Source organism: Hypanus sabinus, chromosome 23, assembly GCF_030144855.1.
Source record: "Hypanus sabinus isolate sHypSab1 chromosome 23, sHypSab1.hap1, whole genome shotgun sequence".
NCBI lineage: Eukaryota > Metazoa > Chordata > Chondrichthyes > Myliobatiformes > Dasyatidae > Hypanus > Hypanus sabinus.
In genome coordinates this window covers 21933055-21992718 of record NC_082728.1, presented here as the reverse complement: position 1 = coordinate 21992718, position 59664 = coordinate 21933055, and the positions used below count along the sequence as shown (strand labels likewise).

Here is a 59664-nt window from a genome sequence, read left to right as displayed (position 1 = left end):
CGCCCGTGCAAGGACAAGGAAGAGGCTGAGGCTCAGCGACTCCCTCAAAACCTTTCCACTGTCTAGAAATAAAGTCAGCAATGTGCCTTGGGTGTGTGTGCAACACTCAAAAGGTCCGAGACAGTGCAAGGTAAAATTGCGTCTTGATCTACTGCGAAATAAAACTGCTGGAGAAACTCAGTGGATCAAGCAGCAGCTGTGGAGGGCAAAGGGATAGACTACAAGACACAGGAGTAGAATTAGGCTATTTGGCCCATCGAGTCTGTTCGACCATTCAATCATGTCTGATCCTTCCCTTCACCCCCCACTCCCCGGCTTTCTCCCCATAACCTTTGATACCAAGCCAATCAAGAACCTATCAATCTCCATCCTAAATACACCTAATGACCTGGCCTCCACAGCTGCCTGAAAGAAATTTCTCCAAGTCTCTTTTAAATGGATGCCCCTCTATCCTAAGGCTGGGCCTTCTTGTCCTAGACTCCTCACCAAGGGACTCCACATCTACTCTGTCTAGGCTTTTCAACATTCAGAAGATTTCAATGAGACCCCCCCCCCTCCACCATCCTTCTAAATTCCAGCAAGTACAGGCCCAGAGCCAACAAATGTTCCTCAGATGATAACCCTTTCATTCCTGAAATCATCTTTGTGAACCTCCTCTGAACCATCACTGAACACCAACACCACTTAGATAAGGAGCCCAAAATTGTTCACAATAATCAAGGTGAGGCCTCACCAGTGCCTTATAAAGCCTCAGCATCATATCCCTGCTTTAATATTCTAAACCTCTTGAAATAAATGCCAACATTGCATTTGCCTTCCTCATCACCCACTCAACCTGCAAGTTAACCTTTAGGGTGCCCTGCACAAGTCCCTTTGCATCTCAGATTTTTGGATTTTCTCTCTATTTTGGAAAAAAAACACTGCAAATTTACATGTTCTACTAAAGTGCATGACCATACATTTTCCAACATTGCATTTCATTTGCCACTTTCTTACCCATTCTCCTAATCTGTCCAAGTCCTTCTGCAGTCTTCTTGTTTCCTCAACATTACCTGTCCCTCCACCAATCTTGGTATCATCTGCAAACTTGGCAACAAAGCCATCATCTAAATCATTGATGTACAGCATAAAAGGAAGTGGTCCCAGCAGCAATCCCCGTAGAACACCGCTAGTCATTGGCAGCCAACCAGAAAAGCACCCTTTTGTTCCCACTCACTGTCCTTTCAATCAGCCAATACTTTAACCATGCTAGTAACTTTCCTGTAATACCATTGTCTCTTAACTTGGTAAGCAGCCCCATGTCTGGCACCTTGTCAAAGGCCTTCTGAAAATACAAATATACATTATCCACTGCATCCCCTTTATCTATCCTACTTGTAAACTCCCTAAAAAATCACAAAAGGTTCATCAGGCAAGATTTTCCCTTAAGAAAACCATGCTGACTTTGGCTTATCTTGACCTACGTCACCAACTACTCCATAACCTCATCTCATTTGATTCCAACATCTTCTGAACCACTGAGGTTGAATGGAAAATTGTAAATGTTACTCCACGACTTAAGAAGGGTGGGAGGTAGCAGAAAGGAAACTATAGACCAGTTAGCCTGACATCAGTGGCTGGGAAGTTGTTGGAATCAATTGTTAGGGATGAGATTACAGCGTAACTGGAGACACATGACAAGATAGGCCAAAACCAGCATGATTTCCTGAAAGGAAAATCCTGCCCGACTAGCCTACTACAATTTTTTGAGGAAATTACAAGCAGGGTAGACAAAGGAGATGCAGTAGATATGGTGGACTTGGAGTTTCAGAAGGCTTTTGACAAGGTGCTGCACATGAGGCTGCTTAGCAAGATGGAATTACATTACAGGGGAGTTACTAACATGAGTGGAGCATTGGCTGATCGGCAGAAAACAAAGAGTGGGAATAAAGGGATCCTATTCTGGCTGGCTGCCGGTTACCAGTGGAGTTCCACAGGTGCAGGTGCTGGGACTGCTGCTTTTTACGATGTATGTCAATGATTTGGACTATGGGGATAATGGATTTGTGGCTAAATTTTCAGATTCAGATTATTGTCATTTATAAACCACAAATACAATGCAGTTAAAAAATGAGACAATTTGCTGAAGATACAAAGATAGGTGGAGGAGTGTGTAGTGTTGAGGAAACAGAGACCCAGAGATATATTTAGATAGTTTAGGGGAATGGGCAAAGAAGTGGCAAATTAAATACAGTGTTGGAAAATGTATGGTCATGCACTTTGGTGGAAGAAATAAATGGGCAGACTCTTATTTAGATAGGGAAAGAATTCAAAATGCAAAGATGCAAAGGGACTTGGGAGTTATTGTGCAGGATACCCGAAAGGTTAACCTCCAGGTTGAGTCAATGGTAAAGAAGGCAAATACAATGTTGGCATTCATTTCTAGAGGTATAGAATATAAGAGCAGGGATGTGATGTTGAGGCTCTATAAGGCACTCGTGAGACCACACTTGGAGTATTGTGCACACTTTTGGGCTCCTCATTTTAGAAAGGATATACTGACATTGGAGAGGGTTCAGAGAAGGTTCACAAGAATGATTCCAGGAATGAAGGGGTTACCATATGGGGAACGTCTGGCAGCTCTTGGGCTGTGTTCCCTGGAGTTCAGAAGAATGAGGGGGGATCTCATAGAAACATTCCGAATGTTAAAAATCCTGAAGAGATCAAATATGGCAAAGTTATTTCCCATGGTAGGGGAGTCTAGGACAAGAGGGCACGACTTCAAGATTAAAGGACATCCATTTAGAACAGAGATGTGGAGAAATTACTTTAGTCAGAGGGTGGTAAATCTGTGGGATTTGTTACCACAAGCAGCTGTGGAGGCCAAGACATTGAGTGCATTTAGGGCAGAGATAGATAGGTTCTTGATTAGCCAGGGCATCAAAGGGTATGGGGAGAAGGCAGGGGAGTGGGGATGACTGAAAGAATTGGATCAGCCCATAAGTGAATGGTGGAGCAGACTCGATGGGCTAAATGGCCTGCTTCTGCTCCTATATCTTAAGGTCTTATAAAACCCAAGAACACCGCCTTGTTATTTCTTTAATTTGCACCATTAATTTACTTTAGTAATTTACAGTCATTATATATCTTTGTGCTGTGTTGCTGCCACAAAACAACAGATTTCACAACACTCAAGTCAGTGATAAAACTTATTTTGATTCTGATTCGGACTTCCCTCAACTTCCCCTGTTTCAAAGTAAGAAATTCTACTCTGTCCAATTTTTTTTCTTGGCTGCTAGTTTCTAGGCCTGGCAACATTTTCATGAATCTGCACTACATCCTTATCAATGCAATCGCATCTCTCCTGTTATACAGTGAATAGAACAGTACACAGTCCACAATACACGTCCTGGTAGTAGAGTCGTTAGCGTAATGCTTTAAGCACCAGCAATCAGGGTTAAATTCCTGCTGTTGTCTGTAAGTAGTTTGTACATTCTCTGTATGACTGTGTGTGCTTCCTCCAAGTGCTTTGGTTTCCTCCCAAAGATGTATGGGTTAGCAAGCTGTGAGCATATTATATTGGCACAGGAAGCATGCTGTGTTGGTTGTTGACACAAACTACAGATTGTACATAAGAACATAAGAAATAGGAGCAGGAATAAGCCATCTGGCCCATTGAGCCTGCTCCACCATTCGCTAAGGTCATGGCTCATCTGACCATGGACTCATCTCCCCATAACCTTTAATTCCCCTACTATGCACAAATCTATCCAACCTTATCTTAAGTATATTTACTGAGGTAGCTTCCACTGCTTCATTGGGCCGAGAATTCCACAGATTCACTACTCTCTGGGAAAAGCAGTTCCTCCTCAACTCTGCCCTAGATCTACTCCCCAAATCTTGAGGCTATGTCACCTAACTCTAGTCTCACCTACCAGTGGAAACAACTCTCCTGCCTCTATCTTATCTATCCCTTTCATAATTTTATATGTTTCTCTAGGATCTCTTCGCACTTCTCTTAATTCCATCGAGCACAGTCCCAGGGGACTCAATCTCTCCTCATAGTCTGAACCCCTCATCATCTCTGGAATCAACCTGGTGAACCTCCTCTGCACTGCCTCCAAAGCCAGTATATCCTTCCTCAAGTAAGGAGACCAGAACTGTAAGCAGTACTCCAGGTGCGGCCTCACCAGTACTCTGTACAGATGGAACTGTTTACAGTATTTCAATACACATGTGACAAAATTGATCTTTAATCTTCAGCATGTCCTCACTGATCTTACATAATTTGCCTTGGCTAATAAAGGAAAACACCTTATTTTTGTTTTTCATCGTCTAATTGACCCTTCCTTCTGCCTTTAGGGTTTGGTGAACTATACAAAGCATATACCCTTCTCCCTTACCTCCATTCAGGTCCCTAAATAGTCCGTCGGGGTGAGGCAACACTTCACCTGCAAATCTGCTGTTGTTGCCTACCGTGCCCAGTGCTCCTGATGTGGCTTCCACTACATTGGTGAGACCCGTCGTAAATTGGGGAACCATTTCATTGAGCCCCTATGCTCCATCTGCCAGAAGCGGAACTTAACGATGGCCAAACATTTCAATTCCAATTCCCATTCTCATTCCCATTCCAACATGTCAGTCCATGGCCTCCTCTTATACCAAGATGAGGCCACACTCAGCATGGAGGAGCAACACCTTATATTCCATCTTGGTAGCGTCCAACTTGGTGGTGTGAATATCAATTTCTCCCTCCAGTAAGAAATTCCCTCCCTCTTCTATTCCCCCCTTTGGCATTTTATTTCTTTTCACCTGCCTATCACTTCCCCCGCTCCTCTCTTCCTTCACTTTCTCCTATAGTCCACTCTTCTCTCCTTTCAGATTCCTTCTTCTTCAGCCCTTCAACTTTCCCACAACCACTGGCTTTACCTATCTGCTTCAAGCTAGCATCCTTCCCCTCCCCCCCCCCAATTTTTTTATTCTGGAGTCTTCCCCCTTTCTTTCCAGTTCTGAAGAAGGGTCTTGGCCCAGAACTTAAGACTGCTTATTCATTTCCATAGATGCTGCTTTACCTGCTGAGTTCCTCTAGCATTTGGTGTGTGTACCCTTTATATGGCTCAGAAAACTATACAAAACATATATGTGAACTATAGAAAGTGTATATTTGAGCATCAATACTCACGTAGCAGAGCACAGTGTCCAGTTTTTTTGGTCCACTTTGCCACTGCATGGGGACGTTGCCCTGTCAAGTCACTATAGCAGCTGATGATGAATAGCTACCCCATGTAAAAGGAAACCATGCACAGGCAACTTCCTCTTCACAGTATACGGTATGGAACCTCTGCGGACAATTCCAATCCAATAACAATAGATCTGAACACTGCTCTGAAATCATAACCCATGAACTTAGGCACCTTGATATTGACATTACTGCAAACAATGGGCAGGAAGTAAGTAGTTTAAAGAAAAGACAGTGGGCATGTCTTCTTCTGGAGCAGCAAACCAGAAGAAGAATGCCTCGTACACAGTTCCAACATTATTTCTCTGTTTATATATTTATAGACAGTGCTCTGGTGGGACACGAGGATGTGAAGGTAAAGGTGTGGATTTTAAGTAGACTTGACAACAAAGAAAGTAGGGGTTAGTGAATAGTTATCCAAAACCAGCATTTTTTAATCAATTTTACCTTCAAACAGAAATGGTAAATGAATGAGCATCAGAGCTGGTCTGGTGTCTCAGCAACTTCCCTTGTGGAATTAGTGAACACCCTTTAATGACTTGGTTCATTCTAACTCTAACATGGCAAGAACACATTAACATCATAAATCCAAAACTTTTAAGTTTCAAGGAGAGTTTCTATACTGATCCTGAGTAAGTCCTCATCTGCATCCTAAAGAAAGGCAATCTGGTTAATTCTTAGAACATAGAACATTATAGCACAGAACCAGGCCATTTAGCCCATCTAGTCCACACAGAGCTGTTAGACTGCCTAGTCACATCAACCTGTACCTGGACTATAGCCTTCCATACTTCTTCCATCCATGTACTTATCCAAACTTTTCCTAAGTGACACAAGCAAATCTGTATCTAATACTTCCAACATTTCCATTGGCAGTTCGTTCAACACTTGCACCACTCTGCAAATGAAATTCCTCCTCAGGTTCCCCTTAAATATTTCACCTTTCACCTGTAACCCATAACCTCTAGTTCTAGTCTCATCCAACCTCAGTGGAAAAAGCGTACCTACATTCACATATTTTGTATACCTGTATCAAATCTCTCCTCATTCGCCTACACTCCAGGCAGAAAAGTAATAACCTATTCGGTCTTCCCCTATAGCTCAGGTCCTTAAGTCCAAGGAACATTCTTATAAAGTTTCTCTGTACTATTTCAATCATATTGATATCTTTCCTGATGGTAGGTGACCAAGACTGCACGCAATATTCCAAATTTGACCTCACCAACATTTTGTATAATTTCAACATAAAATCCCAACCCCTATACTCAATACTCTGGTTTATGAAAGCCAAAGTGCTAGAAGATGTCTTTATGACCCTCTGTGACACTATTTTTAAGCCAACCAGAGGTTGAGCCTTCTGGTCAACTTAACAGCAAGAGAATAAGAGAGAAGGTATAATGAACAAGGAAGGAGTAGGGAAGCCTAACTCCAAACAGGATTCTTTTCCTGACAAGGTGCTTTGACCATGATCTCATCATTACAAATATGATGTTCCATCACATCACCAACATGAAATCTCATTGCCAAGTCAAGTCAAGTCACTTTTTATTGTCATTTCGACCACAAATGCTGGTACAGTGCATAGTAAAAATGAGACAACATTTTTCAGGACCACGGTGCTACATGAAAGAGTACAAAAACTAGACTGAACTACGTGAAAACAACACAGAAAAAAAACTACACTAGACTACAGACCTACCCAGGACTGCATAAAGTGCACAAAACAGTGCAGGCATTACAATAAATAATAAACAGGACAATAGAGCAGCAAGGTGTCAGTCCAGGCTCTGGGTATTAAGGAGTCTGATTGCTTGGGGGAAGAAACCGTTACATAGTCTGGTTGTGAGAGCCCGAATGCTTTGGTGCCTTTTCCCAGACAGCAGGAGGGAGAAGAGTTTGTATGAGGGGTGTGTGAGGCCCTTCATAATGCTGTTTGCTTTGCAGATGCAGCATGTAGTGTAAATGTCCATAATGGCTGGAAGAGAGACCCCAATGATCTTCTCAGCTGACTTCACTATCCGCTGCAGGGTCTTGTGATCCGAGATGTGCAATTTCTGAACCAGGCAGTGATGCAGCTGCTCAGGATGCTCTCAATACAACCCCTGTAGACTGTGATGAGGATGGGGGGTGGGGGATGGACTTTCCTCAGCCTTCGCAGAAAGCAGAGACGCTGCTGGGCTTTCTTTGCTATAGAGCTGGTGTTGAGGGACCAGGTGAGATTCTCCGCCAGGTGAACACCAAGATATTTGGTGCTATTAACAATCTCTACTGAGGAGCCGTCGATGTTCAGCAGGGAGTGGTTGCTCTGTACCCTCCTGAAGTCAACAACCATCTCTTTTGTTTTGTTCATATTCAGAGACAGGTTGTTGGCTCTGCACCAGTCCGTTTGCCGCTGCACCTCCTCTCTGTAAGCTGACTCGTTGTTCTTGCTGATGAGACCCACCACAGTCATGGCATCCGACAGCTCGAAGTATTGGCAATTTTTTGTTACGTTATAATCTGTATGATGTTGACAGAATTATAAATTGTAACCAGTGGTCCCTCTACATCATTTGTTTCCTACTGCGTCTCAAGCTGGCTTCAACAAACCCTTACCCATCCTTTTGACCACGAGATTCAAATACACCAACACCTCATACCCATCACTCACCTTATGTAAGTTTTAGCTCATCCAAAATGTTTTTTAAATTAAACCTTGCACATTTTCCAGTATTGTCCTTACTGACAGGCTTCTGATCTTAAATTTTCATCCTTGTTTTGAAAATTCCACACCCGGATTTCTGGAACTGCTACCATTAACCCATTTCCAAGCCATCAGTTTCTCCACTTCTATTTCATTCAGAAGTGCTGAACCATTAATCCTTAGCTTAATTAATTAATTAATCAATCCATTAATCCATCAGTTGACTCCTGAGATCCCCATGAAGTCAAATCTCTCAATGTGATACCAAAACACAGCTGAAACACTGGGTACTGCAAAAAAAAATGAGACTAGAAAACATCACAGGTTTAAGGGTCAAAATTTGACTCTTCATTCCCAAGCAAAGCTGTTCCAGCACAATAGCAACATTGATATCACCTGAGCAATGTGAAAAATATGGTGTACATCCTGTACACTGCAATTCAATAGTTCCATTTAATATCAGAGAAATATCCAGCCTGAACTTCTTTTTCTTCGCAGACATCCACAAAATCAGAGGAGTGTCCCAAATAATGAGTAATAGTTAAACCATTAGAACCCCAAAGCCTCCCTACTCCCCCTCCCTTGCAGAAGGGAATGACCCTCCCCCACCCCCTCCCATTTTTGCAAAAAAGCATCAGCACCCTCCACTCACCAATTATGCAATAGCAAGGCCTCCAATGAAGACCATCATCTGCAGTGCAGCAAAAATGAATCATTCACCTGACAATTCGACTGACCACAGGCTCCCTCGCCCCCTAATAAAGGGAAAAAGTCGTGTCCCATTTCACAGCGAAAAGGGAGACATAACAAAACACCTCACTGATATATGGTTTTAAAAGTCCGTCATGCCGCCTTTTTCCTGAGTTCTGTGACCCAAGAATCGGCAACAATTACCAATACTGTAAAATGACTGCTTGACTGTGCTATCAATTGGCACTTATCTGGATCTATTAGCTTCTTACAGTGCTTAGTTTGACTTTTGCCGTGATTACCTAGTTCCAGACCTTGCTAACATTATGATTTAATATGGATCAAAGAGCTGAATTGTAACTGCAAAGAGAGAGCAAGAGCCACTGACTTTAAAGAAACAAATATGGGATCAAGGATGCTCATAAAACCGAAGTCAATGAAAATCAGAGGTGAAGTTATTTCTCACATAAAAGAAGATGCTTATGATTGTTGGATGTCACTCATCCATCCAGGATTGCAGGAGTTTCTCAGACTTCATCTCAACCATTCTCTGCTACTTCATCAGTGTAAGGACAGGTTGTTCACTCAAGATCGCACACGGAGACGGAGACGTCGAAAGCTATGTGCGAGGAAGCAGAAGCGAGGCAAACGGCAGGGGTGCCAGGCTCAAAGCAAACCCTAGCCGGCCGGCTCTCCCGTCCATTCTGCTCTCTAATGTCCGCTCCCTGGACAATAAAATGGACTACGTCCGACTCCAACGTAATACTCGGCGGGAGTACAGAGTTTGCTCCGCGTTTGTCTTCAGAGACATGGCTCACTGATGGGATTTTGGACGCTGCCATTCAGGTAGATGGGCTAGCCTTTTTTCATGTGGACAGAGATGCAGCTGTCTCCAGCAAGACTCGCGGCGGTGGCTTGTGTGTCTGCATCAACACGGAATGGTGTAAAAACTCTGTGCTGGTTTCCTGATACTGCTCATCGCTAGTGGAGTTTGTGGCAGTTCGATGCAGACCATTTTATTTGCCACGGGAATTCACCTCTGTCCTTATACTCGGTGTCTACATTCCCCCCAGCGCTAATGCTAAGGAGGCGCTCTGTGAACTGCACGGGGTTATTAGCAAACTGCAGAACGCACACCCTGATGGTCTGTTTATTGTTGCCGGTGATTTTAAATACATGAACCTTAAGTCAGTGCTCCCCAAATTCCATCAGTATGTGGACTTTGCAACAAGGAAGGAGAATGTGTTGGACCTGGTTTACACAAACATCCTTGACGCGTACCGGGCAGAGCCCCACCCCCACCTCGGATACTCAAACCACACCTCTGTTATGCTAATCCCAGCATACAGTCTGCTCGTCGGGTGCTCCAGACCAGTTCAGAAGCAGGTGAAAACCTGGCCAGCAGGAGCCATCTCTGCTGTTCAAGACTGCTTTGAGCACACTGACTGGCACATGTTCAGGGAGGCTGCAACCGATGGCGACTCTACCAACTTAGAGGAGTACACAGCACCAGTGACCAGCTACATCAGCAAGTGCATTGATGATGTTACTCTATCCAAGACCATCACTATACGCACTAACCAGAAGCCATGGATGACCGCAGAGGTGCGTGCGCTGCTAAGGTCCCGCAACTCCGCCTTCAGAGCAGACCCAAGGCAGCTCTAACAACAGCAAGGGCCGAACTGTCCCGAGCCGTCAGAGGGGCAAAGTGTGCACACGCCCAGCTAATCCACAGCCACTTCCAGGACAGCGGTGACATGAGGCGCATGTGGACGGGCATCCAGGACAACATCACCTGACTGTGCAGATGATGCCTCCCTCCCAAATGCGCTGAATAACTTCTACGCCTGGTTTGAGGCAGAAAATGACATGGCAGCGAGGAAATCCACCCCTCCTACAAATGACCAAGTGTTGTGTCTCTCCGTGGCCGACGTGAGAAAAACCCCGTGCAGGGTCAACCCACGGAAGGCTGCTGGACCAGACAACATCCCTGGTGGAGTGCTCAGAGGATGTGCAGACCAGCTAGCAGATGTTCTCACTGACATTGTCAACATCTCCCTGAGCAGCGCCACCGTTCCAACGTGTTTCAAGGCCGCCACCATCGTCCCCGTGCCGAAGAAGTCCTCAGTGTCCTGCCTAAATGACTACCGTCCTGTTGCACTTACATCCATCATCATGAAGTGTTTCGAGGGGCTCGTCATGAGGCATATCAAGACCCTGCTGCCCCCTCACTGGACCCCCTGCAGTTTGCATACCGTCCCAACCACTCAACAGATGACGCTATTGCCACCACCCTCCACCTGGTCCTAACCCACCTGTACAAAAAAAACACATACATTTGGATGCTGTTCATAGACTTCAGTTCAGCATTCAACACAATCATTCCTCAGAAACTGATTGGAAAGCTGAGCCTATTGGGCCTGAACACCTCCCTCTGCAACTGGATCCTAGACTTCCTGACTGGGAGACCTCAGTCAATCCGGATCAGAAGCAGCATCTCCAACACCATCACACTGAGCACAGGGGCCCCCCAGGGTTGTGTGCTCAGTCCAGTGCTGTTCACTCTGCTGACCCACGACTATGCTGCAACACACAGCTCGAACCATATCATCAAGTTCGCCGATGACACGACCGTGGTGGGTCTCATCAGCAAGAACGACGAGTCAGCTTACAGAGAGGAGGTGCAGTGGCTAACGGACTGGTGCAGAGCCAACAACCTGTCTCTTAATGTGAACAAAACAAAAGAGATGTTTGTTGACTTCAGGAGGGCACAGAATGACCACTCCCTGCTGAACATCGACGGCTCCTCGGTAGAGATCGTAAAGAGCACCAAATTTCTTGGTGTTCACCTGGCGGAGAATCTCACCTGGTCCCTCAACACCAGCTCCATAGCAAAGAAAGCCCAGCAGCGTCTCTACTTTTTGCAAAGGCTGAGGAAAGTCCATCTCCCACCCCCCATCCTCATCACATTCTACAGGGGTTGTATTGAGAGCATCCTGAGCAGCTGCATCACTGTCTGGTTTGGAAATTGCACCATCTCGGATCACAAGACCCTGCAGCGGACAGTGAGGTTAGCTGAGAAGATCATCGGGGTCTCTCTTCCCGCCATCACGGACATTTACACTACACGCTGCATCCACAAAGGAAACAGCATTATTAAGGACCCCATGCACCCCTCATACAATCTCTTCTCCCTCCTGTCATCTGGGAAAAGGCTCCGAAGCATTTGGGCTCTCACGGCCAGACTATGTAACAGTTTCTTCCCCCAAGCTATCAGACTCCTCAATACCCGAAGCCTGGACTGACACCTTGCTGCTCTATTGTCCTGTTTATTATTTATTGTACTGCCCTGCACTGTTTTTGTGCACTTTATGTAGTCCTGTGTAGGTCTGTAGTCTAGTGTAGCTTTCTCTGTGTTGTTTTTTTTTTACGTAGTTCAGTCTAGTTTTTGTACTGTGTCATGTAACACCATGGTCCTGAAAAACATTGTCTCATTTGTACTGTGTACTGTACCAGCAGTTACGGTCGAAATGACAATAAAAGTGAATTGACTTGACTTGACTTGTTTAATTCTATTTACAACACCTCATAAAAATGAAGCTGTATAAGCCCAAATGTAGCACATCCTAGGTGGGCTGATAACTGGCAAGAAACATTCAGAACAAACAAGTAAGGAGCGATGTCATCTCCAATTAAAAAGAATCTGTTATTAGCATTGCTGAGTTCTCTATCGTCAATTCCCATGGGAAGATCGGGATGGGGGTTGAATGGGAAAGGGGAGGTACTGTAGCATATCCCCACTGACCAGAAACATCTGTACTATCCACAAAAACACTATGGCCACAGAACCAGTTTAAAGTCAGCATGTACTGTAGAGTTTGCTAGTGATGTCTTCATTTTATTAACAATCAGAAATGACTGATATTAGAGGCTTTCAGCTGCCTGAGCCCTTCTCTGACTATTTAATGTCCCTTATTAAACATTACTGAGGAAGCTCCACATCTACATTTAGATCACATCATTGTGAAGCACATTTATGTTAAATATGTGATATAAATGCTGGCAATTATAATGGACTTCCAATGAAGTTTAATGAACTGATATTTTTTTACACCTTCAGATCCCAACTGAATTCAGGAACTTGTTTCACAGAGAAACCTGTTGGTAACAGCTGACAATTATTTTGTTACAGGCAAGTGTTTACAACTAAGCTTTAACTCTAGATGTTTACATGGGTAATTCCAAAGTTAAGCATTGACTTACACTCAGTGGCCACTTTATTAGCTACACCAGAACACCTGCTCATTAATGTAGATATCTAATCAGCCAATCATGTCACAGTAACTCAATGCATGAAGGCATGCAGACATGGTCAAGTGGTTCAGATGGTGTTCAGCCCAAACTTCAGAATGGGGAAGAAATGTGATCAAAGTGACTTTGACCATGGGATGATTGTTGGTGCAAGATGCAGTAAATTTCAGAAATTGTTCATTTGGGATTTTCATGTACATCTCTAGAGTTTACAGAGAATGGTGCTATAATTAAAAAGAAAAGCCTCCAGTGAGTGACAGTTCTGTGTGTATAAACTCCTTGTTAATGAGAAAGGTCAGAGGAGAATGGACAGACTGTTTAAGGCTGACAGGAAGGCCATAGTAACTCAAATGATCATACGTTACAACAGTGATGTGCAGAACACACATGTCCAACCCTGAAATGGATGGGCTACGGCTGCAGAAGGCAATGAACATACAGAAATACACTATGCAACCACTTTATTTGGTACCTCCTGTACCTAATAATGTAGCCTCTGAGTGTAAGTGCAAAGACAATAATTGAGATTGTAAGGTATTCAGAGTATGGTTGAGTACTTTATTAAAAGCATACCAAGTACATTTTATCAGTATTATGTATGCAAATAAATGCAGATGCACACACCTAGAGAGAAGCACACTACACAATTTTATATATGAACATACAACATGGAAAGCTGCTCTGATAATTCTGCATTATGCCACTTAAATAAACACACACACACAAAGATAACTTGGAGACAATGTTCCCTCTAATTTGTAATGACCAGTGTGCATAAAAAATTTGTGCTGTGCAATTTTTGCCCAGTGACAACAACATGCACGCACTGAATAATTTCTTCAATAAAAACAGTATAATTAAGCCAGTTCTAAGATCAGCAGACAAATCACCGCAAACTCCACATTGTCAACACTGTCCACATCAGAAACCGGAAAAGGAAATGGGATCGTGCACAATCGTGAAATATACTTAACATGTCAGTGAGGCAGAGGGTGACAACCCTTTGTGAGCAGTTTAAATTCCTTTGTGCACTAGTAGTAAAAGATGTGTGTACATGCACACGAGAACACCTTAGAGGAAACATTGCTTGGAGAAGCTGCAATGTCAATCCACTTGTAAAGAGGAACAGAATAAGGTCAATTGAGCAACTGACCTACAGATTGTTGAATGTTTAAATTTAAATTAAGTTAAACTTAAATCATCCTCAACAGTAGCATTCACATTAAAAGTACATGTATGAATATCATGTACTTCCTTCTTATCAAGTCAAGACTTTGCTCTACCAAGACTGTCTAATAACTAGTATGTAAAATGCATCCCATATAATAAGAATTCATGGATAGGTGCCCTCCACTCCTCAAAAATGAAGTGGAAGCAAGTTATCCCCATGCCTGCACAAGAAGAACAGAAGAAGAAAACAAGGTAGGGGATTTTTTTATTGTTGGACTGAACTGACACATGCAAGATGGCTGCTGAATGAATCTATAATGTTTTATGGACTCTGAAACTCACATAACAATTTAAGGAAGCAATAGGAACTATAAATACACTATTAACATTGCCCAAGAATTAGAGTTATGCATTTCATTACCTAATGTTGTTCAAGGTTGCTCAAAAAAATCTCAGTTTTCATTGCTTGCTTTCTTTCGCTATCCTTTTTCACTCCCTTTATTTATATTTCTGCACTGATTTAAATTGAATTCGCTCTCACCATGCCTTCCTTTACTTTAAAAGAGCACTTAAAATCTCATGAGGATGCATTGTCTATCCTATTGACCTCACCGATCTGTTATCAACTCTTATTTTCAGCAACCATATTGACAGCTTATTGTCTGCCTGCACTACACCTTCTCTGTAATTTTGACAGTTCATTCTTCATTCTGTTTGAGTTTCCCTATTGGACTATGGATAGCATGAAAAATAAAGTGTGTCCCTGTACCTCAGTACATGTGACAATAATAAGGCAATTTACCTTATTGCCTTAATATTGCCTTAAAACAATGTGGGTATTTTTTCAAATGTAAGTATTATAGGCAAGTGTAGCTAATGTAATGTAACCTCTGTCTCCAGATCCACCAGCATTTGTGGGGACTTATCTCTCAATGAAATTGGTGTAATCTCCATTGTCAGGTTATTAAAATATATAACCTTTGTGTCAATTAAGTAGCTAGTTATTAGCATGAGAAACATTGAAGAATCATTACTGGAGGGTACATTTGATTTTTTTTTCCCCTCTCTTAATGTGAGTTTAAAAATGCATTCTCAGAAAATGCATATTTGAAAAGAGCATTTTGGAAAGAAAGAGCATTTCTTTAGCAATAAGAAGATTATTAGACTTCTGGACTGTAAACATTTCATATGTATGCACAAACATGCCTTTAGTATCTCCACGTTGAGTGAATTATTTCAAAGAGCAGCAGAGGAAGAAGTGGAGCAGCGAAGATGTCAGCTCTTGCAGGATATCCCTGGAGCGAGATTTTGAAAGTTGAGACAACTGTTAAGATGACAAATCAAGAACCCATCAATATACGGGAATTTCAGTATCAGTAATATATTATCATTCAAACATTATTGGCAAGTCCTTTATAAATGTGGACCAGAATAGATTGCACTTTTTTCATCCAATATATTTAACTTTTTAAGAGGTTTGACTGAATGAAAGGTGGCAGAAAATTTCTCCAGAAAAAAAGTCTACAACTAGGGGTCACTATCTCAGAATAAAGGATTATCTTACAACCAACAGGAAGAGAAATATTTTCATTCAGAAGATTGTAAAGCTATGGAACGTTCTGCCAAAGATGCTGCAATTGTTCATTCATTAAGTATGTGGTGGTAGAGTTAAAATAGGAGATGAGCCTTGTTCTTATTGATTGGAAGAGCAGATTTTTAGGCTAAATAGTCTGCTTTTTCTCCTGTTTTTTTATGGTAGTCAATATCCAAGACAGAAACAATTTTATCTGGTGTTGTAAAGATCTTATGCAGAAGACTTTTGGACAATCCCTAAACCTTTTTACTGGAAATAATCACAGAAATGGCTTTAATTTTAATCTCACAAAGGAACATTCTAACCCTCTAACAACACAGTGCCATAGCTGGCCAATATTATTACATAGCAGAAGTGTATTACAGATTCTTACTACTTCTGCATGTCATATGCAGAGAGGACTGTGCAGATATCACTCCAGTCTTTGTACTGACTGGGATATATGTAAAATAGGAAGTCTATAGAGAAAAGATATAAATATCAAGATATATCTGTATGTGTAGAGAAAACCATGTACTGTTCTGTATTCCTTCCATATAATTTTATGGATGCATTTTGCTTTTCATATATATATATAAAATAAATACTTTTTTTCCCCAAATTTGGTTAGGCAGCTGGTCAATTTTCTTCGCTAAGAAAATAATTCCAGTATGTGGGAGTGACTGGGTAAGCAAACAGAGGTCTTTAAAATTCTTTTCTATAAGATTCTTATTTCTCCAGCCCTTGACCTGGCTTCACCCTATCGCCTTTCAGACCTGTGGGGCTAGATCTGAAACGTTAGCTGTCCACTCATTTCCATAGATGCTGCCTGACCTGCTGAGTTCCTCCTGCGTTCTGTATGTTTTTCTTTAAAATTAGGAAGGATTTTGATAGCATGCCTAGGTACAAGGTTTCTACTTATGAGAAGTGTGCAGTACATCTGGAGGCCATTAATGTAAAATAGTTATCAAGAAATCCAACGGAGAATTCAGAAGCACCTCCATAGTGGGAGTAGTTGAAGTGAATAGAGCTTTTGGATTTAAGGGATGGCTACACAAGCAAATTATATCAACAGGAATAAAGGGTTACATAGAGAGAAGGAAAGAAAGGAGTGTAATTGACAAGATAGATGGGTTAGACAGAAAGACTGGTTTACTATGCTGCAAATCCTCTCTAGTCCTCTATAAGCACTATATTTACTTTTGGTACTCTTCTGAGGTCATGGCCAAGGATGTGATGGTAATAACTCTGATTCTTTTATCCAGGATACTTTCTGTGGTAGATGAATAAGGCTTATGGAGAACATTTTTTTCCCTTGTTGCCTTTGCTTCGTCCATCAGGATTTCAAAGGAGACATTAGAAAAAAAAGTAATATTTTTGCAACTCAGACCACGCATGAAATGCAGCCTTGCTTTAAGGGAAGTATGCCTGATTTAAGTAGACTTTGAAACTTGTTCACTCTGGCTGTTTATTTGAAAATGCAGCTTTAAAGTTAAAACAATCTTTCCAACATTACCTCAAAAGCACCTAGAGCAGCATAACTTAATGCACATAGAAACATAGAAAACAGGGTACCTGCTTTCTCTCCATACCCCCGATCCCTTTAGCCACAAGGGCCATATCTAACTCCCTCTTAAATATAGTCAATGAACCGGTCTCAACTGTTTCCTGTGGCAGAGAATTCCACAGATTCACCACTCTCTGTGTGAAGAAGTTTTTCCTCACCTCAGTCCTAAAAGGCTTCCCCTTTATCCTTAAACTGTGACCCCTCGTTCTGGACTTCCCCAACATCAGAAACAATCTTCCTGCATCTAGCCTGTCCAATCCCTTTAGAATTTTATACGTTTCAATAAGATCTCCCCTCAATCTTCTAAATTCCAGCGAGTATAAGCCTAGTCGATCCAGTCTTTCTTCATATCATGGCTTGAGTTAAAATCAGCGTCTCAGTGCGCCTCAACATAAAATGCAATCTGATATATTGTACTACAATCATTTGAGTCACATCATGCAATATAGTATTCTGTGTAAAGAATTTCTCTCACTCAATACAACATTCAATAAAAAATAGCTAGCCTAGTAAATCAGACCATGTATATATTTAATTAAGATTTTGTTTTATTATATAAATTATTAATATTATGATCAATTAGTAAATGTAGTTGGATGTAACAATGAGGTATTAATCTGTCACAAGCAGTACATTTCTGATGCATCCATAATCCACCCATGGCAATAATAATTAGTGAATTGCAGTCTGCATGGGATTTAAGCAAATATTTGGCTGCCTGTGGTTTTAATTAGCCAACAAGCCTCCATATCAAAGAGGCTGCAACATTCATTATCACTAGGCAAACACTTATTGCCACAATACGGCATGAAAGCATTCCTGATGATCTGCAAAATACCCAATAATGTATTGATTTTAAATCAAATGACGGCAGCAGAAATTTTTAAAAGACTATATTTTAAGATAAGTGTCGTGGTTAAAAACAATAAGCTTGATATTCACTTTACCAATCAAAAAAAGTAAAAATGACTATATAGTATTTCAGCATAATCAGCATTACAAGAGGGATCTTGAGGGAACATTTCCTGCAACTTCTGAGAAAAACATTTTGTTAATAGCTATAAAAAGGAGAAAGCTTCACAATGCAAGTTTTCAAGCAGTAATAGCCACCTAACAAATATAAATATCATAACTATGTTAGTTCGGCCTTCAAGTAAATAATTTAGAATAGAAGTGACAAGTTAAAAACTGCTGATTTAACAACAGGGTTTGAAATTTCGATACTGGAAAAATATCAGCACATTTAGATGGTGGAGGAAGGCTTTGCAGATGTGCTAATGAGACACCAACTATGACTGACAAGGGATCTAGTCACAACTGCTCAGAAGATCTGCCCTAGGATCAGGTTAGAAACTTCACACAGTTAAGGAAAGGAAATAGAAGCACGGATAATTTTTACACTCATCCTCCTCATCTCACTGTCTGTCTACAATGGGATTTTGACCAACTTTCTACCAAAAAAAAATCAGAGGAACCGTATAGAAATTGGACCTGAGATGTTTTGTCTATCAATAAAACTGGTAATTATTAATAGATTGTACTAATGCAGGTAAGTGTTATCAAGGAAGTAACAAAATGTAATACTATATAAAGTGAGAAGAGTACATTCATGAGAATTCCACTGGTCAGTGTCGACCATGGTTATTGCGTCCTAGCTCTCTACATGATATGCAGGCCAGGGCAGTATGATATGCCCATGCAGCAGGCTCCTCCTCTCCATGCAGCTGATGAATCTAAAGGAACAGCAGAGGCCGATACAGCTTGGCACCAGCAACATTGCAGGAATTGCCTTTCAACATTGAATTCAATGTAGGACTGCCTTAGGGACTTCAGATCCAGATTTTTCCTCAGGGTTTATTCCAGAAACCTTCCACATGAATGGATATAGCTGCAAGTTAGTGGAGGTTTGAGATCAGAGTTTTCCTTTTCTTAGATGAGCTGCTGACCACGGCTGATGAGCCCTATCTGCCTGAAGCACCTGGTTTTCAAGCACCAGTAGCTCACTTTTGCCCCTTCTCTTGTCAGTAGAAACAGTTCCACTGGGCTTAGTAGCTAAGCCATGCTGCAGCTATGAAGGCTATGAGCTGGACTTGGCTGTCAGAGGCTATTTGAGATGCACATAATTGGGGAGCATGCAGTAGCGGGAGCTTATCCTCACCACCTTCCCTAACCTTAAGAAACCATGAGAAATTATGTGATAAAAGGTTTGGACTTTCCATGTTTCAATTCCTTCAATTTCAATGGGTGGGTTTAGATTCCATGATATTAAATAATTTGATTCCTGTTAATAATGTATCCAAGAAGATGGCTTTAGAAGGAATTGAAATTTGGAAATTATGGAGAGCTTAGAACCACTCAACTTCCTTCAGCATGAGATAAATAAACGTGTATATGCCTAGTGGCAAACACAAGAAAATTCATAAAATGACAATAAAGTTCTCAAACGAATACACTTCTACTGCACTTTCCACCTTCTTCAGAGTAAGAATTCAGCAGGCCTTCAGGTACACCCAAATAACACCACATACTTTTGCAACAGCTATTGCCACACTCACTTAAAGCAAGCACCAACAATACATACGCTGTAGGAACATTCCATTGCATTAACAAAGAGGAAATGAGGCAAGTTACATTTACCTTTCATCAACAAAAAAAGATATTGGTTGCGTAGGGGCCACTAAGGTATAGCAACGTAGCACGTTAAGTTTTATGAGAAGTAGAGCCAGGCAGTTTCTGTTCAAAAACACTATTATGGTGGCGACCCTTACCTTTTCACTCCTTAAAATGCAATTGTGAGAGGAGCTCAGCAACTAGGAACGCCCTGCAAATCCCCAAGTGAGTCATGACTTGCAATACTAGTCATCTCTTCTATAATTTGTTATTGTTCATATGGAATAATAATTGATATCTGTTGAAATGAAAATCACTTATGTGGGCTAGATACTGTGATGAAAGTTTCTCCATCTGTGTAGCTGTCTCATTGCTGTTATAGATTCTCTGGCCTCTAAGCTTCAAGATGCAGTCATGTCTGTCTTCAGTTTACTTGCAGAAAAGTGACAGTAACCAAAATAGAGGGATTTCAAGCTGCAAATACCCATAGAGACAAAGGCGCATCATGAGGAGATCCACACCAAGAAAAGCTATGTGAACGAAGCAATTGAACTCAAATGACATTTACAGCAGGAGTAATTCTGAGTCTGAGTAAATGTCAAAAGCTATTACTTCTGCAGCTATGAGAGTACAACCAAACTTAAGCACCAGTGACACAGCAGCAATGTTACACCAACAGCAGTCTGAATTTATGAAGCACTTCTATATAAAGGAAACCAAAATGCTTCATGAAAGGATGCAACAAAGATGAGATGATAAATTAAATGGGCAATTATGAGAGATAACCATTAGTTTCTTTGGTGAAATAGGCTTGAGGAAGCTTTGGAAAGATAATAGCAAAGTAAAGAAATGGAAGTGTTGAGGGAAGGGTTTAAGGAGTGGTTGAGATGACTAAAAGACTATCATCGAGTATAAAGAGGCAAGCCACACTTAAGATGAATTATATTATTAATCAACCGCTATGCCTGATATTGCTTGGGTTATTTGCTTCAATCATGATGCTTACATTTATTTCCATGCATTTGGGTTTTACAACTCTCCTTCTAAATGAAGTAAATTCTAACTTAAATGTATAATTATTCCATTGGGAAATTAAAATTGTGTAGTTTAATTGCTGTTGTTGTTTCGTATGGCGGGTGTTTTTACTTTTCACACTTCTGATTGGTTTTTGTCAAGCCGCTCCTCCAGCTTGTAGCTGCATCAAAGGACCATGGCAAAGCCATCTCGTATCTTGGTGAGAGGGCATGTTTGGACCAGATGGAGGACATCGTGGGTTGGGGCACCATAGGAGCAAGCTGGGGCAAGCATATATTGAAAGGTTAGCTTGATTCATGATGAAGTGTGGCCAGGGAGGGGCACATACAAGTCTGTCCGTTCAGGAGCCAGGGTTGGATCAATCTTTATCCGGCATCTCATCCACAGCCATTCCAACATGGGCGGCCCTGAGTTGGCATCGCCTGACAGAGTCCTTGTAGCACGCAGGCCTCCACATGACATCAACATGTTGGTCCAAGTCATGGAGAATGTAGTTTAGTTAAAGTTACTAATAAAAACATAAACACTGAAAATAAATAATTACACAAAAATTACTTTTAATATAATTCTCTTCAGATAGATATGTACACATGCACAATGTGGGAGTTTACTTGATTTCAATATTGAAGTGCTTCTGAAAGCCTCATACTTATTTATTTTTTGAACCAGTATATACAGATTAATTTTGTCATATAGCCGATTGTGGGAAAACCATTATGTGCTGAGATTAAGGGTAATGATTCAAGCAAACAGGAAAGTGAGGTTGTTTGAATTGAGAAGGTCGATCAGATGGGATAATTGTATCCAAGAGAGGAAGACATTTTCCTCAGCAGTATCATCAGTCACTGTTGTAGCATCAATTACATTAGACAGATAGATACTTTATCTAGTTGGGGGATTGAGTCCAAAAGCCGCAAGGTAATGTTGCAGCTCTATAAAACTCTAGGTAGACCACTCTTGGAATAGTATGTTCAGTTCTGATTGCCTCATTATAAGAAGGATGTAGAAGCTTTAGAGGGCATGCAGAGGAGATATAGCAGGATCCTGCCTGGATACTCTTTGGAGTAAATGAGGATGAGAAGTGACCTTGGCGGAGGTGTACAAGGTGAAAAAGGTCATAGGTAGGGTGGACAGCCTGAGACTTTTTCACAGGGCAGAATGGCCAATAGAATTTAAGGAGTTTGGAGGAAAGTACAGGGCAGATGTTAGAAGTAGGTTATTTTTCATGGAGTAATAGGGACGTGGAACACACTGACATGGGTGGCGGTAGAGGCAGATACATTAGGGATGTCAAGGAGACTCTGAGATAAGCACATGTGTGAAAGAAAAATTGAAGAAGAAAATGAAGGGCAATGTGGAAGGGAAGGCTTAGTTTGATCTTAGAGAACGCTAAAGGATTGGAATAACATCGTGGACCAAAGAGCCTGTACTGTGCTGTGCTGTAATGTTCTATTTTCTATGTGGCAGCAATTTTTGAACTGATAAGCTTGCACTGTTGCATAGTGTTAGGGGATCCAAATGGCACCCCAGGCAGTGACAGCTTACAACTTCTCAGCAGGAAAATGTACAGCTATGTCATTGACTGTCCTACTACCAATACTTTTATAATGTACAGGATGCTTGGAAGCTTCGAAAGAATGTTCTTCTTCCTGCTCTGCACTTTGTAGTTTTTTTTTGGTCCAAAATTTGCTCTTTCACACAATCATTGGTAATTTAAATATTGTCGAGTGACATTTGGGAAAACAACTTAATCAGATCATGAAGTCATATCACAATTTAGCCCAGTTTTTTAATTGAAGTAAGTCCTGTTGAAAATTTGTCTCTAATTTTCACATTTCCTAATTTGAGTAAATTGGAAGCAAGCTCTCTGCCACATGAATCATCTGTCAAGTGAGCTTGCACATTTGTGTACAAATGTACACAAATTTGTGTAACATTTTCCTGAGCATGTAATTCTTCAGTATGGGCTTTCAATCCATCCGCTTTTAAAGTCAAAGTAAAATTTATTATCAGAGTAAGTACATGTCACAGGATTCTTTACCTGTGGGCATAATCAACAAATCTATAGAATAGCAACTAGTAAACAGGATCACTGAAAGAACAGGAGGATAGAAAACAACAAAATGTGTAAATGCAAATATAACTAACAAGTGTATGAAATAACAAGATAAAGAGTACGTAAAATGAGAGCATTGGTTGTGGGAACATCTCAATAGATGAGTGTAGTTATCCCCTTCTGTTCAAGAGCCTGATGGTTGAGTAGTAGTAACCATTCTTTAACCTGGTGGTGCGGGTACCTTCTACCTGATGGCAGCAGCGAGAAAAGAGCACGGCCTGGGTAGTGAGGACCTTTGATGATGGATGCAGCTTTCCTATCACCGTGTTTCATGTAGATGTGGTTAATGGTTGGGAGGGCTTTACCCATAATATACTGGGCCAAATCCACTCCCTTTTGTAGGATTTGCTGCTCAAAGGCATCGGTGCTGCCTTGATACAGCCAGTCACCACACTTTCTGCCACACATCTACAGAAGTTTGACAAGCTTTTCGATGACATGCTGAACCTCCGCAGATTCCTGAGGAAGCAGAGGTGCTGTCATGATTTCTTCGCGTTAACATTTATATGATGGGTCCAGGACAGGTACTCTGAGATAGTGACACCCAGGAACTTAAAGATGCTAACCCTCTCCACCTCTGATACTCTGATGAGGACTGGCTCACGGACCTCTGGTTCCCCTCTCTTGAAGTTCACAACCAGTTCCGTGGTCTTGCTGACATTGAGTAAGGGGTGGTTGTTATCATTGAGCCAAATTTTCAGTCTCCTTCCTGCTTCAGCCCCTTTGATACAGCACTCAACAGTGGTGTCATCCGCATACTTGTACTGTATACAGTATGTTTAGTACTTCATTGAATCGCTGAATAAAAAAAATCCAGCTAGTACTGACAAAACACCTCCCTTCTTTTATTATTTGTGCCTAGGATCTTGCAATGGACCTAATGCAATTCACTGACCAATGTTTGATTTTGGAATCTCCATATTTGGCAGATTTAAAGAGAATTTAATTGCAGGTTTCCTCGTGCCTCATGATGCCGAGGCCAAAGCAATCATGTTTTGTTTCCAAGCACCAGCAAAAAATAGATTAATAAAGAGGCTTTTCCCCACTTTAACAGAAGCATCCTAAAGCAACCGATTCCTTTCTCAATACAACCAGCCTCTGTAATAATATGGAAGGCTTTTTTTGTTATCTCACTGAACTTGTTTCTTTCTCTTGAATACGTTCATCCCTCTGGTTTAAATCATCGCTTGGTGCACAATTTTCAGTTTCTCTTTGTGTTTCAGGTACCAAAAGTACTTAGGTCATATGCACCAAAATATGTAACCCCTCAAAACGAAAAAAAAAACTCAGTGGGGAAGATTTACGTTAGATCACCTTTGGAGGACCTGGGGTTTTTAGAAGTACAAAAAATATCCGGTGCGCATTCTTGACCTGAGGACTAATTTCCTTATTTCAAGTTTGTTTCGTTACTGAGCTATGCACGAGACACATCCATTCTATTTGTTTATATAACTTTATGTTAATTAGTAATTAAACATGTTGGAGGAAAAGAACTTTATTTATGGAGCAGGGTGGAAATTGGGTGATCAGGAAGCCAGAGAAAAACAGCTGATGTACCAAGGACAAATGGCCGTGAACAAATATCCGTAGCAGATGCCGGACGAACTGAAATTTGCGCAAGCGAAGGACGGGACATGGGGGGGGGGGGGAGTGGTGAGGAGGGGGAGCATTGAAGTGATCCGAGCCTTAGACTCGTCAAAAGTTCTGTGTCACAAAGTCTGAGGACGTAAACGCGGCAAATATCGGTTTAATCAACCAATGGATAACTTGTCATAAACCAGGACCCCCCCCCCCGATATTGCATTGAAGTTTCCGCTTAAACTGTAATCCAGTTCGAATGTGTGCCTCAATGCAGAAAAGTCGAATAAACAGCTGTACACAACTAGAAATGCATGACTGGATTATATTTGTTTACTTTTTAAGTTTGGTTTGCTTTCTGTCATTGTAGAATTGTGCCGAAAGTAAAGAGTCGTTGTCAAATGCCAAACAAATTTATAGTATATTTGTCTCTTTATACAGCCGCCGCAGAGTCCTAGAAGATACCTGTGGCTTTCACTTTGAAGGCGGTTATAACATTCATTGGCTTTTCCTTATCGTGAATATCGGTTAACAGTCACCGCTAATCGGCGTGGACTCGGTAGCACAGTAGGGTAAACCTTCTTTGTAGAGAAATTGAAGGGGAGTTTTGAAAATGTTAAAATATTTGGATTTTTAGGGCGTATGACCAAAATCAAAACGCTTAATGTGTAAATGATGTCAGTAAGAGTCAAACACCTGCTGTAAAGTGACAACCCGATAACAGAATGGCTTTGTTCCCATGCTGCTTAACAATATAATGTCTTCCGCAATTATTTTGATGCGTATCTAAATTAAAAGTAATCATGTGCAACGTGAGTTTTATTTCATATTGTCGGCTGAAGCAAATTCTTGCGATGGTTAAGCGAATTATTTAAAAAATGCTTACGATTAGGGGAACCCCAGATTGTCAAAACTCTAAATTTATAAACGATTGGGATAAGCGGCATACTTGTGTAAAAATTAAAAGAAAACTTTGAAACATTTGATTTTAACTGAAACAAATAAGTTATTAGTCAGAGGGATTTAACGGGGCAGCGATGCTGGACTGTTTTTGTTCTATTTGCGTTGTTAATTAAGTTGCGGAAGTCTGGATAAGTGACAATCGGGAAACGTTTCAGGTTCACTTTATATCGAAAGGCACCAAAGAACATCTTTTTCTGTCCCCTAAAGCAATTATAACTCTTCTGGAAGTTATGGTGTTTAAAGTGTTTATCCTTTGTCTGCTCGCTTTTGATTGATTGCAGAGCATGCAGTACTGAGAGGGTTAATCTGGTGCTTTCTTTCTGAACGTTCTTCATTCGCTTGGCGACCGCTGACCTGTGCCTAGCAACGGTCGGTCTAGGCAAACCCCGATTGGTCAGTCAGCGCTGTGGGTGACGTCACCGCCCTGGGGCCGGAGTGACGGGGGGGGGGGGGGAAGCGGAGAGAAGCAGCGCGAGAATGGAGGAGCTGAGCGCAGTGGGAGAGCAAGTTTTCGCAGCGGAATGCATTCTAAGAAAAAGACTGAGAAAGGTTGGGGAGACAAGGAGTTCGGAAAACAAGCTCTTGATTTTGTACGGGGTTTCATTCGGGGCTTCGGGTGAAAATTGATTTGTTGTTGTTTATTTCACAGGGGAAGCTGGAGTACTTGGTGAAGTGGAGAGGATGGTCTTCCAAGTGAGTGGCATCAGGTTTAACAATACAACAGAAGCAGCGTGCTCCCAACTCCAGCATCGGGCTGGGCTCGGGGCTTCCTCCTTTGTTTCCTCTTTTTCTCTCTGTTTCCCTACATCTTATTTCTTCTCATCACTTCTGCTGACTAAAAAAACGTAGCATTCTAGTGTGCCTGCACTTTGTTTCGCAAGCTCCTACGCATTATCTCCGTAACGGTTGCTTTTCTAGCCTTTGATCTTTAATTGTTAATTTGGATTACCTTTTAATGTAACTAGCATCTTTCAAATGACTTCTTCCTCTAATAGTTTCACACGCATTCTATATTTTTCTTGGACGTTTGTAACTTTATGATCCTGTGACTTCTCAATTATGACTTTCACTTTTAATCGGGTAATATAACTGTAGAGATTCTTTTTATATTATTCGTTGCTTTGTTGACCACTTCAACTCTGTTTGCTTTACTTGATTCATGCAGTATTTCGCATCTTTCCAAAGATAATTTGATTTCTGTAAAATTAAGAAAGTAGTGAAACTGAAGTACAAAATCTGGGCATGATGGGTATCCTATACAAACATTCTGCTCTGAATAGGGTATGGTTGTTTTTATTTTCTTTGCCGGCGTAGCATATCAAATTATTCACGCCGGCTGTTTGTTTTGTATCATATCCACCTTCAAATTGTTCAATGCATTATTTATAGGAATTACTTCAAACTTTTACTTAAACTTTCATATTACATTCTAATAATACTCATCGGGTGATGTAATTGAATTGACTAAAAAAACAAACATTGATGTAGTTTAATACTAACGAGCCTCTTAACGCTACTTGGTGGTTTTAAAATAATGAACTGTTTGTTCCCTGTTTCATATTTTACTTCCTTTACATCTGACTCCGACAAAAATAAGACAAACTGAACCACACAGTGCCTAGTAAACAGATCAGTTCCTCGTAAACAACAGGTTACAACATTGCCTTTACTCGGCTTCTGTGGAGTTACTGGATTTGTAAAAAAATATATACAGTGCATTTGACTGAAAGTCTTGAAAACTAATAAAATTAGTTCACTAAAATCTTTGGCTTAATGTGGGGAGAGTGAAGCAGTGATCTGAAGTAAAGTCAAAATAAATACAAGTGGAGGTGGAAGGGTTAGAATTGATGCAGAATCTCATAATTTGCCACACTCTGAGCTGCATGTCATTTAACTGAAGCAGAACAATAATGGCTTAGTTTGTGCACTAATGTAAACTATCCCTTTCATATCCCGTTCTAAGATGCAATAGACATGGAATTCTGGCAGAAACACTCCACTTGCAATCTAACCTGGAGCTACTTCCTACTAGCCATTTAACAACCTGCAAGTAACATTATATTCCATCTCCAATTCCTTAAGAGTTTCTTTCCTCTCTTCCTCTACATAATCCTTTATGGTCTACTGCATGCTCAAATGAACAGCTTCAAATCTAAATCATGAACACAGTTTCTGTTAAGATAGATTTTTGTTTGTTTAAAGAATAAGAGATCATTTATGGGTGAAAAGTGACAAAATCATAATCTCTCCAAGCTACTCACTATGGGGTAGTTCTTTATATCAAAAATGACTTTTAGTATTTAAAAGCTGCAGAGCTAAAATAGGCATTCTAAGCTTGTTGACTAATGATCTCTTTAGGATTTTAATGTCTTCGGCGTTAAACAAAAAACAGCATTCTTACTTTTTTAAAAAAACTTGTAAGAGCATATTTCTGATTACATTGAAGGACTTGCGACAAACAATCAGCCCAATATTTATCTACAGTCTTATGACTATGACAAAGAATCACCATCCACGTGGCACTTTAAATATACATCGAGAATGAATTAACTCCTCAAAATCTTGATGCATAAATGGACATTAATAAGTTGAAGGTGCAATTTGCATTTTAAGGACATTATATTTAGTTTTTACTTCAAAACTCCTATGATTTGTTAAATTGGCGCAAGAGCTTCACACATTATGCTTATGCATGAAGTCACTATTGTGTTTAATCCTGTTTGACAGTTGTGGGGAAAGATAAAGACCTTGGGACTTAAGTGTCAAAATTCCACCCCCACCCCATTTCCCCCCCCCTCAATCAGTTCCTAGTAAATCAAAAGAGGCATTGTACTCACAAGAAAATCAGCATCACCCTTGTCACATTTACTGTCTCCTAAACATTTTTCTTTACACTGTCCTAGGGAAGCATTAAGGTATTCACAGAAAAATTAGTGTTGAATCTTAAAGGAAAATTACAGGGTATTAATCTATTGGATAGAAATAATTGGCCTATTGGTCTGGGTAAGAAGTACCAATTCAATGCATTACTGACACGCATATTGTGGGAAGACAACACTTGCAGAGACAAGTGTTTCGCAGTTTTGTTACTGCAATAAAAGACAACTGGGTTGTTGCCCATCATTTGTTTTGCCTTTGCTGTGCAATGTGAGTGTGTCTTGCATGGAATTACAATTATTGTGACTGTTGTGAAGATGTGGAATTTACATATTCTACGGCACTTTCTGAATAGTGCCGTAGAACTGAATAGTTGGCTGAATAGTGCCTTCTGCTTTGGGTCAATCTGCAGCCCAGCACACCCATACTTACCTGGCTGACGTGGAGGACTTATCTGCCGGATATCCCTGTCTTTGTGTCCAGCAACATTACAGTATCTAAATAGTTACTAAGCCACAGATGTTGTAGTATAAAGGCTCTATTCCCCAAGTACCTCAACATTAGATGCAGCTTTATATACTCACAATAATTTTAACAACTGGTATATCTGAAAAATGCATTTAGAAAAATCATTGAAATAAATTAACTTATAAAAAGTTTTAATAGTTTAAAAAACTTAAAGGCACAGTTATTTAAAAATATTTAAAGGACAAACAATAATTGGGGGATGGTGGGGGGGGGGGGGAGGAACTTGACTTTGTCTTCCAAATGTGAAGGCCCTGATCTTCCGGAACCACAGTTGGTTCAGAGCATGACAGTGCTGGCTTTCAGCAGAGCCATAGTGGCAGTTTTTCCAGTGTAAATCTGGGGAATCTCTGCAAAACTGAACCCCATCACTAGACTCTATGTGAAATCCAGTGACCAAAGCAGTGATACATTTGACCCCCTTGTACCTATTGGAGATTTCCTGGCCTACAGTCTGTCCACGAGATTGCAGGGACTGACTAGGTTTGAGTAGCTCGAACCATTTGGCTCGCTGATCTTGAGTTGACTCTGTAAAGGCTTTTTAATATTCTGGTCTTTTTTTTCCATTACGTACTATGATGTCTGGGAATCTACACCTCCTTTCCGCACTAAGCAGGATGTCATATTGATTCATAGTCTCAGCTCATGTTGTTTTCAGCACAGAATGTAAACTGCAAGTAAAATCCAGCAGAAGACGTCTCTCAGCCCCAGTGCTTCAACCATTTTCTGTACCCTTACGTTGCTGTCTTTTCCGTGGTTGTGCCTCCACAGTTAAATTTTGTTCGTTCTCTTCCACTGCCATCAAATACACATAGTATTCTATGAACTTCAGTGGATAATAATTACTGGGAATCCTACTTCCACAGATTCTTTACAAACTTGTGATACATGCCTTTATTTTTAAACCAGTCAATGGCAGGAATATACTCAGTGGCCATTTTATTAGACACACCTGCTTGTTAATACAGATATCTAATCAACCAATCATGTGGCAGCAAATCCATGCATAAAAGCATGCAGACATGGTCATGAGGTTTAGTTGTTGTTCAGACCAAACATTAGGGGAAGAAATATGATCTAAATGACCTTGATCATGGAATGATTGTTGGTGCCAGATGGGATGGTTTGAGTATCTTAGAAACTGCTCGGCTCCTGTGATTTTTTACACAACAATCTCTAGAATTTACGGTAAATTGTGCAAAAAAAAACTAAATCCAGTGAACAGCAAATGGCCTGTTAATGAAAAAGGTCAGAGGAAGTGGTCAGACTGGTTCAAGCTGACAGGAAGGTGTCAATAACTCAAATAACCACACATTACAACTGTGGGGTACGGAAGAGCATCTCTGAGTGCACAACATGTCGAACCCTGAAGCGGGCGGGCTACAGCAGCAGAAGACCACAAACATAAAGTCAGTGGCCACTTTATTAGGCCCAGGAGAGATCTAATAGAGTGGCCTCCAATGTAAATGCTGTGACTGGTATTGAGGCCCATGTTCCCGGTGTCAATGTATATGGAAGTTCAACTTAAATACATCACTCAAAATTGCCACAATCTATGTGAATGGAAAAATAGCAAAGCAACAATTTGTATCTACCTTTTTTTAATTCAAGTGCAGTACTGATTTTACAGAGGACTCAGTTTCTAGATAATGCATTAAACCGAGCTAGTTTCTGCCTGTAGAAACAAACATAAAGGATTTTTGTGATGTTGCTTGATAAAGAGCAGTAGAATTCTCCCACTGTTTTGCCTTGGATTTAGCCAATTCTGTCACATTTATTCCTCAAACAATCTTCAAAACTGTAAGAATTTTCATTTCTCTTTTCGCATTGATGATAACTTCTGTAAACAAACTAGAGTTGCACTTATCAGCTGTGAACTAATTCATAGTTGAAGTAACTCATTAGCTATGAAGTGCTTTAGGACATCCTGAGTATGTACAAGTTGAGCACGGCATTGATAATGATAACCTTCCTCGCTGCACAACAAATGCATTTTTATGTTGGAAAATTTTCCTCAAGTTCTGATATTGCCTGTGTCATTGGAGGAAAATTGATTTATCCTCTTCAAACAATGGGAGTGCAGAGATCTGGGAAAGTAAACCATACACTGTGCAAAATATTTTTATAAATATTGCAAATACAGGAATCAAAATAGTGACAGATTGAATGCATCTATATTTTAAAGATTCTGGTTTCCATTCATAATGATACTGCATTTTATTTTACTTTCTTGTGTCTTTTCACTACTTCCCCTTTTAGTTCTTTTCTAGCTTCCTTATTTTCCATCCTATTGTCTGGTGTTCCTGTTTCTGCATCTGAACGCTATAATTTCCTAATAGTCAACCTTCATTTCAACTTGAATCAGCAGTTTGTTTTTTCTCTTACCCAGACTGGTGCAATGCTGAAGGTTACTTTGTTGCATTCTCCTGAAGCCTTCTCCTTCACCCTTCATTCCATTCCAGACAAAAAGGAAAGAAAATAAATACTTTCTGCACACTAAACAGTCACCTCATCAGGCTGGTCAGGCTTACCGCATCTCAAATAGTTGCTGGTACAGCTCTGCAGGAAGAGCCTGAGGCTTCAGTTGGGCAATTTAATGGATGCAGTACAATGACACAGGGTCCTAGTGCCTGCAGAGTAATTGAATGACTGGCATCAGAGAGATGTTACGTTCATTACTTTTCTCTGAAAACATTGTCCAGCCTCTGTTTTCTAGGTAAACTTGTATTTCTGATGAATATTGTTAAATTAAGAGTTTTTATTACAGCAGGAAGTAAGGATGTCTCGGTTGTTATTGTGGTATGTTTATTTTTTGGTGACCCCCTGTCTGTAATTTTTCTTCGCTTCAGTTTTCTGTGACTTTTCTGTTTCTGTTAAAATCTGTTTTTTTAAAAAAAAAGTTCAATATCTGAAATAGAAAATAATTTGGGATAATATACAGACTAGAAGATAATATATAACAACTTTGGAAAAATGTTTAAATCTACATTATTTTTAAGTGCTCTTTGGAATATTTTTGACTTAGAATGAAAATTGTAGTATTAAATTTTCATTATTTCTGTAACATCAGATTAATTCTTTCAACTCTCAATACAATCCATTGTAAAGATTAAATAAGCAACACACACACACAATTTGCAGGAGGAATTCAGCAGGTCAGTCAACATCTATGGAAAAGAGTACGGTCGACATTTCAGACCAAGACCTTTCATCTGGACCCTTTATAATAGCACTACCTACACACATCTAATGCTGAAACCCTTATTGGTGCTGTTTCTTCTGCCTGGCCACGCAGCAATTGAAATGCTCCCGCACAGCTGGATTTTTCATTTATATAATGTTAATATAGAGTGCCCTGCAGTTTTCAGGCCATGGAAAAATTTCCTGCTCAGAGCAATGGCGGGTCCTTCAGTTTTTTTTAAATTAGAGGGAATGTTGCATGTTGGTATTTTTGCTACCTCCAGACTCAACTGTTTCAATACCTTGCTGATCTTAATTTTGATACCAAAACTCTGGTGTGCATATTGCACCCCATATTACCTAACTAGCCTATCGCCTGTCTTTGTGGAACTATGACTCCCAGTAAACCAATTCATCAAATTTAACAGTGTTATCCTCTCTGCCCTTACCTTTCTCCTCTCTATAATCTGTTAGAATGCTTCCTTCATCTGTTCTGAAACTTTTTCTATAATATCCCTGGAAACTTTATGCCCAGTCCCTGGACATTTCTCCCTAAATCTTTTGGGTATACCAGCAAAATTCTTTTACAATCCAAAATCCAACTTCTTGAAAGCTTTGAGTTAAGCTGTTTGTTCTTCGTTTAATGCCAGAATCCCACCCCCCCCCCCACCCCCAGGAAATTCAAATGTAAGAGAGACGGTGCTTAACTTGGATTTCATTGCATTCATACTTTGGTGGCAGTATCCAACAAGTGAAATTACCTGTGATAAATGCAGTAAATATGGTTCATCATACACAATGTTTCCCCTAAATGGGTGTCTGGAGTCAAGGTCGCATTATCAAGATAACGTGTGAACTGTGATTGACAGATGAAATTCTCTTACACAGTGAGATTGGGAATCTTGTAATGCTCTGCTGAAGAGGCCTGCGGAGGGTATTCAAAATAATGATTGATTTTTAATGAAGAAATTTGGGGCTTGTGCAAGAAATTGTACCTGACTTCAATGATCAGTCATAATCGTATTGAGTGGTTGAATAGGCATAGAGGCTAAACAGCCTATATTACATTGCATAAAAAGTAAACTTTTACTGATTTTCTATAATGTCTTTCGCATTCACAGCTGTTGGGTTTGAGGTTGATGCACTGGTTTAAGTTTCAGTTGACTGAGTACTACAATCAGAGGACCATGTAACTCTGGATATAACTCTAGTAATGGGTCTGGACTACAAAAAGTGCCAGTTCAGTAGCAAAATAGATGACAGTTTTTAAACTGATAATCCAGTGTAAAAACATGGATCTAGCAGCTATCTGAAGTAGTAGCACAGTGCTGGTATGAGCCCCTAATACATTTATCGATTTATGGTTTTGGTCCACTTTAGTCTCTGAGGTCAAAAGTGCATTTGATAATTTTGTCAATGGCAAATCCTGTTAGCTGGGGTTGGCAGTTCCTTTTAGAGCTGCCAGCTTGCAGCTACTGAAACTTCGAGACTTAACTTTCACATATGTACTGCTGAATATTGAAGCCCAAGACTCGCTCAGTGACATATGGCTCTGCACCTGTCACTATGTGCCTTCACTGGAGTCAGCCCTGGCATAGAATCTGACATCTTGGTAATCTCATTGGGGATTATAGGGTTGCAGACGAGGAGGCAAAGAGGGGCGATAAGCTTATTTTTAAAAAATTATTGTTTTACCTTTGTTTGTTGTTTGGTTTTTAAATTAATGAAACATGAAAGCTCATGTTGCTCAACTTTCGTGTTTCTTAATATTGGAAACATAAAACCTTTTGGCTTCTATTAAGTGCACTCGGAGGTTGTGGGGACAAGTTTTGGGGCATGGCGGAAGGTGGCAGGCAAGTAGGTTCTCTCTGCTGCACCCATCAGAACCACTTCATGCAATCCAAGAATGGTAAGTACCCATGTGACTGGTCCTGTGTCTGTTATGGGGAATTTGGACAGTGGACTGGCCTAGTGTGATGTATAGTGGGTAACCTCAGATAAAGAAGAACGGTCTATTCAGTGATTATTATGGCAGAAATTGTCATTAAGGCAGTGAATGTACATGTAAGTATTAAGTTCAGTATCTTAACGGAACAATATACAAGCTCTATTTTGCTTTTTCTTATTAATGAGATGCTGTGTTTTTGCTTTTCTGATAGACATAATAGCTGGGAGCCAGAAGAAAATATTCTTGATCCACGACTCCTGCTAGCTTTTCAAAGGAGGTAAAGATGTTTGAATACACTATTGTCTTTTTCTCCGTAACCTACTTCATCACTTTAAGGATGATGATACCTTCTGCCAATCCCGATGTCCACTCACACACGCTACGAAGAAGAGGAATGCAGTTGTCCCCCCAAGCACCTACAGTTCAGTTTAGCTTATTGATCAATGCCACAGCTGCGTTTAGGAACTTGTTTGCACATTTTTTCATGCATGAGCAGCACACTTCAGTTATGGAATAATAGCATGAATATTTGGTTCCACTGGGACTAACAATGGAACAATTTTTGTTTATTACAGCCAACAAGAAAAAGAACTGCAAAATCGTAAACGAGGCAAGAGGCCTAGAGGCAGACCCCGCAAACATGTGGTAGGGTCGGTTCTAGTTTTGTGTTGATTTCAGTAAGACTGGTGGTTAAATTAGCTTAAGATGTTATTGTTGTAAGGAATGGTTGTAACCCCCCCCCAACTGCCAAAAGGTATTTCTGACTACACTGAAACCCTATGCTCCTGAACTTTGGACTCTATGTTGGGCTGCCATAAGTGAGTGTACACAGACACATTTGGGAACTTTATCTTGGACACAGTAGTCTTAATAATCCAAGGCATGTGATGGATATTCACTTTTCAGGGCCCAAGAGGCTTATTGCTAACCTCAGCTTTGTAGTTCAGCAGCATGACCTTTCCAAAGAGTTGGAGTTGTTTGTGACAAAGTTAACAGGTTGATGTTCCTTGTTGTAAACAGTGAGGTCTTGTAGGCCTGTGTGATTAATCAACATAAGAAATTGGGGTTACGTTAATTAGGCTGCGTTAAAGCAGACAACATTGTGACTGAGATTAAGGAAGCTTGCAGACCACCCTAATTTTGTCACTTAGCAGATCAAACATGATCGTATACTTGATCAATCAGTAGTTAAAATCAGTAGAATTATTTGTATAAATTAAAATGAGTATTGTAGCGAAGTACTACATACAGAGCTAGAGACGACACGCAGTCGGTAAGTCGTTTTGAGACTAGTTTATTCAAACTTCGCGGCGCTGGCATTTAATCCCTAGCGCCTGCCCTCTCCGGGCAGAAATGACATCAGAGATGCATTACCAAAGTCTCCCCCCGCGCACTGGCTATTTGTGAGCTGGTTCACCTGCGCAGAAACTGAGTCGCCACATAACCCCCACCCCCCAGAACCGGCGATACACTCCCCAATGACCACAGTCTGGATCAGCCTCTGTTTGGGAGGTCTGCCTTTGCGCCGCGGTGCCTGAACCTCGACCGGCTGCGCCAAGTCCACATTGGCTGGTTTGAGTCGGTCCACCATGAAAACCTCCTCTTTCCCCCCAATGTCCAGAACGCACGTGGACCCGTTGTTGTTGATCACCTTGAACGGCCCTTCGTACGGCCGCTGTAGCGGTGCCCGGTGTCCGCCCCTTCGTACAAACACAAACTTACACTTTTGCAGATCTTTGGGTACATGGGTCGAGGTCCGTCCGTGCTGTGAAGTCGGCACGGGGGCCAGGTTTCCGAGCCTTTCGCGTAGTCTGTCCAGGACTGCTGCGGGTTCTTCCTCTTGCCCTCTTGGGGCTGGTATGAACTCTTCCGGGACAGCCAGGGGTGTGCCGTACACCAACTTGGCCGACGAGGCGTGCAGATTCTCTTTGGGTGCTGTGCAAATTCCAAGCAGGACCCAGGGAAGCTCGTCCACCCAGTTAGGTCCTCTCAGGCGGGCCAAGTGACGGTGGAAGTGTTCCCAACAGGCTGGCCACAGCCGACCACAGGCTGGAGGTGAACTGAGCGCCTCTGTCGGAGGTAATGTGGGCCGGTACGCCGAAGCATGCTAGGTTGCAGTCAGTGCTCGGGCACAGGAATCGGCGGATGTGTCGGTGAGCGGGACTGCCTCTGGCCACCTCGTGAACCAGTCTACCGTAGTTAGGAGGTACCGCACTCCTCGGGACACTGGTAGGGGGCCCACGATATCCATGTGAATGTGGTCGAGCCTCCGGTGGGTGGGTTCGAACTGCTGCAGCGGGGCTTTAGTGTGCCGCTGCACCTTGGCTGTTTGGCACTGCGTGCACGTTCTGGCCCATCTGACCTGCTTGTGAAGTCCGTGCCACGCGAACTTGCTGGAGACCAGCCGGACTGTTGTCCTGATAGATGGGTGCGCCAAACCGTGTATGGAGTCAAAAACTCACCGCCTCCAGGCTGCCGGGACGATGGGGCAAGGTTGGCCGGTAGCCACGTCGCACAGGAGGGTCCTCTCACCTGGGCCTACGAGAAAGTCCTGCAGCTGCAAACCTGAGACTGCAGTCTTGTAGCTGGGCATCTGGTCGTCTGCCTGCTGCGCCTCCGCCAGTGCTGCATAGTCCACCCCCAGGGACAGGGCCTGGACAGCTGGTCTGGAGAGTGCTTCCGCCATGACGTTGTCCTTTCCCGAGACATGCTGGATGTCTGTCGTGTACTTGGAGATGTAGCACAGATGTCGCTGCTGGCGAGCTGACCAGGGATCGGACACCTTCGTGAACACAAAGGTCAACGGTTTGTGGTCCGTGAACATGGTGAACGGCCTGCCTTCTAAGAAGTACCTGAAATGCCAGATTGCCAAATATAGTACCAACAGCTCCCAGTCGAAAGCACTGTACTTGAGTTTGGGTGATCGTAGGTGCTTGCCAAAGAACGCCAGGGGTTGCCAGCGCCCCTCGATGAGCTGCTCCAGCACCCCACCGACTGCTGTGTCAGATGCGTCCACCTTGAGGGCGGTCAGAACGTCCGTTCTGGGGTGCACCAGCATCGCGGCATCTGCCAAGGCTTCCTTGGCTTTAATGAAAGCGGCTGCAGCCTCCTCGTCCCAAGTAATGTCCTTGTCTTTACCCAGGGTGTACAAAGGGTGCATGATACGGGCTGTTGAGGGGAGGAAACGGTGGTAGAAGTTCACCATACCAACGAACTCCTGTAGGCCTTTGACTGTGTTGGGCCGGGCAAAGTGGCGGATCGCGTCTACCTTGGCGGGCAGAGGTGTTGCCCGTCTTTGGTAATCCTGTGGCCCAGGAAGTCGATGGTATCGAGACCGAACTGGCATTTGGCCGGGTTAATCTACTGGCCGAAATCACTCAGGCGGGAGTAGAGCTGGCGGAGGTGGGACAGATGCTCCTGCCGACTACTGCTGGCTATAAGGATGTCGTTCAAATAGATGAACGCAAAGTCCAGGTCGTATCCCACTGCATCCATTAGCCGCTGGAACGTCTGTGCGGCATTCTTCAGGCCGAACAGCATTCGGAGGAACTTGAACAGGCCGAACGGGGTGATAAGTGCTGTTTTGAGGATGTCTTCAGGGTGCACCGGGATTTGATGGTATCCGTGGACAAGGTCTACTTTGGAAAATATTCTTGCCCCATGCAGGTTTGCTGCAAAGACCTGTATGTGCGGCACGGGGTAGCAGTCTGGAGTGGTAGCCTCGTTCAGTCTGCGGTAGTCGCCGTATGGTCTCCAACCCCCCAGCTACTTTGGGCACCATGTGCAGGGGGGAGGCCCATGGGCTGTCGGACCTCTGTACGATCCCCAATTCCTCCTTCCTCTTGAACTCCTCCTTTGCCGGGGGGAGCCTTCGTGAATCGATGGAAAGTCCGCCAGGAATCTGGTGAATTCGTTGTCCGACAGCGTGATGGAGTCCAGGTGTGGGGCCGGCAACTTGGCTTCACCCAGGGAGAATATCTGGAAAGTCTCGGCATGTACCAGTCTTTTCCCTTGCAAGTTGACCAGCAGGCTGTGAGCTCGCAAGAAGTCCACCCCCAGGAGTGGTTGGGCCACGGCAGCCAGTGTGAAGTCCTACGTGAACCGGCTGGCGCCGAACTGCAGCTGCACTGTACAGGTGCCGTAGACCTGTATCGTGCTGCCGTTTGCGGCCCTCAGGGTGGGTCCTGGCTTCCGGTTGCGGGTGTTGTACCCCATCGGGGGCAAGACTCTGATTTCCGCTCCAGTGTCGACCAAGAAGCGGCGTCCCAACTGTTTGTCCCAGATGTACAAGAGGCTGTCCTGGTGGCTAGTCGCCATAGTCATTAGTGGCAGCTGGCCCTGGCCCATGCAGGGTGGGCGACAACGGCGGGCTTCTGTGCCCCACTGCTGGTGATAGAAACAACACTGTTCACTGTCCTCCTCACTCCTGCCTCTGTGTTGTGTGCGTCCCCCTGCCGGGCCTGGTCTGGTCCGCTGTTGGTCTCGTGGCCTGGTAATCTGACTGACGGACGCCACACTCTCCCTCTTGGCTTTCCACAGCATGTCTGCCCAGGCTGCCACCTTCCGGGGGTCGCTGAAATCTGTGTCAGCCAGCAGCAGATGTATGTCCTCGGGCAGTTGCTCTAGGAACGCTTGCTCGAGCATGAGGCAGGGCCTGTGTCCGTCAGCCAGGGCCAGCATCTTGTTCATCAATGCTGACGGCAGTCTGTCTCCCAAACCATCCAGGTGAAGCAGGTGGGCACCCCGCTCACACCGTGAGAAGCCAAAGGTCCAATGAGCAGCGCTTTGAATGCTTCATATTTGCCTTCTTCTGAGGGGCAACTGTATGAAATCCGCAACCTGGGCAGCCGTCTCCTGGTCAAGGGCGCTCACCATGTGGTAGTAACGCGTGGAATCAAAAGATATCTGCCGAATCTGGAACTGGGCTTCTGCTTGGCTAAACCACACGCGTGGTCGCAGCGTCCAGAAAGTTGGCAGTTTTAGTGAAACTGCGTGAACAAATGAAGAGTCGGTCATCTTTGGTCCAAATCCTGTTTGGACCGTCGGGGTCACTAATGTAGTGATGTACTACATACAGAGCTAGAGACAACACGCAGTCAGTAAGTCATTTCGAGACTAGTTTATTCAAACTTTGCGGCGCTAGCATTTAATCCCTAACGCCCGCCCTCTCCGGGCGGAAATGACGTCAGAGGTGCGTTACCAAAGTCTCCCCCCGCATGCTGGCTATTTGTGAGCCGGTTCGCCTGCGCAGAAAGTGGGTCGCCACAGTATGATTTAAATAAACAGTTTTTAAACTACCTTGTTAGCAGGAAGTAACTCTTCCTTGGTAGAGAAGGAGGGGGGAACCACACAACTCAAATAGTGGGTATTGACAACTAGACCTCAGCAGAGAGACTAGACAAGGAAGTAAGCTAGTCTTTGAAGAGTAAGTGGATATAGTATAACCCTCTTATAGTAAGGGTACTCATAGATACCTATATTGGATAGAGCTGAAATTCTCTCTTTGATTTGGGGCTTTGCAGACATTAACCCAATACCATCACAGGCAGTGATCCATAGATTGGCTTTCTTTTCGGGCTGTGCACCAGGAAAGGGTGAATGTTGTGTCCTTTAAGTCTATGACTGGTGGTCACTATATAGAATGGAAACATCATTGCCATCTGGGGCAGTTTTTATTTCAATTCTGCGGAATTAGTACAGAGAAGCTGTTGAGCATCGCAGGAAATCTGTGTAGTAAAGTTATTAAAAAAAACAACCTTTTTTTAATCTAAATTTAATTTGATGGATTAGGGTGTTTTCTGTTAGACATGTAAATGATAAATATTTAATAGCAACCAATAGCAATTTTAGATCTGTCTTGGTTTGTAAAGAGCTTTCTAATAAATATTTAATGACGATTTTCCCACGGTCAAACTTTTAAATGATAACTGAATCTCCCTCCTGTTGGTTACATTTTAATTAATTTAGAAATGAGCCACACCCAGCTCATGGAATCATTTTAAAGGAATAATGATGCTCACTTATTTCAAATGCAAAATCGATCTCTCAATTGTTTCCTGAGATGAGGGGCTTGCGTTCAGAAGAGAAATTGAGGTCCATATTCAAAGTCTTTTAGAAAATTGAGAGGTGTTCTTGGTAAGCCATCCAAGATCCTGAGAGGGACTAACTGGGAGATGTTGAGATGTTGTTACCTCAAGCTTGGAAATGCAGAATGAGAAGGTGCAGTCTTTGGATTGGGGGAAGGCATTTAGGACTGTGATCGAGAGAAGTTCTTTATGTAATGGGCTGTAAATCTACCACTGAGAGCCATGAGTACTCAGCCATTGGATATAGTCCAGGTTCCGATCAATATATTTTTGGGTATCAAAATCATTGATGGCCTTAATTTCCAAAAACCTAATCACTCTGCCTTGACAATAGGAAGGAAAGTGGTTTGAGGCAAGAGATCAGCTGCAACATGTTGGAGGAACTCAGCAGGCCAGGCAGCGGCTATGGAATAGTCTACAGTCACCATGTTAGGGCCAAGGCTGCTCGTCAGGACTAGAAAAAAAAATGAGGAGTCAGAGTAAGAAGGTGGGGGGAGGAAAAGAAGAAACACAAGATGAAACCGGGAGGAAAGGATGAAGTAAAGAGCTGGGAAGTTGATTGGTGAAAGATATACAGGGCTAAAGAAGGAGGAATCTAGAAGGAGGCTATCTACTTCCAAATTTTCTCCTTAACAGTTACATAAAACATTTTTGACCAGATATTCCTTTGCAGCTGAGCAAAGTAAGGTCGGAGAACAGTCATAACAATGCCTTTTGCGAGTGCTGTACGCATACATTTTTTTGTCATTTCCTCCAAATTGAAAGGATATATATACATGGCAAATGGATTTTGACACAGAAAAAATTCTGCACTGGGAAGAACAATGAGCAGTGGCAATAACAGTTAAATCATTCTGGTGTAGAGAGATGGGGGATTCTGTTTTGAAAAGTCTTTGAAGCCAGCAGGACAATTTTAATATCCATTCTAAAACAAGCATACATTTTTTAAATGAAATTAAGATGTATAGCAGACTCAGGTTAAAAGATGTCTTTCAGAAACAGTTTTTATTTTATGCTGTAGTTGGTTTATGGTGTTGCATATGCTACCCTGAAAGGGTGGTGGAATCAAAGTGAGTAAAATACTCAGTAATGCATGAAAGCAGTGAAAGAAATCAGATCTTTAAGAGACTTCTTCAGTGTTCTATCATCAACTGCATTGGGTTAGAAATTTTTTTTTATTTTTGTTTTAATTTTTATCACTGTCTTGAGCATTGAGCATTTGTGGATGTAGTTCAGTTTGCAGGTTTGTAAATGTGGTGTTAATGCAGGAAATCTGAATTTTCTATTGTTATTGGGAATACTGAGCTGCAGGAGTTTCCCAACAAACTTTGGATTATACTGATATTTTTAATGAGTAATTGCATTATTCAACATGTTGGTATATATTGGAATAAAAAACATTATTTTGTCGGTAACACTGCCTAAATCAATTGATTGTTTTTAACAGCACTTTCATTTGTGTATGAACGTGTAGCAATTTCTGATTTAATTAAGCCCAGAAATTCCTGCCTGAGACATATTATTGTGCCTCGGCATTGTTGAAAGACATTGCATTGAATTATGTTGAAGGCATCATGGTAGAGTAGTAGCAGCACGACACTTACAGCTCAGGATGTCAGAGTTCAGAGTTCATTTCTGGTGCTGTCTGTAAGGAGTTTGTATGTTCTCCTGGTGATTGTATGGGTTTCCTCCAGGTACTCCAGAAAATTGTAAATTGTCCTGTGATTCCGCTGGTGTTACATAGGTGGGGCGCTGGGTGGCGTGGGTCATTGGGCTGGAAGGGCCCGTTCCACACCATATCTCTAAATAAAATAAATAGAATTGTCAGTATAAATTCATGGGCCCCTTATAACAACTTGACTACTGCCACATCCACTTAATTGCAGCTTTTGGCCAAGTAGAGTTGAAAACTAACTTTCGTTGAAACATTCCAATAGATTTTCAGCTTTTATTTTTGGAGGGTGGCATGGTAGCATTATGGTTAATGCAGTCACTTAACGGCACCAGCAAATGCTGATCACAGTTCAAGTCCTGCGGCTGTCTTTAAGGAGTTTGTACATTCTCCCTGTGACTACATGCATTTCCTCTGGGTGCTCCTGTTTCCCCCCACTGTCCAAAGTCATTTTGTAGGATTAATGAGTCAGGGCCTTGCTATGCTGGTGCTGGAAGTGTCGTGGTTTCTCGTGCCCCACAAACGACCAGGAGACGCAGAAGATTCTTCAAGAAGTATTAAACTTTAATTTGCAAATCAAAGCTAAGACAGTCATTGAGCTAGTCGCCGATTGCCCACCGATCCTTGTACATAGCATTTTTTATGGCAATCTCCTGGTTTAGTTGCATTAGCATATCCAATTGGTCTACAGTTGTATCACACGTACATCCGCCACTATTGTTTCTACCCATTGACTTAATCATGTTCTAATCTACATCTCTTCCTAGCCTCTCATTAACACACCATTATCTTCCACATTCTTAAGATTTCATTCTCCTACTAAATTGGATACATGCATTGCAAATAGCAAGTTCAAAGCTGACTACATAGTTTTGGTTACACAGCAAACAATGCAACTTTTATACTCCAATAGAAGCAAGGCGACATTTGCAGGCTGCTGCAGCAGAATCTTTGTGTTGGTCATTGACTCAAAATCACACATCTCATTGTATGTTTCAATGTCCATGTGACAAATAAAGCTAATCTTTAATCTTTATCCCAACTTTAATTTTTTGATGGTACTTTTTCTCTATCTCTTGTTCCCTCTTAAACCTGTTCCTTCTTTCCTTTTAGCAATGTCATGGACCCTAATTCAATATTCTAGATTCCAGTGCCTCTGCTCAATTCTTGAATAATTCTTCAGTTTAGGGGGTTTAACTTGAGGATTGCTTCATCATTAAAGTAAGTCAAGCTATCCTGTAGAGGGCACTGTCCCATTTCTACACCCAACTGACCTGGGGTGGAAAAAACAAACTTAAATAGTCAAGTGCAATTCTAACAAATAGGCATTTTAGCAATTTGTTTTTACTAATGGTATATAAAGTATTACCTGAACTAAGCACTCAGAATACTGTTGAACGGGAGAGTTACAATTCCACAATGGAGTCCATCAGTTTTCTTCCACTGTGCTAAATTAAACAATGGGGGCAACCTTTTTTTCATTTCATCAAGAAAACTTACTACCAAGCTTATTCAGTATATATCAAGTATCATCGAAGAGGTGCAACAGTTGTGAAGGTATAAACTCTATCAAGATCACTTGAAACATCACAGACCAAGGTGATGTGCTACAAAAGCCTCTGTTTGCATACTAACCCAACCTTTTCTTTTGGTAATCACAAGCAGTAATTCAAAGAAGTAAAAACCACTAATGATATTGTTCCATAATATTAAAAGATGGTGTCATTATCAGCACTGTCCGCCGGTAAATTGGAGCTGGGGTCATTGCTGTCCATTACACTCTAAAAATAATCTCTTTTACAGGCAAAGTCAAATCAGTAAACAGTTTATTTAAATATCAAAAGGAAAGAAATCACAGTGATTTTCCCAGTAAAAACAAATTCTCTTAAATGCATTTTAATACATAAAAATTTGGGGCATGAAATCCTCCTTAGTTACACAAGTCAGGTGCAGCATTTCACCTTCCGCCCTTTATAGTAAGACATTGTTCTTCCTCCTTAAATGAAATTGCTTCAACTTCTATGTTCAGAATGTTTATTGAAATAGTTGATTTAAAATTGGATGTTGTAAGTTGCTATTACATCAGTTGATGCAAACTAGTGTGAAAGTCAGATGTTACTGCAGCATTTGTGATAGACTGGTAGACATGATTCAAAGGCTAAGGTCATGTTTCTCAGGAGCTTGAATTGCTGGATGTGACTCTAAATCATTCTGTTAAAATGTCACCTTGCTGACATATCTAATAAGAGATCTCCAGTTATATGGTATATCTGCCTTCAAATCTGCTTCATAGTACAAAATGTATGTGCTTTCAAGGACCTTCTCGCAGTTGCCTCCATTTGTTAAAATAGATTTTTCAAGGGAAAGATATCTTCATTTTCTATGTTTGAGTTAAATTATTAAAACGGGTATTATTAATAGTTAAAGCTATTAATATGGTAAAATTATAGGTAAAATTATTAACAGGTAAATCCCATCTGCAATAAGAACAAAGAAAATCACAAAGCAAGTATAAGAAAAAGGCAAGTGATTAATGTTAATTATTGTAGCTTTGGCAGATGAATCATGAGTGCCATTCTCAGCTTAACTGAACTTTCTTTTCCTGGTGTGAAAATTACAAACTACTCTATTGATGTTTGGCAAATACCTAAGTAGTGTAGACTACCCCCCAAAATTCTAAACTTTGAAAAGCGGAGACTACAAAGAAAATGTCAATTATTTGGCTTCAGGAATGTGACAGCAGGAATTTAAAACCTAGCCCTTTCCACTATTATTACAGAGCTTGATTTAACACAGTTGGTACCTCACAGGAGTCGGTTACAGCTAGTGCACAATCCAGACAATCAATCTCAATAGCTGTTTAACTTTACAAGAAAATTAAATCATCTGTGAATGCACCTACATGTTAAAACTCACCTCTTCACTGATTGAAGAATGATTTAATTAATGCAAATAAAATGATATGTATTTACTTGATTTGGTTGCTTCTGCACTATTATACTAACAGTCAAAAAGTAATAGTTAGGCAATTCGGCCCATTAAGTCTGCTCCACCATTCCATCATGGCTGATTTATTATCCCTCTTAACCCCATTTTCCTGCATTCTCTCCGTAACCTTTGATGCCTTGACTAATTAAGAACGTATCAAACGTTGCTTTAAATATACTAAGTAACTTGGCCATTTGTGGCAATGAATTCCACAGATTCACTTCCCTCTGACCAAAGAAATTCCTTCTCATCTTTGTTCTAAATGGACATCCCTCTATTCTGAGGCTGTGCCCCTGTCTAGGCCTTTCAATATTCACTAAGTTTCAATTAGATGCCCCCTCCCCGTTGTAAATTCCTGGAATCATTCTCGTGGACTTCCTCTGGTCCCTCTCCGATGCCGGCACTTCTTAGATAAGAGACCCAAAACTGCTCACAACACTCCAAATGCATTCTGACCAATACCTTAGCTTTACATCCTTGCTCTTATATTACAGTCTTCTTTTTTGCCTGCCTTCCCATCGACTTGAGCTGCAAGTTAACCTTTCGAGAATCCTGCACAAGGACTCCCAAGTCACTTTGCAACCCTGGCTTTTAAGTTTTCTTCCTGTTTAGAAAATATTCTATGCCTTTATCCTTCTACCACTGAATGACCACATACTTTCCTAAACTATATTCAATCTGCCACTTCGTTGCCCATTCTCCCAATCTGTCCAAGTCTTTCTATAGACTCTTAGCTTCCTTAACACTATCTATCCCTCCACCTACCTTTGTATCATCTGCGAAACTGGCCACAAATTTGGTTCTGAAATTCAAATCATTGACATATAATGTGAAAAGAAGTGGTCTCAATCCCTGTGGAACACCACTAGTCACTGGCAGCCAACAAAAATACTGCCCCCCTTATTCCCACTTTTTGTTTCCTGCCAGTCAGCCAATCTTCTATTCATGTTAGTATCTTTCCTGTAATACCATGAGCTCTTGTTAAGCAGCTTCATGTGTGATACTTTGTCAAAGACCTTCTGAAAATCCAAGTAAACAGCATCCACTGACTGTCCTTTGTCTATGCTGCCTGTTAATTCCTCAAAAAATTCCAAAGAATTTGTTAGGCAGGATTTCCCCTTAAGGAAACCATGCTGACTTTGGCCTATTTTACTATGTGCCTCCAATTACACTGAAACCTCATTCTTAATAATGGATTCCAACATTGTTTCAAACACTGCCGTCAGGCTAAATCACCTATAGTTTCCTTCCTTCTGCTTCCCTCTCTTCTGAAAGAGTGGAGTGACATTTGCAATTTTCCAGTCCTCTGGAACCATTCCCAAATCTAGTGATTCATGAAAGATCATTACGAATGCCTTCACAATCTCTCGGCCACCTCTTTCAGGTCTCTGGGGTGTAGGCCATCTGGTCCAGGTGAGTTGTCAGTTTTCCAGGACTGCTGCTGTCCTTTGTAATGACAACTACACTCACTCCTGGTACCCTGACACCCTTGAATTTCTGGTATACTCCTAATGGCGTCCACAGTGAATACTGATGCAAAATGCTTATTAAATTCATCTGCCATGTTTTCTTGACTAGCATTACTACCTCTCCAGCATCATATTTCAATGGTCCAATATCCACTCTCACCTCTCTTTTACTCTTTATGTATCTGAAGAAACTTGGTATCCACTTTTATATTATTGGCCAATTTACCTTCGTATTTCATTTTTTCTCATTTTAAGTTTTTTAGTTGCCTTGTGTTGATTTTTTTTTAAAAAAACTTTCTAATCTAGCAGCCCACTAATTTTTACTCTATTACATGGCCCTCTTGTTTGCTTTTATGCTGTCTTTGACTTCAATTGTCAGCGTAGTTGCTTCATCCTCCTTTTAGAATACTACTTCATCTTTGGGATATATCTACCCTGCACCTTCTAATTGCCTCCAAAAGTTCCAGCCATTGCTGTTCTTCTGTTATCCTTGATAGTGTCCTCTTCCAATCAACTTTAGTCAGCTCCTCTCTAATGCCTCTGTAATTCCCTTTACTCAACTATAATACTAATACATCTAACTACCTTCTCCCTCTTAAACTACAGGGTGAATTCTATCATGTTATGATTGCTGTCTCCAAAGGGTTCCTTTATGTTAAGCTCCCTAATCAAATCTTGTTCTCTACACAACACCTAATTCAGAATTGTTGTCCCCTTTGTGGGTTCAACCATAAGCTGCTCTAAAAAGCCATTTCACAGGCATTGTACGAATACCCACTCTTGGGATCCAGTTCCAATCTGATATTCCCCATCTACCTGCATATTGAAATCCCCCATGACTATTGTAACATTGCCCTTTTTATTTTTAATTTTATTTGTAATTTAGATCCCACATCCTGGCTGCTGTTCGGAAGCCTGTATATAACTCCCATCAGAGTCTTTTTATCCTTGCAATTTCCTAACTCTAGCCATAGATTCTACATCTTCTGATCACATGTCTCCTCTTTCTAGGGATTAGATTTTACTCTTTACCAACACAGCCAACCCTACCTGGCTGTCATTTCGATGCAATGTTTATTCTTGGATATTAAGCTTCCAACTATGATCTTCTTTCAGCCGCAACTCAGTGATGCCCACAATGTCATACCTGCCAATCTCTAACTGTGCTACAAGATCATCTACCTTATTTTGTATATTGTGTACATTCAAATATGACACCTTCAGTCCTGTATTATCATCCCTTTTGACTTTTGCCCCCATGTTACACTCATCCCCACTGACTGCAACTTTGCTCTACCATCTGCCTGTCCTACCTGATGGTCTCACTGCACAATGCATCAACTTGTATACCAACTGCCCCATCCTCAGCCCTGTCACTCCAATTCCCATCCCCAGCTCTATCAAACCTGCGCACAAGGATATTGTTCCCCCTTGGGTTTAGCTGTAACAGGTCATTTTTGTACAGGTCATGTATTCCCCAGAAGAGATCCCATATAGCACCATGGTCCTGAAAAACATTGTCTCATTTTTAGTGTGTACTGTACCATCAGTTATGGTCAAAATGACAATAAAAAGTGACGACTTGTTGACTTGACTTGAAGATCCAGAAATTTGAAACCCTGCCCCCTTCACCATTTCCTCAGTCACTCATTCATCTGTAGTATCATCCTAATCCTGCCCTGAGTAGCACATGATACTGAGAGTAATCCAGAGGTTACTGCCTTGGAAGTCCTGTTCTTCAGTCTCTTCCCTAACTCCCAATTCTTGCTCCATAGGACCTCTTCCCCCTTCCTTTCTTACGTCATTGGTGCCGATGTGCACCATAGCCTCTGGCTGCTCACCCTCCCTCTTGAAAATCTTCTGCAGTTGTTCTGAGACATACTGGACCTCAGCGCCTGGGGGTGAGACACCATCCTAGCGTCTCTTTCATGGCCATAGAATCTCCTCTCCATTCCCCCTAACTATTGAGTCTCTTATCACTACCACTCTGCCTGACTTGACACTTTCCTGCTAAGCCTCAGAACCGCCCACTAACCTGGCTGCTGCTGTTGCTGTGTCCTAATAGGTGACCTTCCACCTACCCTCCCACCCCCCACCAACACAGCTGTATCCAAATGGGTATACTTGTTGCTGAAAGGAATGGCCACAGGGGAACTCTGCACTGACTGCTTACTCCCCTTATTTCTGGTGCTCTTCCATCTAATCAATGAAGTCTGCACTCTGGGTGCAAACATCTCAGTGAACATCTTATCTATGAGGTTTTCAGCCTCCCGTATGGTCCTGAGTAATCCAGCTCCAGTTACTTGACCTTGACTGTCAGGAGCTGAAATTGGATGCACTTCCAGTAGACATAGTCAACAGGGAGATCATCAGGTACCTGCAGTCCCACATCTTGCAGAAGGGGCATTGCACTGCTTTAACTACTCCAGCTCAAGTACCTGTTCTTGCCTAAGCCTGTTGAGCCAAAGCCTGGCCACTCTTTAACACTGTCTACTCCAACAGTGGCCACTCCGCTTACACCTTGCTTCTTTTTATTGACACCTTCCAGATGCTGAAGAGATCATTATGATTGCAGCCCACCAACGAGTTGTGAAAGGCCCCAAAGTCTTTTTAAACCTCATGTTGCCTCACCAACAAACAACTGCTTCAAGCTTTACTCTCCAATACTTCAGTGTTGTACGTTTGTACATTATTTCATTGTGGAGCACTGAGACAGGAAATCTATTCCATCATATCTGCTCTGTAACAAATTTCTAGTAGAAATACTCCAAGTCAGCAATTTTGATGACTTAGCATTTCTTCATTAGCCCAGATAATTCGGACAAGATGATGCAAATCAAAGATACAGTTGCAAGAAAATGTTTGTGAACCATTTGCAATTACCTGGTTGTCTGCTTTAATTACTCATAAAATGTTGTCTGATCTTCATCTAAAAAGTTCAAATTAAACTTTATTATTAGAGTGCATGTAACTCCAAGGTTCTTATTCTGCAGGCATACTTAGCAAATCTATGGAACAGTAACTGTAAATAATGAACAACAAACTGTGCAAATGTAAATATAAATAAATAACGAGGATGAAATAACAGGATAAGAGTCCTTAAATGAGTGTAGCTATTGCCTTTTGCTCAAGAGCCTGGTGGTTCAGGGATAGCAGCTGCTCTTGAACCTGCTGGTGCATCCTGAGGCATCGTATCTTCTACTTGATGGCAGCAGTGAGAAAAGAGCATAGCCTGGGTGGTGTGGATCTTTCATGATGGATGCTGCTTTTCTACAGCAATATTTCATGTAGATATGCTCAATGGTTGGGAGGGTTTTACCCATGTACTCGGCACAATGATGGACAAACACAATCTTCCTAAACTAACAATAACACACAAACAATTCCACTGCTTCAGGTCAATACTGAGTAGACCATTTAAAAAGTCACAGTTTAGGTTCAAAAAAGTATGTGTACCTCTGCAGTAATAATGCCTTCTACAAAATCTGTTTGGTATCGGGTGTTCAAATCAATGAATGCTAAATGAGGTGCAAAAGAACCCAAGGGTAGCAGCAAAAGACCTGCAGAAATCTCTAGAACTTTCTAAAGTCTCTGTTCATGTGTCCTCTGTAAGAAAGATCCTGATCAAGGATGCTGTTCATAGAAGGACACCACACATGAAAGAAACCACTGCTCTCCCAAAAAAACATTGCTGCACGTCTTGAATTTGCAAAAGACCACCTGGATGTTCCACAATGCTTCTGGGACAATGTTCTGTGGACAGATGAGACAGACATTGATCTTTTTGGCAGAAATGCACACTGCTACATTTGGAGGAAAAAGGGCACTGCACACTAACACCAAAACATTAACCCAGCTGTGAAGCATGGTGGAAGGAGAAGCATGGTTTGGGACTGCTATGCTGCCTCAGGGCCTAGACACCTTGCAAGTGTTGAGGGAACAAGTAATTCAAAATTGTATCAAGACATTTTACAGGAGAATGTCAGGGTCGCAGTCCATCACCTGAAGCTTAATAGAAGTTAGATGATGCAACAAGACCATGATGTGAAACACAAGAGTAAATCAACATCAGGATGATTTAAAAGAAAAGAAACTTCGTGTTTTTGGAATGGCCAAGTTAGAATTCAGACCTTAACCCAATTGAGATGCTGTGGCATGACCTGAAGAAGGCTGTTCATGCAAGGTATCCCAGAAATATTGATTAACTGGAACAGTTTTGTATGAAGGGATGGTCTATAATTCCTCCTTGCTGTTGTGCAAGTCTGATTCGCAGCTACAGGAAATATTTGGTGGAAGTTATTGCTGCTAAAGCATGTTCTACCAGTTACTAAATACAAGGGTTCACATACTTTTCCAACCTGGACCGTGAATGATTGAACAATGTGTTCAATAAAGACATTTATTTGTGTGTTATTAGTTTAGGCAGAGTGTGTTTGTCTATTATTGTGACTTAGATGAAGGTCAGACCACCATTTTATGAGTAATTAATGCAGAAAACTGGGTAATTGCAAAGCATTCACAAATTTTTTTTTGCACATTTTGTTAGTTGGTCAGTTAGCAACAGAGGGGCAGCAGAGTCCCAACCGGACACTATCAGTAGCAGACCAGATCTTGTTCACGTGCAGCTTTATACATGCAGTCTATGAGTGCTTGGCTGCAGTTTCGCAGATAAGCACCAGCGTTGTGGCTACTAGTGAAGTAGGATTAGAGAATTGAGGGGAATAAATGAATCTAAATCACTTTTCTTTTACTCTCCCTCCTTCTCTCAGGTTGACTTTTATGTTAACTTCATTTTACCTTATTTTAATGACTATTGTACATTTCATCCTTTAAAAAAACATGCATTGCTTTCTTTTCCCACAGACCTTTCTAAATTGACCATAGCTAATACAATGTCATCTTTTTTTTTGTACAGCTTGGTTCTTTGGTCCTAAGGTGGGAATTCTAACCACAGAACCTTTAACAGGTTCAATCTGATGCAGGCTTGGCAACTCCATTAATTTTAATGGAGTGGGAAAGTTCTGAGAGATGAATGGTTCAACTCAAATATCATTTCGTTAACCAAACAAGCAAATGTAAATATGTTTGTTAATGGGTGTAATTGTATTTAATTGTTTGGTTAGGTTTTCAAATTTTGATAAAGGTAATTGTTAATGATTTTTTAATGTTCATGGGTTAGATTTGCATAAAAATGTAACAGACTAATTAGTGGTTTGCAAAACTTGGTGGAGTTGTGAATATCGAACTATTCTAAGGATATAGTAGAATATAGATCATTTTTGGATAAGGGCTGAGAAATGTAGACAGAATTTAATCCAGCCAAGTGTGTGGTGTTACATTTCAAGAGGTCAGAAATTGGGAGGGAAATTATACACTGAATGGAATATGCCACAGCAGGGAATCCTGACTTGTTCTCTTGATATTTTGGAAGTATTATTTTCAGTCCCTTGAAGTAGATGATTGCCACATGTGTATTGTCAGTGAGTAAGGTTGCATTACCCCCAATGTATGAGTGAAAACTTCATTCCAGAATTAATTTCTATACCCTGCAACTAGCAAGTTTGTCTGTGGTTTTGACTGAATGAAAGCACACTTGGTTTCCAGAACTGAACTTCATGATGTCCACAACTTCTGTATAATATTCCACACTTATCTGCATAACTTATGGTATAGTGGTTCCCTGCAGAACTGGAATAATACTAGGGAAATAAACTTGGCGGTTGCTGTAACTTGTCATTGCATTCAGTAGATGTTCATGTAGCAATAATCCAAGTATCTTCAAAGAAACAAAAATGGCAAATGATAGAAGTACTTAACGGGTTGGTCACCATCTGCATCAAGGCTATTTTGTGTGCAAATTCTTCATCAGAGTGTTTTCACAGTGAACTCAATGCACCTATTCCCTTAATGGCCACTATCTAATTTCTCATGTGCTTGCAATAATTCCTCATTTGCTTCAGATTTGTAGGATTTAATAATTCTGTGATGTTTGTTTCGTCATGTACAAAATTTTCCAGTGACAGGTGTTTCTTTTCCCATTCACTTTACACAGGAACAAGAAACTCCTCTTTCATCAAAATCAAGTAGTTCTTCGGAAGATGATGAGGAAGATACGGATGATGATGAGGACGAGGAGGAAAGTGATGATCCGACCCAGTCTGCATCCCAGAGCAACGATCGCAGGAAGGATTTGGACTGCATCCCTCCAAAACGGGCACAGACAGAAGTCATCCATAGTAAAGCAGACCTGAAAGACTCGTGCAAAAAGAAACGTACCAGCAAAGTAATTCGCAGTGACCTTCGGAAGAACATAAAAATTAAATCAGGGAAAGCATTAAAAACACCTGGGAATGATACAAGTGGTGATTCTGGAACTGATGAATCATCAAAAGAGAAACTAAGTAAACCAGATGGATCCGTAAGTGAAAATAATTCCAGATCGGAGAAGAATAACATGGGGGAATCTCTGAGCACCGCAAGTGGAATGTTAAATTCAAGCATCTTCAATTCATCAAAAGCCAGCAATCAAAGGGCAGCCTCACAAACTGCAAATCATGCAGGATTAGGCCAGCATTCTTCCAGCATACTTTCTGCCAGTTCAGTGGCACTAACTAAATCTGCCTGTGAACAGCAGTCTGTAAATACACCAGTGTTAAATCAACAAGCAACGAATGAGAAAAATAAGGTTGGGTTAGTTAAAAATCCCGGAAATATTAAAAGCTCAAATGAATTATGCAAATCTGAATCTGACTCAAAGAGCTTGAATATTCCTGGAACAATGAAGACCAATTCTACTGTTTGTAGTTCAGCTAATCCAGGAACAAATTCGCTGAATCTAAACAGTCAAAGCTCAAGCGCCCTAGGTCGGAATTTGCCAACTTCAACTTCTCAGAACACTAACAATTCAGGATTAAACCTCCATGCCTTAAACCTGCAGAGCAGCAATAAGATGGGATTGAATTCCAAGAATGTGCCTAGTCCAGGAGTGAATTCATCAGGTTTGACTTCAAAGAACAACATAAACAATTTGTCATTTGTGATTTCCAGGAACTCAGCTGAATTGAACACTCATGCTGTTTCTAATAAACTACTAAACTCACAGAGTGCCAGTAGCCAGGCAGTGTGTGAGAGCAGTGGGAATGGGGTCGAGAAGGAAAATCAGACAAAAGAAGATAAGGAGGTGGCGGACACTGCGGTCCATCATTCTGATAACCGAATCAGAGACAGCGACAGAAAGGATGTTTCCTTGGAGACATCCAAACAGGGTGGCAACGTGCCAACAGAACTGAGCACAGGTGAAGAGACAATGAGCTCAGACTCTGAGCATGACTCTTCATTTTCCAGCACGGCTGCAAACCCATCCATTTCAGTCCAAACAAACCAAGACTGGAAACCCACTCGCAGCTTGATCGAGCACGTGTTTGTCACTGATGTGACTGCCAATCTGGTCACGGTGACGGTGAAGGAGAGTCCAACTAGTGTGGGCTTTTTCAATATCCGCCATTATTAGAGTTATTGGGGGGGGGAGGGGGAGGAATGAACTCTAGCTATCAAATGGTAGTCTTCCACTAGAAATCAATTCTTTTCATCTCGGGTTTTGTCAGCTCTTGATTTGTTTTTGATGGCTGTAAGCACAGTTTACAATGACGCCCAAAAACTTCATCAAACAAAATTAGTGCATTAAATAGAAACTGACCCCTTTGATAATACACCTGTTTCTTTTAAATACAGTCAGTGGCTTACTCAGTTTTCTATCTCCACCAGACATTTTTCCTGTATAATCCAACTTGAATTTCTGCAATAGAACATCCTTATTTCAGTGTCTTTTTGTAAAATGAAGGTCAAATGATAAAGAACAAATGAATGGTTTGTATTGATGCCAGAGGACATGAAACCTGGGGAGATAAGTTATGAAGAATATCCATGATGTAGTGACACATTCTGAGGAGGAAGTCAGCGTGAGAAAGTTTATAAATACAGAAGGAAAGATTAATTAGAAAAACAGTGTCTCTTGTTGCTGAAACAATTCAAGGTTTTGTTTGTTATCAGAAAATGAGAGGAAGTTATAAATCCTCGAGAGAAAAAAAAATGTATATGCCTTACTGGCAGTAAAAGGATTATTGTTGCCTGGGTTGTAGGAAGTCAAAGCCCCTGGTTGTTATTTACCCTGCCATCAGTAGAGCAGAGCATAACCCATAGTTGTTTCAGTTTGCATTATTAAAATTGTCTGCAGAATCACAGAAAGGGAGGTCAGTTTTTTAGAAAGGTTGTGCTCAGCTGAAGCTCTTGTTGAATTTCTGTCCAAACTGAACTAATATATTGTTCAGTAATTGATGCAGGCAACTAAGCAGAGCATACACAAAGGGTTTAGTTAAAATTCCATACATATTAGTGCTCATGAGCAGGTTGCATATGCTTCATTTTGTTTTAATTCACTACCATTTTAAGCCTCTGTTTAAGCCACTCTTGAAGATACTATTTTTTTAAAATCCACCTCCAGTGTATGAAATGGTGACATTTAAGTTGGTTTTATTTGGCAGAATGGTATAGCAAATAATTTAAATAGTGGGATAAAATATCAGCCTTTACATCTTTGGGCAGATATTTAATCATTGTGAATCTTTTCAGTTTTCTCACAATGCTAAATGACTAGATTGTAACAATTTATATTGCACTCTGCATACACCTCCTTCTTTTCAACCCTAACATTAGCCCCCACAGTTGTTGTGGACTTGCACAATGGAAATTTAGTTAAGTAGCCACTACAAAGATGGAGTAAACCACCAAAGTTTGTACCCATGACTCTCATGCTTTGAAATAAATCATCGGGACATGAAGTGATCTTTCAACTATTATAACATGTTGATTATTCATTTAGGTTATGGTTTATCCATATCTCAACTCTTGTCAGTTTACAGTCCTACCTTTACTTGGCAATCTCAGTAATGAAAATTTCAGATGACTCTCTCTGCAGCTTTTTTTGGGGTGGCTACAGCAACAGAGAAGAGAACTACACATTTTTGAATACACAGTATTGAAAAAGAGTTCTCCTTGACTTTATTCCTGAGTGGTTTAACTCTAATTCTTGTACATTCTTGTTTTCAAGTTCACTTATTTTGTATTGACTGCACAAACAAATCGATGTTCCTCTGGACCACAGTGCACCCACAAAACATATCACACAGAGCACACAAAACAAAATATTACCACCAATAAATTAATGAAATATAATTCAAATTGCATGTAGTGCACAGATCAGATAAACAATAAACATTTCAGTAAATAGGTCACAGTCCTAGTATCAAGACCTTGGTGGCAGCAAGGTATTCATTAGTCTTACAACCTGAGGGAAGAAACTGTTTGTCTGGCAGTCTTAGTCTTGATGCTGCTGTACCTCCTTCCAGACAGTAGTGGGTCAAAGAGATTGTGGGACAGGTGGTAGGGATCCTTAACAATCCTCTGGGCTTTTCATATACAACAACTCCCAGTAAATGTCACAAATGGAGGGGAGAAAGAGTCTGGTTAAACACTCAGCAGTTTTTACTATCCTTTTTATGGTCTTGCGGTTCGATGCCTTGCTTTCGTACCACACAATGATGCAGCCAGACAGGACACTCTCAGTGCTCCTGTAGAAAGTTGTTAGAAGTGGGACGGAGCCCCGCATGTCTCAATCTCCTCAAAGTGTAGACTCTGCTGTGCCTTCTTGACAAATGAGGAGGTGTTGGTCTGGGTTAGATTATCCGTTACATGCCTCCCACCAAACCTTTCCACTTTATTAAAACCTGTTAATATTTTGTTGTTTTAACTACCTCAAATTAGATTACCTTTCAATATTAGATCAAAATTTTCATATGCCCCAACATCATTTTGATGAATCTCTCTTATTGTGCCCACCCACTGAGATGATATGCCCAAAGCTGAATGCAATATTCCCAGATAGGACCTGACTAATCACCTGCACATCTAAGTCCAATAGTCCATTCCACTTTTTAATTACCGTTAGTACAATTTTTGGAATTAGATAGCTCACTGTCCAGCTAATAATTAAGTGAGTAAGGTACTACTAGATTGTGCATGATTCTAAAACCTCAGCTGACCAAAGGGAGAGAACAAAAATAAGAAGGAAGACTAATGTTTCTTTCTATTAAGGTCTTGGATAGCTGTAGACTTGATATTTAGGCTAACTCTCAGCGTTAGGTTAAGCATTAACTTAATTTTTATACAATTCAAATGTGTATCAAGGAACTACTGTGAAATTGTTTTTGTACTCAAGATTTCTCAAAGAAGCAAAATGTAGGTAAATAAAAAAAAAAGTAATTTCAAGCGGCAATGAAGTCATTATTTCGAACATCCAAAAAGAATGGCACATGTTAAGCTGTCTTTCTCCACAGGATTTGAGTTACAAAAATGCAGTTGTCAATTAACTCTCTGCTTCCAACTTTGTGTTTATTTTTTTGAGAAGAAATATCCAACAATGGAATGATTTGAAAGCAAAGGTGAACGTTTTAAAGTCATGTTTTTTTTACTGACAAAAGATTCTGCAGACCCCGGAAATGCAGAGTTGCACACACAAAATGTTGGAGGAACTCTGCAGGGCAGGCAGCATCAATGGAGAGAAACTGAGTCAATGTTTCAGGCCAAGACCCTTCATCAAGACTATAGATGTTGCCTGACCTGCTGAATTCTTACAGCATTTGTGTGTGTGTTCTATGTAGATAAGTGAGTGCAGAATGACAAAACTGACTTGGAGTGAGATAAAATGAAGGAAACAGAATCTTGGATGAGCTTAAATTATGAAGGAATGAAAATTGGAGGCCATTCAGAAATGAATTGGTATAATCAAGTAGGGGCTTGTTTTGGCAGCAGATGAGCTGAAACGGTTGAATTTGAGTAGGACAATGTGTGGACAGTGGAAGTAGAGATCTTGGTGATGTGGCTATGTGATTGAGAGTTCAAGGTCAGTATGGTACCCAAGATGAAAATGTTTGGTTTAATCTCCGAAAGGTGCTTTACAAGAGGGATACAGTCATTGGCAAGGTGGAAGTTAAAAGCAGTGACTTTGGACATTGTAATATTTATCTGGAAGAAATTTGTGTTCAACTGTTACTGGATGTCGGACAAACAGCGTTGACAAGTTGGAGACAGTGGAAGAACTGTGAGGTGATGTTGAGCCACAGCTGGGTGACTTGAGCATAAGAGTAAAATATTCTGTTTTCCTTACTAGATGTAAAGCAAGTATCTGCAGATGTGGAGATGCTCAACAGGTCAGACATAATCTCTAGAGAGTGCAAGAGTTAATGTTCCAGATGAATGATGGTTCATCTAATCAATAGCTTGTAAGGAAATAGGCAGTAGGAGGAGGCCAAGAGTAAAGTATGGGGAGACACCAGAGGTAGTAGAGGGGAGAGGGAAGAGAAGTAATTGCAGGTGATTCTCTATGTATGACTGGATAGATGAGACTAGAACCAGATAAGCATGGTCTCACCCAGATGAATGACAGGAGACACACTAGGAGGGATTTGGCATAGTCAGTAAGCACCACAGACAGGAGAGGGAAGAGTTAATTGTTGGAATTAAATGTCATTCAGTTTGAGACTTTAAGAGCAGTTTTGTACTATTGTAGGCTAGGAAACCTGTCTGAACAGTGGTTCAGAAAAGGATGTGCAAATATAGAAGGTCCTCACCCTGAACATTGCATAGGGTAGAGCACTGACCCATTGCAATGTTAAGGTTGCATGGTTGCTAATTTCCTCTTGCGTCTTGCTTTGTCATAAGTTCTGAATTTCGAATGGTGGGGAATGATTTCAGCAAGATTAATTTGTTATAAAATGATCAAAACATCTCACTCTTGGTTGCTTTAATAACTAAATAAGTATTTCCAGCATAATTTCTGATGCAATGAAACTCCATTTTCACCTGGAAAGCTGAAACAAACCTGAACCCCTCACCCAAGCAAAACTTGGGTAAACACATCTGGGCAATTAAGTGCACATTTCTGATCTGTTTAAATAATTTGTTTACGAGGTGAGATGGGTTTGTTTTAAATCTTTACTGGCCTATTGCTATCCTTTATTCCACCTACTACATAACAGTAATTTGACTTTAAGCAATGTACTTTTGATCTGTCTACATGAACTAGTGATTTCACGATCTTCCATCTCGATGGATTTAACTCTCACACATGTAGGTACAGCACTGCAGCCAAAGAGAGGAGAGAGAGAAAAGCAGAGGATTCCATGCCAGGCCAAAACACTGGGAAATGACAGTCCCTCTGCACATCATCCTATTAGTAAATGTACAGTCGCTTGAGAACAAGATTGAGGACGCGATTGCTATATAAATGAGGAATTGTGGTGGTCTGTGTCTCACAAAAACGTTGCTCACTCTGATCATACCAAGTATGTTGGAGAGATCCAAAGGCTTCTTGATACACCAGATGGACCTGACTGCTGAATTGGAGGAGGCAAAAGGTGGGGGCCCGTGTTTCATGATAAACACTTCATGTTACTCAGATGCAGCAGTCTTGTCAGCTCATGCTCCCCCATCCTGGAACATCTGATAATTAAATGCCAGCTGTTCTATTTACCAAGAGAGATTGCCTTCATGATTCTGACCACAATTTACATACTACCAAAAGCAGATGTTAACAAGCACTCCATGTATTGAATGCCATGATTAGCAAACAAGGAACTGCCTGCCCTGACATCTTTCAAATCATAGTCTAGGACTTCAATCAGGTTTGTTTGAAGAAATCTCTTTCCAACCATCACCAATATATCACAGGCAGCACTAGAGATCCCAACACACTCAACCACTTGCACTACAATTAAGAATTTCTACTTTTCCATGACTAGACCGCATTTTGGGAAATCCGATCACTTAGCTGTCCTCTTCCTACCTGTATACAGGCAGAGGCTAAAGAGTAGGGCTCCAGAGGTAAAGACAACTAAGTTATCATGGGATCCTGAGAAGAGGCTATGGGATTGTTTTGAGTCAGTAAACTAGGCTACATTCAAGATCTCATCAGAGGATCTGAACAAATACACCACAGTGGCCACAGACTTTATAAAAGTCGTAGATGAGTGTGTCCTCACAAAATCATTCAGAGTCTTTGCTAACCAGAAGTCCGAGCTAAACCTTGAGATCTGCAATCTGCCAAGGGCCAAATCAGTGGCATCAACATGTACAAAGTGAAACCAAGCAACATAGGTGACAAGAAGGCTTCAGCTGGGCTGAATGCTTTTTTATGCTCGCTTTGACCATCAAAAAATGGAGGAGCCTTCACGAACTCTCACAGCCCCCAATGACCCTATGATTTCAGTCTCTGAAGCCAACGTGAGAGCATCCTTCAGGAGGGTCAACCCACACAAATCATCTGGCCCAGATTATCTGACCAAGTATTAAA

At 41.3% G+C, this 59664-nt stretch overlaps 1 protein-coding gene across 1 annotated transcript; it reads left to right on the top strand.

Moving 5' to 3' along the window:
• Positions 1 to 25976: 25976 nt before the first annotated feature.
• On the top strand, positions 25977 to 56582 carry cbx2 (chromobox homolog 2 (Drosophila Pc class)). The gene is made up of 5 exons (XM_059948521.1): positions 25977 to 26063; positions 26164 to 26207; positions 34256 to 34321; positions 34620 to 34689; positions 52312 to 56582. Exons 1-5 carry the CDS (start codon positions 25992 to 25994, stop codon positions 53767 to 53769), a joined length of 1710 nt encoding a protein of 569 aa, XP_059804504.1. The 5' UTR covers positions 25977 to 25991; the 3' UTR covers positions 53770 to 56582.
• The last annotated feature ends 3082 nt before the right edge of the window (positions 56583 to 59664 follow it).

Coding starts and splice junctions, on each gene's coding strand:
- cbx2 (XM_059948521.1), top strand. CDS start 25,992: ATGGAGGAGCTGAGCGCAGTGGGAGAGCAAGTTTTCGCAGCGGAATGC. Junction 26,208..34,255: donor TGGAGAGGATGGTCTTCCAA/GTGAGTGGCATC, acceptor CTTTTCTGATAG/ACATAATAGCTGGGAGCCAG. Junction 34,322..34,619: donor CTGCTAGCTTTTCAAAGGAG/GTAAAGATGTTT, acceptor TGTTTATTACAG/CCAACAAGAAAAAGAACTGC.